Raw genomic sequence first — 69,495 nt, 5'->3', positions numbered from 1 at the left:
GAACCTGATGTTCCCACTATCTGTCACCCTCTCTTTCCCCTCACGGTCGTGTGAACTTCCAAAATCAGCCGTGTAAGCTTATTGCCTCCCCGCACCCACTCTTGAGCCTGCCATAGTCCCCACGCATTCCCCATGGCACTGCCCTTGTCAAGGCCACTCTGACCTTCGAACCTCCAGCCTGCATTGCAGCTAGTACCTCCTGACTGGCCTCTTTCCCCCTTCAGCCCTGTCCACACCCACTCCATGGCCAGAGGGACCTTCAAACCCAAATTTGCTTGTGTTCCTCCCCTGCTCACACCCTGCACAGCAATTGTCACAGTCAAGATGCATCGTACCTCCCCAGCATGGCTCCACTGCCCCTGCCACCATTTACTGCATGTATGGATGGGTGGATGGATGGATGGACGATGGGTGGATGGATGGATGCATGGATGGATGGATAGATGGATGATGGGTGGATAGATGGATGGATGATGGGTGGATGAATGGATGCATGGATGGATGGAAAGATGGACGATGGGTGGATAGATGGATGGATGATGGGTGGATGAATGGATGCATGGATGGATGGAGAGATGGATAGATGATGGATGGATGGATGGATGGATGGACGATGGGTGGATGGATGGATGCATGGATGGATGGATAGATGGACGATGGGTGGATAGATAGATGGACAATAGGTGGATGGATGGATGGATGGGTGGGTGGATGGGTGGATGGATGGATGATGGATGGATGATGAATAGACAGACAAAGAGAAGGATGATAGATGGGTAGACAGATAAGCATATCCGGGATAACACATCTAGCACTCAGCTAGACCACACCCCACCCACCCAGATTTCACAGAACTCATTCTGCCCAACCGGCAGATCTTCACCACACTGGAGGACAAACACACACAGGATGAAGCCCTATTGTTCTGCGGACTTGACCTGTCTTTCCTTGTTGCTCCTCACAGCCACACCCCTGTGAGGTAGTTCTCTTGGTCTCAGTCCACAACCAAGGACATGGTGACTCCAAGAGTCCATGTCACCGCCCAGCAGGTGGCCCAGCTGGACTCACACTCAGACCTGCCTGAGGAGGGCGCCCCTGGTGGAGCTGCTTGTGGGGGGCAGGGGGGGCAAGGGGAAGAGGTGACAAGCCCTCTTCCCTGACGAAAGCCATCGGTCCCACACCTAGAATGAGCTCCTGGTGATAACAGGGCTACTAATGCTAACAATAATAAAAGCACTCGCGGCCGCCACCATAGCAGGGCCCTGACCCCACGGCAGGCTCCGGGCCAGCACTCCACCTTTCTCACCTCATTTACCCCTCTCCACAGCCCCGAGAGCTGTGTGACATCCCGCGTGACAGAGGGGAGTAGGATACACAGGGGAGCAGTGGCCTGTCCACGATCCCTCAGCCACAGGCGGGGCCAACCCCCCCCAGGGATCTCACACCCGGCGCAGGGGCCTCCGGTGTCTCCCAAGCTCCGGTTGTTTCTCCGGCCTCTCTGGGCTTTTTACCACCTTCACCCTCTACCTGCACCGTATTGACTCAAGGTTCCCTGCAAATCGGCTCAAAAGAAGCTCCTTTTTCCAATTTGCCTCACCCTGAGCAATAATATCCATGAAATCAAGGGTTTCGTGCATTAATTGCTTGTGGGGTTTTTTCCCTGATATTCATTAAAATAAACACACGACTGGTAAATATAAAACGTTCTTCCAGGCACCGCTCGTCCTCGTCGTCCTGTCTCTGACTCACCCGGAGCAGATGCCCCTCCCTGGGAGGCACCAGGGCTGTTGCCTGAGAGGCCGGGAGGGGCGGGGAGGAGGTGGATCTGGGCGGGTGGACAGGGCGTGGCCTCCCCCAGCCCCGCCCAGGACCGCCGAGGAGTTTCTCCTTCTGCCCGGGAGGCCCCGCCCCTGCCTGCTGCCCCGGCCTGGGCCTCGGCAAAGGGAGCCCCGTGGCGGCTGGAGGGGGCTCGGCTGACCAGGGCCCCATGAGGAAGGGATCAAAAGGCTGCAAAGGCCCCAGTGGCCCCTGAGAATGGGATGCACCTGGGGGTGCTCACCCCACGCGCTCCCCACCAGTCCTGGCTCCTGGAGGAAGCCCCAGGCTCGGGACAGAATTCCTGGCTCTGCCCCGCCCACAGGAGAGAGGCTGGGCGGTGCTTGTTGTCCAGCGGCCAAGGGCTCCTGCCAGGAATGAAGGCAGGAAACTGCAAGGGAAAATCTGATACCAAGAAGGAGGGAAGTTTCTTCCCAAGTTGTGGCCACATGCCGAACAGCAATGCGTGCCAACGGTGGCCTGAGCGGGGCAGCAAGCAGGGAGGCCCCAGGTGCAAGTGGAGGCTGGCCCTCGCCGTAGGGGGCGTGGCCAAGCTGGAGGGGGTCCAAGAGGCAGAACGAGCAAGGCCGGACCCCAACCCTATGGACCTCAAAGAGCACTTAAGACACCAAAGGGGTCTCCCCTGGAGGAAGGAAGACTCGGGAGGCCATATGGCACAGACGGGCCTGGGTGCAAGACCCAGAGCCTCTACATGCCTCCGCAAAGTCCCTTCTGCTCTCTGAGCCTCGCTTTACCCAACCTGTAGAATGGGGATAGTCCTGCCATCCAAAGTAGCTATAAGGAATTAATGAGATTGGTGCTATTTCGACAATGCTTACTTAGATCATAGTAAGCACTGACAGATGTTAGCTATCCATGGACTTATTTTTATCAGTTACTATTTATAGGTATATAATATACTATATTTTATTATCTATAATATAGTGTTTATGTTTATATTTATTATTTACATGGTTATATTATTTACATATTTTATTTATATATTATATATACGTATATTTTTGTTTATATATAATATACACGTGTTATCTGGAAGTATGTATAATATACTATCTCTACGGTAAGGTGCTATAAATCACTATCGATAAATTATTATTATCACCACTGAAAGGCTATGGGACACAGAGGGGGCAGATATGTGCTGTGTGGCCCAGATGTCACATACTCATTCAGTGTGTCTATTTCCCAAGGCCCCGGGAAGCAGAGGTGAGCTCGAATCCCAGGGCTTAATTGAGCACAGTCACCTTCTCAGACGGGCGTCTGAGAAAGGACGGCGCTGTCGTAGCTGCTTGGTGGCTGGAGTGCAGGGGCCCCTCACGTGGACCAAGTAAGACAGCGTGCGGCCGGGTCTGAGCGGCCGGCAATGCAGGGGCTCCCGGACTTAAGGACTCGCCAAGGTCACACAGGCCCGGGTGTGGAGCTGCTGCTCACACCCGGGTCTGGGCACAGGCTGTCCCCCTGCAGACCCCACGCTCCCTGTCACCGTCACCGTCACCGAGTAGGACAGACACTCGCACTTTGCAGGAGGGGACAGACAGGAAGGAGCCACTTCAGGCCCTGAGGACCTGAGGGGGCCACGGCAGAGGACACGTTCTGACCTGTTGGGAGGTTTGCCACGAGGGAGGAGAGGACAGCTCTTGATCTGGAGGAGGTGCTGTCTCCTCCTCGAAGCCCCGGTGGGAGACCTGTGGCCAGGGGGTCACCTGGGCCCAAACCCCGGCAAAGATGGGGTTCTGTCCTGAGCCCCGACGACAACTCGTCCTGCCCCAGGTGCCTCGTTTCAGGCTGCACGCCCCAGAGAGGTGGGAAACGTTGTCCCCATTTCCTAGGTGAGCAAACTGAGACCCAGAGGGGCAGTCAGGTGCCCCAAGTCACACAGCACGTCAGGGAGGGCCCCGGGACTCTCCCCCAGCCCTTTTGACTGTGGACTTCATGTTCTATCCAGGGTGCCCGAGAAGCCTTTTTAGGGCCCCTCAGTCATGCCTGCTTCGGGGTCTCTAATACCCCCTCCCCCACTCAGGCTGCAGTTATCTTTGCTTAAAGACTCTGATACCCTGACTTAGGGACAAAAGGCTTGGCCATTGCCCATAGGAACAAGAGAGGGGAGGGGAGCAGGAAGATGCCCCTGGGGTGCTCCTACGTAGTCCCCCACCCCGTCCCCCACATTCAGGTGTGAGCGGCCACCCCTCACCCAGGAGAGCCCCGGACGAGCCCCGGGAGAGATGCATCCAGCCCAGGCCCTTCACAGGGCATCTCAGGGCAAGGGATAGCTGAGCACCGCAGGCTGCAGTGGGGAGAGAACCACCGTCTCCAAGAAAACCCCTACCCATGCTCGGCCCCGGGGGACAGGTTGCTGCTTCCTTGGGGGTGTCTCTGTGAGTGGAGGGTGGGGCGGTTTAGAGGGGTTGATCGTGGGCTACTGAGTGCCACAAGTGACAGGAACTAGCCCAGCTCGCTGTGACTGCTGCTGAACCCCATCCCCGCCCCCGCCGCCAGGCCGGCCATCCCATTCCTGGGCTCATGCTGCCATCCTGTGGCCAGATTCCTCCATAGCAGCCCCAGGCCACTAAGATCCCTCAACTCTAAGATCCAAGGCAGTTCTTGAGATCAGTTTACCCAGTGCCAGGGGTCCATTTCACAGATGGAGAAACTGGATCACCCAGGTAGCAGCAGCAAAGGGAGAGTGAAGATAGCAGGAAATTTGGATTCCAACGGGCCTTGGCAACAGCCAAACCATCTAGGTTCTAGTGTGTCCAACTAAGTTTGAAATTCATCTTGGGGACAATAGGGAGCAAGAGAAGGTTCTTGAGCAGGCGTATGACCTGATCAGATGTGCACTGCAGGACCATCACTCCGGTGTCTGTGTGCAGAATGGACTAAAGAACCAGGCAGGGAAACCAGTTAACCTGCCACGGTCCCAACCAGTACAGAAAGGGCTAGAACTACCCCTTTCATCATAGTGAGTTTGAACCTCGGAAAGAGTCCTGCCTTTGGAGCCAGAGATTTCAGGGTTCAAACCCCAGCCCTGCTGCTTACTGGCTGTGAGGCACTTTACCTCTGGCAGCCTTGGTTTCTCCGTTTGTAAAACAAATTTATTCAAGAGATCACTGGGAAGTTTGAATTCAAAATTGTGTGTTTAACAGCTCGCACCTAGTGGACGATGGAAAAAAGGTAACTCAGTGGGGGACCTACCTCTGATTCTGACCCCAGGAGCAGAGATGGCCCCTCCCACATCAACAAACCGTCCTGCGAACGGAGCTCCCATGACCGTGACCCAGCTGCCCAGCTCCAGAGGAGGGGGGCCCACACCCAGGCAGCAGGCAGCCTCCGGGCAGCTCCTATCTCCTCTCATATTAATTGCATTTGCGGCTGGAACAGATGGGGTGCTGGGACTCCCCCCCCACCCCCACCCCCACCATTTTTCACAGAGCATTGATCCAGGAGAAAATCATGTAATTAACAGAGAAGAAATGTAAAACAATCCCCTTAGCGGACTGTGCCGTCTTCCCTCCCTTGTAAATCCGTTAATGAACTGTAATTGCAAAGACAAACCCCTTATTGAAATCTGGTAACCAATTCACTGTGGGGCCAAGGGACTCCCATTGTAATCCAAGACCTGGGGAAAGACAGGAATTTAAAAAAAAAAAAAAATCCTAATTAGGTTGGTCCTGTTTATCTATACAGAAATCAAAACAACAAAAATATCGGTTACAAAGTAACTTGCCATCTGCCAATAGACTGTGGGTGCCCTGGGGAGACCCTGGTTTTCTTTCTTTCTGGGACTTGTTTATAACCTTTTGTTAATCAAACTGAGAACAGGGAAAGATGTGGGGATTACATGGAGAGCGTGGGTGGCGTGAGGACTTGAAGCGGATGTGGGGAGAATTGAGAGGAGTTTGGCAGGAGTTTGGGGCGGGAAGACCCCAAGATCCCAGCCCCTGCCCAGCGGCATGGTCCCGTGAGAGCTGGCTCCCCCATTCAGATTGTTCTGGCCACGGTGATTGTTCAATCGTGGCCACAGTGGTGGTTCGAGGGAGGGCACAGGACTCAATGTGAGCCTGAAGTCTGAACTCAGAGCTGGCCAGGTATGAGTCTGGGCTGTGGGGGCATCTTGAGAGCAGGGCCTGGCTGGACATGAGGCCGCTGGGGTGGAGACTGGAGTCAAGGGTACAGAGAGCCGGCGGCCTGAGGACATCACGGAGCCCAGCCCCTCCACCAGCGCCTTCCGTCACGGGGTCCCATCAACTCCCTTCTTGCGCTAAAGCTGGTTGGTGTCGTGTTTCTGTCACTTGCAACCCAGAGCCCTAACTCAGCCCATTCGGACCCACGGTGCCTGTGGTCCAGTCTCTGGGGGGTTGACCTGACCTGCTTCTCCCACCAGCCACCCTGGGACTCTCCCTTCTGCCGTGGGATGCCTTGAGCAGGACTGTTGGAAGCAGAAAGCAGCCCTCTCCCACTCCAAAATGGGTGAGTTCTGGGCACATAGCCCCCTCCGGGTATGTGCCTCTTGGAAAATCCTAAGGCTCAGCCCCAGAGGTCCCAAATCCCCCAGCCCACCTCGGCTCAGCCTGGACGGGAGCCTGAGCCAGGCCTGACCCGGCACAAGGCCAACCACAGCCTCGGGCCCGTCAGTTCTAGCCTCTGGGTTCTGATCAGTCTCCCTGTGCCAACACCTTCTCCAACCCCCAGCTGGGTTGGCCAGGCACTCACCCCGTGCCTGGCTCCCACCAGCCCCTCTGTGGGGGTCCAAACCTGCCCCCCTTTCCCTTGGGCCCCCTGGGGCCAGGCTCCTCTGGGGCCAGGCCCACCTTCTGCTGAGCTGTGGCCTGCTGACCACTGAGAGGATGACCGGGGAAGATATTGGCCACTGGGATCTGCTGAGCACCTACTATGTGCCCAGGGCTTAACATTCCCTGTCCCGGGCAGCAAAGCTAAGTTCACCTTGCTCTCAAGAAAGGCCCCTTGATAAGGCACACTAAGTCCTCAGCCAGCTACCACAGCCGGATTCCCCAGGAAGCTTTCTGTCCAGTGTCTGCCTGCCTCTCTAGACTGGGAGCACCACGAGGCCAGAGATCATCGGGCATTTTCTATTTTATCCTGAGTGCCTGGTCCATGCTCTGTCCTTTGGCGATGCTCAGTAAATGGGGAGGGAAGGAGGGGAGGAAGGCAAGAGGGAGGAGGGCAGGCTAAGACCGGAACTGCCCTTAGGGCCCCACAGCCTGACTTCACCATCCCTGCGCCTCCCTCCCGGAGTCATAGGCCCCTTTTCAGCACCACCTCCCTCCACACGCCCCTCACTTCCGGATTTCCCCTGCAGGCACAGCCCACAGATCCCTGCAAAGCCACCTCTCCCGGGGAGCCCCACAGGGCTGGCCACCACCACACCAAGCCCTCCGTCTGAGAGCCCTCAGCACGACCACTTGTGAGGAAGGTGCCGTTGCCCTGTTTACTGGTGAGGAAGCTGAGGTCAGAAAATGAAGGAGTCTGTTCCAGGCAAGGAGACTTGGGGACTCACACCAGGACCGTTGACCCCAAAGACGGAGCCACTGAGCCCTCCGCTGTCGCTTCCCCATGGGGCGGTTCCTGGAGGCTCTGAGACCGATGCTTGGTCTCTGCCAGGCCAGACAGGTGCCAGGGCGCTCCTCTGTCTTGTCTGACTTCATCAAGGAAGTGTTGACAGCTTTTGGTCCTTGAGTGACACCATTCATTCGTCCCTTTGGAGAGTCTCCTGGTTTACTCTTGGTTTCTGGATCATCTCTCCGTGTAACAGATGAGGAGCTAAGGCTCATGGGGAGATGGGACGGCTTGTCCAGGCTCATAGAGGGAGAAATACCGTGAGGCTGGAATGTCGGCCCAGGAGCGCAGGGACTGGTGTCTGTTTCTGGGCTCCGTTCTACCCCTGGGGCCTGGAAGAGGGCCTGGTGTGGGGGCTGGGCAATCGCTTGCTGCAGAACTAAAGGAGGGAGCTGGCTGGCTGTCCCCAGGGCCTTGCAGGCTCACCCCACCCTCCACACCTCACCTCCCTGAGCCCTGGAGCACTCAGGCCAGAGGCAAGGCTGTCCTTGTCTTTGCCCCCTGGCGGAGCTGGAGGATGGGTACCCATTAATGTGACACAGCTGGGCCGGAGCCATCGTGTGCGCTCTGGGGCCATCTCCCAGCAGGGAACGGGTGTCCCAGGTGGCACCGCCACTGGAGGCCAAGTGGCTGCAGTGTTTTGAGGAACATGGGTGCCAGATGGGAACAAGGCAGGTGCTCAGGACCTGGCAGGTTTGGATGTGTCCCTGAGGCCAGGGAACCACCCCCTGGAGGCACTCTGGATGCAAGGGGTGGGTGGGCACTGTTCTGGGTGCTCTCCACGCATCTTCTCATTTCCACCTTGCAGCGCCCGCGAGGCGACACTGGCATCCTTCTCCTTGGATGTGGACAGGGGACCCAGAGGGACGAAGGGCCCTGCCAAGTTGCCAGGCAGCTGAGGTGCAGGCCCGGAGCCCAGGGTGGTCCTGGAACTGAAGAGTGAGCCCAGGACACAAGACCACCCCGTGGGTAGGAGACAGAGGTGAATGATCAGGTGAGTCAGGGCTCTCTCGCATTGCATGGAACAGAAACGGGCTCAGCCGTGTCTAACGTTGATGAGAGGGTTTCCTGGGTGTCCTGTGAATGGCCAAGGCAGGGAATGGAGCCCGAGGAGGGCGCCAGAGAATGCGACCCTGCTATGGATTGCAGGTGACCACAAATTCTTCCCTGCTCTCTCCCCATGGAGAAATGGCATGTGCCTCCCCCCGCCCCCCTGCATTTGGGCTGGCCTAAAACTGCTTCGATCAAAAAAGTGCTGGTGGCTCAGTCAGTTGAGTGTCTGACTTCGGCTCAGGTCATGATCTCACAGTTTGTGAGTTCGAGCCCCGCATCGGGCTCTGTGCTGACAGCTCAGAGCCTGGAGCCTGCTTCGGATTCTGTGTCTCCCACTCTGCCCCTCCCGTGCTCACGCTCTGTCTCTCTTTCTCTCTCTCTCTCTCTCAAAAATAAATAAACATTTAAAAAAAAAAAAGTGCCTCCAAAGTCACACAGTGCCAAAGTGGGGCCATAAACCTAAAAAGCTTTTGGAAACCCTGAGCTGCCACGTAAGAAGCCGCGTTCCCCTGCTGGACAGACTGTGGGCAAAGGCAAGGCCCTGAGACTACGTGGAGAGAGACCGAGAGAGAGGCCCAGCCTCGCAGCCGGGCCTCCCCGGGCAGCCGTCACGAGAGTGGGCCCGGCACAGGTGAGCGGGCCGTGCTGGAGGCCGTAGCCTGGTCGAGACCCAAAGGAGGGTGGCCCCAGTCACCACCAGCGGGAGCAGGAGAACCACCCAGCTGAGCCCAGCCAACCCACAGGACCACACCAATAGCAGGTGGTCGTAAGCCACTAAGTGTTGGGGGTGTGGTGGTGTAGTTCTGCCTGCTTGAACCGCCTCTCAGGAAGACCGCTCAGGATGGCCTGAGTCTCATAAGAGCCTTTTACGTGCTCTCAAGTGTGAATCGAGCAGTAACACCAAAATTGGGCCATTACACAGGAATGGGTCCTGAAAGTCACCCGAGCTCCCCCTCTGGGAGACAAGGGGTTGAGATTGCATGGGGTGGGGGATGGAGCATGGCTCCAGAGGGACCTGGGAGAGGTCGACAGATCCGGGCAGGGCTGTAGGGGCACGTGGAAGAGCGGAGTCTTTCTCCTGTGCTGTCCCTGAGGCGGGGGGTGTCACTGCCCATGCTGGGGACGGAGGGAAAGCTGTTGAAGTACAAGGAGACCCCAAAGAGGACTCCAACATGGGTATGGGGGGACAGGGGGCACCCAGGGCCACCCCGGCGCAGCTGGGACCCTCCCGCCATCTCTAACTCACACACAGACACACACACACACACTCAGCCCATGGGCTCCTGGTACAACCTAAACCCACTCTTTCTCCAGCGCCCTGAGGGTGACAGGGTGCTCTACTCAACTGTAAGTCCCTGAGGGGCAGGGACTGTGTCTGTCTCCCAGGCCCCCATCTCCCCACTGCCTGACATGGGCATGTGCTCTGTGTTTGCAGTCTGCATGAATGAATGAATGAATGAATGAACCCATCTGGTGCCATCGTTCTTCTTTCTCTTTGATGTCTTGCAGTCCTAGATTCAAGTCCTATCTCTCCAACTGACGCTCGGCTGACGCTCTCCCAGTGACACAGCTTTCCCATCTGTGCCATGGGAGTGACTCAAGTCCGTTCCGGGCATGGCTGCTGGAGGACGAAGCGAGACCCTGTGTAGGCAGGACGAACACGGCCGCCTCCACCACTGTTACCGCCACTGTGGCCACCCCGCAACGGCCCCCCCCTCACCCGGCCACCCTCGCCACTCCTTTGTCCCACTCCCCAAATGACCATGCCGCCCCTGGCCTCGTTCAGGGCTTAACTTAAGTCATATTTAATTGTTCTTCAGGAGGGAGTCGAAAACTCAGAAAAGAGATTCACAGCACTCGCAGTCAAGAAAGGGTTAACTAAAAAAAATAGGAATATATTAAGCTTTGGATTGGAAAAACAAAAAATGCAAACCCAGTCCCTCTCACACTCACCCCTGTGTTCTCACTCATAACACACACGCATCCCTGCTCCAGATACACACCCGCCCTCAGGTCCACAGACACACACACACACACACACACACACACATACACACACACACACCCAGCAGGGCTGGTGGAGGAGGGGGAGGCCTGGTGCCCTCAAGGCCTGTCCCTCCCAAACCCCCCCTCACTGAAACAGCAAAGCTAAACTAAACCCGGGCTCTAGGGACACATGCAGGACTCCGCGGGCTGTGCTTGGGGTGGGGGGGGGGGGGGCAGACACAGAGGCCGTGGCGGGGACAGGCAGCCTTAGACGACTCTGTTCTCCAGGACGGCCAGCCGCTTACTCACAGCTTCCAGTGGACTCGGGGTTAAGGAGAGACACAGGCTGACCAGCGCGGGGCAGTGACGGCTGTGGTGTCTACACTCGGGACCCCGCTTCCTGTAGCTTTAGGCCTACTGGGCCCCCCATCCGGGATCCCACCTCACCCTGACCGAGCAGGGGGAGCTGTTCCCGGCCTGGCCCTTCTGAGCCAAGACCGGTGGTAGTCGTGTCACAGAAAACCTGAGAAATGGGGAGTCCCCAAGTACCATGCTTTCCCGAGGAAGGCTAGGACTCTGTATGCGTGTCTAGTCTCCAGAGCTTGGTTTCTGCCTCAGTTTCTCTGTTGACCTTCTAGGAGCCTCTGCTTCTGACAGGAGCCGTCCCAAAGCTGGTGCCAGCCCATCTGGCCAGAGTCCAGCCCGGCTCCAGAAGGAGGCAGGCAAGGCGGAGCCATTGCCACCACCCCTTACACAGGAGCGAGGCCCCCTCTCCCCTCCCCGCAGTGCCCTGCCCTACCCCCCTGCCCCCTGCAGTGGCCTCTGGGAAAGGATATGTTTCCTGGTCAGAGCCTGCAGCAACCCCTCCACCGTGGTCTGGAATTTCACAAGGGACTCGCAGGCACACGGGTCTTCCTCTGGAGTGGACGGGAAGTAGGGGGAGAGAAGGGGGGGGTGGTGAGTGGTGGCGAGGCAGGGGGGCGCAGGGCAGACACGACCCAGGGCCAGGACAAGGGAGTCTTGGGGGAGTGTGAGCTCCGAAAGATCTGAGAAGACAGAGAGGCGTGTAGGGTTCTGAGGCCGAACTCCCAGGAGTGACCCTGAACGTCTCCCCAGTCCCTCAGAGCCCTGAGGAAAACCTCCATCAATAACACCTCCACGCTGGTTACCTACTACGTGCAGGACACTGCCCCTGGGAGCCTCTATATCCCCTTGGCGACTTCGCCCAACACTTGAGGTTTGAAAGCATGAGTCCCATTTCACAAACGAAGAACCCGGGAAGTGAAACAACTTGTCCATGGCCCAACAGCTAGCTAGAGTCAGAGCAAACATGACTCTGGACACCATATCCTCTACCACGGGAGGATCAGAGGAGGTAGCTGGGTTCAACTCCTATCTCCTCTGGTTATTCACGATTGCCCCCCCCCCTCCGGGCTTGGCTTTCCTGTCCGTCAAATGGGGATGATCATATCCTACCAAGTAGGATCAAAATATGTCTGCTGGTTGCCGAAGTGAGACTGACCAGCCTTCCTCGTGGTCCTGCCAATTCTTGGTGCCCCGGCCCCTGCTGACGGTCCCCACGCGTAGCCGGTTCCAGGATGGCTCCACGATCTCCCCCTGGGCGCCCCGCCCCCCACCCCGCCCATCAGTGCCATCTCTGGCCTCACTAACCCACACAGATCTTCTTCTGCAACTTCTTGCCGATCTGGTTGATGGTCTTGAAGTCAGCCGTGTAGAAGTAGTGTTCAGCCACGGGCTCTGAGGCGATTTCCCTCAGCTCGTCCTCCACGGCATTGCCCACACCCACAGCAAACATCTTAAAGCCTGCCGAGAGGAACAGGATGAGTGGCAGTGGCCATGGGGGACGGAGCAGCCACGGCTGAGCCTGCTGGGGAATGCCCGCGCAATCAACACAGACACCTCCTGGTGGCAGCTTCTGGAATTGCAGGCACAGAGGCCGGTAGGAATTGCGGGACAAAGACAGCATCCGTCAAGATTCTGCTACCTGTCAGACCTGCACTGATTCCCTGTACTGGGAGCTTTATAAGTGCATACGCCCCACAAGTGTCCACCTGGTGGCTATTATCACTCTCATTAAATCGGCGATAAAACTGAGACGCAGGCTTGTCCCAAAGTGGGGCTACCTTCCAACAGTTGGTGTGTCCTTGGGAACATTCAGCTGGAAAATTTCCCAGCCCCACCTACATAAGGACCATCAGAACAAGCTGCTTGCTTTTCTGGGACCTCCGTTTTCTCATCAGTATAAGAAAGAGGTAGGGGCTCCTGGGTGGCTCAGTGGGTTAAGCGTCCGACTTCGGCTCGGGTCATGACCTTGAGGTTTGTGAGTTCGAGCCCCACGTCAGGCTCTGTGCTGACAGCTCGGATTCTGTCTCCCTCTCTCTCTGCCCCACCCCCACTCACGCTCTCTCTCTCTCTCTCTCTCTCTCTCTCTGTCTCTCAAAAATGAATAAACGTTAAAAAAAAAAAGAAAGAAAGAAAGAAAGAGAGAGTTGGGCAAACCGATCCCCCCTCGTTCACGTTGAACCTGGGTTGAGGGCAGCGAGCAGAACAGACAAACTACAGTCGAGCTGTTCCATATTTGTCCTCCTGGCCATCAGTGGTGTTCAGGGCCCAGGCAGCACCTACCAAGGTCCTTGGCCTTCTTGGCAGCATCATTAATGTAGTCCTGGCTCCGGCCGTCAGTGAAGACGATGCCCACCTTCTGGGCACCGGGCCTCGCCCCGCTGGACACGGTGAAGGAATTGTCAATGAGGTACTTGAGGGCAGCCCCGGTCATGGTGCCCTTCTCCATGTAAGACATGTTCCGCACAGCCGCCTTAATGTCCTTCTTCGTGTGGAAGCGGCCCAGCGGGAACTCCTGGCGGACGGAGCTGGAGTACTGCACCAGCCCCACTTGGGCCAGTTTGTCCGACACGTCCAGTGTGTCCACGATCTGATTGATGAACTTCTTCACCAGCTCAAAGTTCTCCGGCCGCACGCTTTTGGATCCATCGATGAGGAAGACCAAGTCAGTGGCCGAACTGCCACCACGGCCGTTGCATACTGGGAAGGGCAGAAAGGAGAGGAGGCGAAGCTTAGGGACTGCTTGTTCCTCCCGACCGCTGGGTCGGGTACCCCTCACACACCAAGCTCTGTCCCGGGCATTATCCCGTCCCATCGCGTCCTCAGAACTCCCTCTAGAAAGCCAAGGCTCCTGGCCTCGTCTCACGTAGCATTGCAAACTGCAGCTCCAAAAGTCGCGGCACCAAGATTTGAACTCAAGACTATGTAACTCCTTCCACCATTACTAAACCCGCCACCCACCGCGACAGAAAGAGGGCCACAGTCAGAAGATAACTTTCTGCAGACCCCAAGTTCTGGAAGGCATCGCTCGCCTTCGCAGATTGGTCCAGGAACAAAGGGCAGAGAGGAGGCTCTGAGGGGCTACTTAGAGGGTGGCCAAGCCCCAGCCCCTCCCCTCCCCACCCTCCCCCTGGGCTTGCCTGCCTCCAGCCCACTGACCGTTGCAGGTCTTGCCATCACTGTTCAAGGTGAAGCCCTCCCGACAGGCGCAGGTGTAGGAGCCCGGGGAGCTGAGGCACACCTGCTCACAGTCGTGGTCTCCTGTGACACACAGGTCTGACACCACTGTGGGGACAGGAGGAGACTCAGAATCTCATAGTCACAGGGCCTTGGACATCTTGGCCAGGATGGCCCTTCACACACCCAGAGAAACTGAGGCCCCCCAACTAGGTGAGGTCCAAGCCCCAGGCCCTCCGTCCAGGACCCGAACCACTGGCCACCCCTATGCGGACTCTCTGAGCCCCATCTGGTCCAGCCCCTCCCCTATTGACTCTCCAGCCACGCCCCCACACCGCCCCGCCCCCTGCCCTGGCTGCCCCGACTGCTCAGCCTTGGCTCTGTCCATCCCCGTCCGACTCCGCCCTGCCACCCCCCCCCCCCACACCTGGACTCAATCCCGCTGTCCAGCCCCTCCCCGATGCTCTTAGCCACGCCCATGCCCCCATCCAGCCACGCCCCCGTTATGGCCCCGCCTCCACACCCCCATCCCTGCCCCGCCCCTTGCTTCCCCGGAAGCCCCCTATCCTCGTCCAGCCCTGTCCAGCCCCTCCCAGCCCCGCGCACCGCAGAAGGCCTCCTGGAACTTCTTGGACAGCTTTTCGATGACGCTGTAGCTCTCCACGTAGTCGACGTGCTCGTCCTGCGGCTCGCTGGCGATCTGCCGCAGCGTGGCCTTGTCCACGCGGCCCACGCCGATGGCGAACAGCTCAATGCCGCTGGCCCGGGCCCGTGCAGACACGTCCCGCACGCTGTCCTGGGGCCTCCCGTCCGTCACCACGATGACCACCTGCGACACGCAGGGCGCGTGAGAGGTCTTCCTCCCGCCCTGGGCTGGGCTGGGCCCTCCAGTAAGCCCCCGAGATCACTAGCAGAGGAGGACACAGAGGCCCCAGAGGCCTGCCCAGCCTTGCCCAGGTCACACAGCTAGTCAACTGCAGGTGGGTCTGACTCCCCGCCACGGTCTTGCCCCAGGGAGGAGGACCTGGCTAGGAGAAGAGGAAAGAGGTTTCCTCTGACTGAAAGACCCGGCTGAAGTGTTCTCCCCTCTGACTGGGGCCTCTGGATCTCTCCCCCTTCAGGCAGACACCTCTGTGATCATCTGAGGGCAGGACCCTGCCTCCCTCCTCAGACTGGGACCTCTTGAGAACCCTGCAGTTGAAGTGTGCCCGACACCATGCAGTTCTGCCCGTTGGCCACCAGAGGGCGAGCGAGGCTAGCGAACGGCGGCTCGGCCTCCAGTCTGGCCATCTTTCCCCTCTAGGCCCTGGGAAGGGGCCTTTAAACCTCCCTCCGTTCCCCAGGATGCTACCTGCCCTTTCCGTGGGGGAAAGCACTGTCTGCTCCCCTCCCACAACGCTCCTCTGTTTGTACCCTGGGAAGGGAGACAGAGGGGACCCCGGGGCCGGTCCCAGCCCTGGCCACCCCCAGCTCTGCTAGAGTCTGGGGCCCAGAATCCAGCCCGGCCCGCTGCTTCTCTGCTTCTGACCTGGGCCTGCTTCTGATTCCCGGGTCCCCACCCTTAGCCCTGGGGCCCGAACCCCTGGCCTGTAGTGTGGTGGTTAAGGCAGGCCTGGGCTGGAAGTGCAACTCACCTTCCCGGTGAGATGATTCATGGTAAGAAGCCAGGAAGGGGAACTATTATTTTCCGTATCCCTCCCGTGGAACCCCTGGGAGTGGTCTCGAACCATCCCTTCCCCCAGAGGCCTAGACTGACCTAGCTATGACCGTCCGCTGCCCCAGCCTGTCCCATTCCCCCCGCCCCCCATCAGTCCAGCCTTGCGACCGTGAACCCACCTTGTCGGGGCTTCCCACAGGTGAATTCCAGGCTGGCCACCCACTCACCCAGACCCGATGGAACTCTCTCCCCCCCGCTTGTCCACCCTGGGCTGACACCGTTCACTAGAGGTGTGACAGCCACAGATGTCACCACCATCCCCTTCACCATGTCTCTCCATCAGGATCACCCCAGGCCACCACATCCTCCCAGTGATCGTGACCGTCAACTTCCTGTCGGAGTTTGTAAATGGCCCTCACGAGGTACGACCAACAGGCCGCCTCATAGACCAGCTCTTTGAGGCCTGTCATGGCCGGGATTACACGCTGTTGTCTGTAAACATGCCTACCTCTTATTAACTGGGCAGGATGCTTAAGCCCCCCCCACCCCACCCCATGCCTCAGTGTCCTCATCTGTAAAAATGAGGACCCCGCCCCCAAGCAGGACTGCATTCACTCGGCACTCATATGTCAGGCGTGTGCTCCATGGGGATAAGAAGTACATCCCCTGGGGCTGGGGGCCTGGGCAGATAAACGGTGACTCCTTGGGGCCATCGAGGGCTCTGAAAGGGAGGCGCGGGAGCCTGTGGGAGGAGAGAACACCTGACCGGCCTCACAGGCCCCGGACGGAGCCCTGGAAAATTACACCGTGGGCACCAGGTCCGTGCAGCCCCTCCACACACCCTACTCAGAGCCCTTCCTGACGTCAGCTTGTGGCACGTCGTGTCATTTTTCTGAACCCCTGCCCTCGAAGGCTTTAAATAAAAAAATAAGCTGGGGTGCCTGGGTGACTCAGTCGGTTAAGCATCTGACTCTTGATCTCGGCTCCGGTCATGATCTCATAGTTCGTGGGATCGAGCCCCATGTTGGGCTCTGTGCTGATAGTTCAGAGCCTGCTTGGGATTCTCTGTCTCTCTCTGCCCCTGCCCTCTCTCTCTCTCCCTCTCTCTGTCTCTGAAAAATAAATAAATAAATCATTTTTAAGAATGAGCTAACACGGACATGGGACCTGTTGCTGCCAGGTGCTATTCTGAGCGCTTTCGACTATGAACCCAGAGGCTTCCTGACGGCCCCTTGGGGAGGAGTTATGTTACTCCTGTTTCATAGGTAAGGGACACTGAGGTATAGATTGCTCAGGGTGGCACGGCCAGTGTGGCGGAGTGGGGGCTTCAATCCAAAAAGGCTCCACCACGGAAGCATCCGGACTGCCTCATTCTGCCTTGGGGAGCCAAGGTCAGCGAAACTGCGATAATCAAGTGCTCGCCAGATCGGGGTCCTGGGGTCAGACGGTGGATAGAGTGGGTTCAAATCTCAGCTCCGCCACTTAGCTTAGGCGGGTCTAATCCACAACCGTAAGAAGGCCAGCCCGTCAGGTGCTCTGAGAATCACGCAGGTGACGCTCTCAGCACACAACAAGACGCCGGCGGGGAGGGGCGGGCACGTACCTTGCTGATGTCGGGGGACCTAGCACGGCCCCCCTCGGCGTCGCTGAAGGCTTTGGTGATGGCGAACTGGATGGCCAGACCGGTCATGGTCCCCGTGGACAGCGGCCGGATGCCGCGAACGGCCCGCAGCAGCGCGGCCTTGGAGCCGTGGGCCCTCAGGGGGAACTCCTGCTTCACGGCGCTGGCGTAGTTGACCACGCCCACCCGGGTGGCGTTGGGCCCCACATCCAGCGACTCGATGACCTGGGACAAGAACACCTTCACCTTCTCGAACTCCACGGGCCTCACGCTGCGCGAGCTGTCCACCACAAACACCAGGTCGGCGGGCCGGGTCCGGCAGAGGTGCCCTGCGAGGGGGCAGGAAGGGGGAGGCAGAGGGCAGGGGGCCGAGGTCAGGGGCTACTTCGACGAGACTCGAGGCCCTAGGCAGTGTAGATTGAACCTGGGCCAGCCTTCTGTCAGCATGTGGACGGCCCGGCAGGCCATTTGCCAAAGGCCCCACCGCTCAGCCCAGTGGGAAAGACAGAGGCTCAGATCTCGGCCCCGGGGAACTCACTTCCCCTGCCTGAGCTCAGTTTCCTCTGTACAATGAGTCTGTACAATGAGCTGACAATCCCCTCTTTACCGGATCCTTCGGGGGCCCAAGCAGGAGTGTGTGTAGGGCACGAAGCAGGTGTCCAGCAGGGAACGAAGGAGAAGGCAGCCTTTAAATTGTTTCAAAATTTTTTAATGTTTATTTATATTTGAGAGAGAGAGAGAGAGAGAGAGAAACCGTGCACAAGTGGGGGAGGAGCGGAGAGAGAGGGAGACACAGAATCCGAAGCAGGCTCCAGGCTCTGAGCTGCCAGCACAGAGCTGGATGCAGGGCTCGAACCCACGAACCGTGAGATCATGACCTGAGCCGAAGTCACATGTTCGACCGCCGGAGCCACCCAGGCGCCCCAAGAAGACAGACTTTAAATCATGCTTCTCAGGTTTCAGCCCAAGGTGGCTGCCATAGCAAGGGCAGCATTTCTCCCGGGGAGGGGGTGGGGGGTGGGGGAGGGGGGAGGGCACAGCCCCAGGGTGGGGGGGGGGAGGGGGAGAGCAGCGCAGTGCCCATGAGCTTGGCCTCTTTCATCTCAGCATCAAAGTCAGTCACCAAAGTGGACCCAGCTTCCCTCAGCCCCGGAACCTTCTGGCTGGTGTCCCTGGGCAGGGGATAGGGCAGGGTTTCCTCGTGGCCATCTTGGCAGCCTGACCAGGTGGGTTCCTGAGACCTATCCCCAGAGAGGCAGGTCTTCCCAGACACCCCAGGAGGCAGCAGCATGGCTGGAACGAGGCAGATCAGGGTTCGAATCCCGGCTTAGCCGTTCTGCGGCCCTGAGCAGCTCACTACACCTTTACGGGCCTTGTCTGGGGGGCGGTGGGGGGAGAATAAGGCTCGCTGTTTAATGCTGTCACAGGCCTGGGCCTGCAGCTGGGCAAGGCTCGGTACAAAGGCCCTTCCCTCTGCTCCCCAGAACTGAGCAGAGCTTCTCCCCGGTGAGGGTGCAGGAAGGATCGAGAAAGGAAAGGTCTGCTGGGCTGTTCCAGCCCCCCAGCCACAATGCCCTAGGTATCAGAGTTCCTTGAGGTACCTTAGAAATGACCTTGCAGACTCTTCCTGGTCCCCATTAGTTAAGGCTACAGATGGGTAAACTGAGGCCCAGAGAGGGTGAGGGAATTAGCCACACCCCAGAGTAGAGGATCAGGTGCCAGGAGGCTCTGGGGCTATCTCACTATGTGGTCTCAGACAGGTCCTCCCTTCTCCGGCCTCAGTTTCCCCACATGAGCAGGACGAGTTAGGCGTTCCAGGATTCAGTGCCCAGGGCTAAAGCTCTGGGAATGGAACAGCAGGTAGGACCCCACCCTGAGACATGGCTGGAGAAGGGAGCATGGAGCCCTGGCCACCCCAGAGTGGCACTCAGCGGAGCCGTGGGCGCGGCCCCAGGCTCAGTGCGGCTCCAGACGTCAGCTGGCTCTCGGTGTAGCCTCTGTCCTCAGGGAGACTGGCCTTTGCACCATGCATGGTCCCTGAGGGCGGCCTGGGAGCTGAGACGCCCCAGCGAAGGCTCTCAGGCCACAGAGAGAGGTCCCGCTCGCGTCCCCCAACAGAGCAGACTGAGGGTCACCGCTGTCCTGACCCTTGTGAATGTCACCATTGCTGTCTGCTCCTGTGCCAGCCTCCGGCTACCCCTGCCTCCCTGCCCCCCGACCCCAGCGCACCCTGGATCCCGTTTAACCTCTGCTCATCTCAGTGCCCAGCCGCCCCCCCGCCAGGCTGTCGGCCAGTGTGGCCCAGCTCACAGGGACCCCCCTCACCTCTGGACTGGGGGGCGAGGCCCAGCGTGCACGGGGCCTGGAGCCACAGCAGGAGGCCACACAGCACGAGGCTGGTGCCCGAGATGGCCCTCATGGTTCTGGCAGCGAGGGCAGCAGCCGGCACAGTGGTGGGGGCCACTGGGGTCCAGGTCTTATCAACCTCTCTGCCCAGCCTCCCAGCCAGGCGGCCCCCCACTGGCGTGGGGGTGGCTGCCCGGGCCCCTAGCCCCTTTGGGGGGCGGGGCCGGGGCTGAATGGAGGTGTGTGTGCCCAGAGAGGGACGGAGACGCCTGGCCTGGGCTCAAGAGGCCCCTCCGACCACAAGGGCTCCTTTGCCTGCCGAAGGAACTAGAACGGCAGCTGGAACTCAGGAAATCTCGGGTGGGCGGAGGGCGGTTCCGCCACGGGGCTGGAGCCTGCACAGACCCAAAGCCGCCCCTCCGAGCCCGGGGAAGCCTGAGGCCCGGGCCCTGCCCTGCACCCTCAGCCCCCGCCCCTGTCCTCTCACCTGCCCCGCTTCCAGCACGCTTCCCCTGCACTGCCTCGGCTGTCCCCTGCCTCTCCGCGCACTCCCTGCTCTGCAGGGACAACTGGCTTCTCAGAGCTCCGCTCCGGGCCTCTCTGGCAGGGTCATCCGCCCGGAACGCCCTTCCCTCCCATCCTCTCTCTGCCTAACAGAGTCTTTCCAGATCGTAGCTCAAACCGACACGCGTGTGCAAGGCCGGGAGAGGGAACGGTTACGAGCGCAGACCTGAAGCCAGATGCCCCGGGGGCTTGCCACCCGTGTGACCGTGGGCAGGTTGCTTCCCCTCTCTGTGCCTGCCTCCTAGGGTGGATGAGGGGAGCGGGGTCAGAGGAAGTGTCTCACGGGATTCGCTCGACAACCCTACCCTGACACCGATTTTGCAGAAGAGCCAGAAGCAGAGAGACGAAGTGACTCGTCTCAAGTCGCACCGCTGAGGGGTATCATCACCAGAATAGGGCCCCAGGCCGGCGCTCTCAGCGCCGCCCCCCTCCCCACCCCCACCCCCCGCTTGCTTGGGTGTAGCCTGGCGGAGGCATCACCTCTCCCGGACTCCTCGAGGGTTAGGACCCCCTCCCCGTGCTTCCCTACACTGTGTGTCTCACCCACGAGCTGGTGAGAGTCTGATTGGTTCATTCATCTCTGCATCCCGGCCCCGCCCGGGATCTTTGCTGAGAAGGCAAAAATAAAGGCTCGTACAGAAAGGAATATAACCAGGCATGGCCCCTGGCGCTGCAGAGAGAGGTCCCACTCGCGGTGCCACCCTGGGAGGCAGACACAGAGAGTGGTTGACGGGTTAGAGTAGGAAAAGCATAGGCTTGGCCAACTGACATTCTGTTACTGAACAGCTGTGTGACCTAGAGCTGGTAACTTAACCTCTCTGAGCCTCAGCTTGTTATGCAATGGGAATGGTAGTTCTTGGCTTGCCTGCCTCACTGGGACCACGTGAGGAAGCAGTGAGAAGCAGTAGAGACGAGGGTCAAAGACGTCTCATCTTTCCAGAGGATGGGATCATCAATATTTCAGACCCGTGTGCCTCGCTCTTTGTAAGTTATACCTCAGAAAGAAATGTAAAGACTTTTTTTTTTTTTTAGGGGACACAACCAGGGCGCCTGGGTGGCCCAGTGGGTTGAGCATCTGACTCTTGATTTCAGCTCAGGTCATGATCTCATGGGTTCATGAGTTCAAGCCCCACGTCGGGCTCTGCCCGTTTGGGATTCTCTCTCTCTCCCCCTCTCTCTCTTTCGGCCCCTCCCCTGCTCGCACTTTCTCTGTCTCTCTCAAAATAAATAAACAAAAACTTTAAACAACTAAAAAATAAAAGTGCCCCACCCAATGTTTGCACAATCTTGACCAGTCACGGCGGTCACACTCCGTTATTCGTCTCCTTGTTCTCCAGACAGACCCGTGAGGTCAGCAGCTCCAAGAGCATCAGCCCATTTGTCAGACGAGGCAACTGAGGCCCGGAGGAGCCCATGACTTGCCGGAAGCCACCCAGCTGGTTTAGGGACGCAGCCCAGCCTGGAACTCAGGCCTCTTGCCTCTTTGCCCCAGTTTTAGAGAACAAGGAAGCCAAAAGCATTTCCCTTTGCCGTTTCCCATTGACATTTCATTTATTCCTGACATTCATAGCCCTCCCCAGCCCCAAACACCAACTGAGGCTGCCGGTTCCTTTCCCCTCTCCCACTTTTAAGTGTGATCCTTTTCTGCAAAGACACTGCAGGGCATCGCGACCGCTCTGCTTCTCGCCTCCCCAATTTGGGTCTCAGCCGGCTCCCCCGCTGGCCACCAGCGCCCTCCGAGCGGGGGCGGGGGTGGGGGGGGAGTCACAGTCACTGCTGAACCGCAAGACCCGGCACGAGTCTGGAACAAGGGATCCCGTGAGCAAATGAAGAAATGAATTAAAAGAGGAAACAGATGACGAACGGGCTCCATTTCCCTGTGAACCGACGAGGGTCGGAGTGGGGTCCGCGGTGGTGACCGTGGGGCGGGGGAGAGGGGGGCGCAGGGTGCTGCCCGTGACCTTGCTGGAGGTGCACGAGGGAAACGTGAGCGGCAGCCTCCTGGCTCGGGGTCCCCTCCCCGATGCACGGGGCTGTGGCCAGACTTCAGGGTACACAGCTCTCTTGGCCGGGGCAGCAGCTGGGCCCATGAAACAGCTCTTTTAGTTGCACGTCTGAATGGCCGTTCTGTGGACCCCTCGGAGGAACACAGGCACCTTTTCTGTGTCACCCCTCCGCTCATTAGCAGGGCCACAGAAACGCGCCACAGGTAAGTCTCCAGGAGCAGAGATAGGGTCCCCCCAAAAGGGGGCGGCTTTCACATGCCACGGCGGGAGCAAGGGCTTTGGGGGAGGAAGTTCAGCATATACGCCGAGGAAAGAAGATAAATATTTGTGTTTTCGGGATGTGAAGCCTTTTGTCCCCCAGGAATGAAAATCGGGAACAGCGTGTCCGGTACGAGCCAGAGGGGAAAAAAATGCTCGCGAGTCAGACAGGCAGCCGTGAAGGGCTCTCACTGTTCCCTCTCCTTGTTTTCACATACCTCGGGTTTCCAGAAACTTAAAGCCTCTAGTGTTTTGTCCAAGGAAGCGTTTGCGATCAAGCGAGAGGCCCCCGGCAGGCGCGGCTGTGTACAAAGGGCACAGGACTCCCCTTCCCAGGACCCAAGACTCCGTTCTTTTCCTAAAGAGCAAATCCTGGTCCTTCACCACCACCCCCCCCCCCCCCAACCATCCCAAACATCACAGTTTGGCCGGGTCCACGCGTAACTTTACTGTTGTTTATTTACTCTGCCTCCTGAACTCCAAACCAGCCAACTCACTTTGTGAGCAACGTTCTCCCCCTCCGAACACTTCACAGCCGTGAAATCCCCGGCTTGAGGCCCAGCTTGCGAAGGTGTTCCGGTACGCCTTCAAATAAATTCGAAGCTAATTAAATTCAGCCCCTGCATCCGCGCGTGGCCAGAAGTTACCTTGGGTTCTGCCGGCCCTCGAAGTGCAAAACACCAGAATCACACCCAGCCGGGTGTGAGCCCCGGTTCCTTCACCCACCAGCTGCGCTGACTTCAGGTGAATCCCTTCACTTTTCCGCGCTTCCGTTGTCACGTCTGCAAAGCTGGGACCTCCGCGCCGACGTCACAGGGTGGTTGGGAACGGCATGTGTGAACACCGCATCCGAGTTTATTTTTTACTTTTTCGTTTTTGTGTTGCCTTCTCGTATTAGCTAGGGTAAGCAGACTGACAAATAAAGCCTCAAGTGGCAGTGGCTTAACACAAGGGTGTGTTACTCTCTCGTGACACGGTCCGGCGCTAGACAGGTGTCCCCCTGCCCAGACTCCTCCCAAAGCCGCCTTCATGTGACGATCCCACCGTTTCCAAGTCCTCTGTCTCTGGCCACAGGAATGAGGGCGAGACGGCGAGTGTCAGATAAGGAGTGCACATCACCGGCCTCTGCCTAGACGCCCAGGGGCAGGACGTGGGTTTAATGGGCAGTGACACTCGGTCACCCTCCCCAAGGGCAAAAAAGGCTTCCGTTGGCCCTCTATCACTTCTAAAGGAAAAGTCACGCTTAAGCGAGTATTCAAGCCTCTTCATGATCTGGTTTTTGCCACCTTTTCCAGGCCGTTCCAGTCTCCCTCCCTCCCCTGCTCCGTCCCCTCTCTTCTCCGCCCCAGAGTGAGTCACTCCCTCCTCCGTGTTCTCTAAGCATACTTTTTTCCCTCTTTGCAGCAGGGGCCGTGTCGGGTTTTACGCTTCCAAGGTACAGGGCGGCCCTCAACCAGTGAGGGACAGGAGCTGCGGATAAATGGCTTCCCCACTCCCTGCTGGAAGGTTCTGACACGTGCTTCTCGCGGCTCCTCCGAGGGTCTCCAGCAGGATGGCGCCCCAACTGCCCGCAGAAGTGGCCCGTGTACCAGTGCACTTTTACTGGCTTTCACCCCCTCCTGGCCTCCCCTCCCCTCTCATCGTGCTTCCTGGGGGCACCCCCCCCCAAGTAAACTACCTGCACCCACCCAAGTCCTAGTCTCAGGAGCTGCTTTGGGGAGAACTTGAAAACAAAGCCAATGCAAAGCCTTCCCGGGTGTGGAAGACCGAGACGAAGATGTGTTCGGGGGGGCCCTCCTGGGGGTGAGGGGGACAACAGGCCTCTACAGCGTTTGGTTAAGATTTTTCAGAAGAAAACTACAGATTCCCAGGGTCCACCCCAGACCTGGTGAATCTGTATCTCTAGTTCCCATGTAACTAAACCGCAGTCTCATCCAGCCTCCCGTAGGAAATGTGAATTCTCTCCCTGTCTCGGAAAGCTGCTGTCCAGCCCCTGGTAGAACACCTGTCGGACAGGGAGTTTGCTTTCTTCCAGAAGTGTTCCATCCAGCTCCGGGAGTAAGCAGGTCTCCCGTGTACCAAGTTCAGTGACCTGAAGATCGCGGTCAGGGCCCCGATGCGTCGATTGCTCCCTGATGAAAACAACCTCATTCCCTACGACCGTCCTTCACGACACACGGCTTTGCGAAAACCCAGCCTGGTGCCAGCTCGTGCGGCTTTTTGATTTGTCTCTCTCCCTCCTGGAGATTTGAGCTCTGAATTTCAGATAACCCTCCAGCTGGCAGAGCAGCATGTATTTTCTCCTCCATTTTCCAGAGTCCCTCACCTCTGTTCAAGCTGCCCGCAGCCCCTGCCCTGTGCCCCTCAGCCTCCAAACAGAGCCTCGGGAGGCCCCAGGAGACCACAAAAGATGTCCCAACAGCGGTCAGCTCCCCTGTTCCATCCTTCCGTGTCAAAACCCTGGGTCTACACTGACCGCGACCTCAGCCCTTCAAGACTGTTGGTTGGCTCTGTTGCCACTTCGAAGTTGAAGGAGGAAAAGTAAAACGTCCTCCAGGTTGGGAAAGAGCGATACCTTCATTTTTCTCTTGCTGTGTACCAAGGTAGGGCAAGCGTAGTGGCTTAAAAGACTGCAAATGTATTACCTCACAGCTCCTGCAGGTCAAGGTCAGAAGTCTGGGCACCACGACACCGGGTGTCCCCTCACACGGCTGAAATCAGGATGTTGGCTGGGCCTCGTTCTTCGGGAGCTCAGGCCCCTCTTTCAAACTTACACAGTGGTTGGCAGAAGTCGGTTCCTTGCGGCTGTCAGACCGACCCCCCTCCCTGACCCCCACCCTCTGGCTGGCTGTTAACCAGCGGCCACGCTCAGCAGCTTGTCATGGGGTCTCCTCCAAGGCCCACGCAGGCTTCAAATCCCTCCCATGCTGAGTCTCCTTTAAGAGGTCACCTGATTAGGGCAGGCTCACCCAATCTCCCTTTCTTCGAGTCTCCTGTGCCACGAAACATAATCTACTCACAGGGGTGACTATCCCATCCGTCTTGCAGGCTCCGCCCGCGCTCAAGGAGACAGAGCTCCCCAGGGTCATAGGTCAGCGGAGGCCATCTCAGAATTCTGCCTACCTCAGGTGGTATATATGTGTGCGTGGAATGAGGGAGGGCGGGAACGAGGGAGGAGGGCAAGAGATTGACAAGGAAACACAGCATCTTCAGCCTGCGGAAAGTTGTTCCAGGGTCAGTGTGGGAGGGGCTACGTGCTAACTTACTACAGCGCCGTGGTTAGTCTCGTAATTTGGTCTCCAGGCCCTTCCCTCCGTGGTGCCTTCCACGATGAAGGATGGTGGAAAAAGCACCCCCCCCCCAACCATGGAGCTTCATGGAAGATCTGGTTCTGTTCTTACTCACACAGTGGCTACGGGCAACGAGGAGTATTTGAGGGTCAAGGTGGTCCGCCTACAGCCTTCCCAAGGATGCCCAATGCCAGAAACATTTAAATCTTCCCTCTCTGCCCTCCCCAGAGATGCCTGACATCACCTCCCCAGGACAGAAGAGCCGGGAAGGTGACCAGTAAGATTCCTGATGTGTTTTGTTTTTGTTTTTTTTTCCTCCCATCGCCCCATTCGAAATGTTTTAGAAAACCTTTGGCTTTTCCCAAAGCCCTCTGTTAGGAACTCAGCTCCACCAACTGTAAAATTTCAACCACTTAGGGGCTCCTGGGTGGCTCAGTCAGTTGAGTATCCGACTCTTGATTTTAGCTCAGGTTATGATGCCAGGGTCGTCGGATCAAGCCCTGGGTTGGGTTCCTCACTGACCGGGGAGCCTGCTTGAGATTCTCTCTCTCTGTCTCTCTCTCTCTCTCTCTCTCTCTCTGCCCCTTCCCACCCCACCCCCCCAAAAAATCAGCAACTTGGTCAAGGTCAAGGCTGAATGTAATCATGCCGTTGTAAGTTGTGAGGCATTGCAGGTGAGACTCCTGGGCTGGAGCCACATGGCCACACGGACATGTGGTCCCATCTCCGGGTCTTTGCCCAGGCTGTCCCCCTGCCTGGGTCGGCCCCCTGGCACGTACAGCAGACAAAGCTGCAAGGCCAGCATCCTGCCTGCCCAGCTGGGCCACTGAGGTTGACCAGATGGACTCTGTTTATTTAGGGCCCTGGCTCCCTTGTGCCGGCTGTTCTTTGCCAAGCCTGCTGCCTATCAGAACGCTCTTGGTGGCTAATCAGGCAGGCTTCCTCCCGGCATGCCAGGAGACTAGAGTGTGAGCTCGGGCTCCCAGAGAGCCCATCCAGCAGGTAGCGGGCACACATCCAGAGTAGCTGCTCCTTACCCCCACGGGGCCGTGGGTGCCACCCAGAAGCACCCAAGGCGGGCCCACGGGTGGGTCATCCCCTTCCTTTAACCTGGCAACTGCTTTTCCTGACGCTTTTCATGGCAACCTAGGGGCATTCCCAGGGTGCCTGAGTGGCCATGAATCTGAGCTCCCCGAAAGTCTGAAGGGACCCCTCAAAGTGGAGAACTTGCCCTGTCAGCACAGGGCGAGGTTTCCCCATCTGCAAAGTGGGTATGATCACCCCGACGCCCCGGGGCCAATGGGGCGCAACTGGTGCCCGTCCTGGCCGTGGCCCCTTTGGGACACACTGCCGCAGGTGAGGCCTCTCGTGTGCCCATCAGGCCTTGCACATGCTGCCTTGGTCACACGCCCTACAAGCAGGCAGACAGGGTGGGAAGCTTCTATCTGAGGGCACATCCAGCGTGGCCACAGGTCAGCATTATGTCCCCCACTGTGTCCCCAAGGGAGCCTAAATGCAAACAAAGCTCAAAGCACCTTCTTCTGCTCCCCATCCTGTGTCCTCAGCTCAAAGCCGGGCCCCACCATCTCAAATGCTCTCCAGACATGGGCACCAGCCTTGACCTTCCCTCTTCCTCTACATCCAAGCCCTGGGGGTCCTGCTTCCCAAAATGCGTCTTGAATCTACCCAGCCCCGTGGCCACCGCCTGAGTGCATGCCCAAAGCCTGCCTCCCCTGGACCACGGCTGAGTCAGCCTGGGTCTGACCCCTGCGCCCACAGTGGACTCCCATCCCCCACCACAAGTGGCACCCTGAGCCAGGCCTGTCCCGAGTGCCAGGTGCACAACAGTGATTGTATGTCAACCCCTACCTTCAAGGGCCTGTCCCAGCCTCGAAAATCATGCCCCTGATCCTCTCACCTTGTCGGGCAGACAAGATAAGCTAGATAAGACAAGAGAGACGACCTCAGACTCCGGCCAGGCCCGTCGGAGTCCAACCCCAGCTCTGCCCTCCACCCGATCGTGACTTTGGGCAAGTGATCTGCCTGCTCCGAGCCTCAGGACTAATCATCACACGACACCTGCCGCCCAGGGCCCGTGGGAGAGTCGCAGATACGACCCTGAACTCCTCTCAATTACAGGGGAACGTGCCTGCTACCCACGCAGTCCTGAGACACCGAAGCTCCTGCTCGGGGACCCGGATCTGATTTCGCCCACTCTCCTTCCCTCTGAGAGACAGCCTGTGCGGGCGGTCCTCACCTGCCCAGCCTGCACGCAGCCCGCTCTTTCCTGGGGCTGGCTCCCTTCCAGGCATCCAGCTCAAACAGGCCCCCGCAGTGGGTCCCAACTCAGCCCTGTCAAAGGACCCCTGTGTGAGCCTCAAACGGGCCATTGATAGGGCCGTGGTGAGCGCTGCCCAGTGGATGGTGCACTGGCTTGGCTTGGCCAGGCCACTCGACTTCCCCACACCCAGCTATTTCCTGTCTCTCGGGCCAGCCTCCTCTCGGCCGCCTGGCCACAGCGCACAATCCCACCGTACAGCTCAGCCTGCTTCTCGGCTTCAGGCCAGGAGGGATGGGAGGCAGGAGGGTGTCGCTTCAGCCGGTCCTCCGGACGCACGGCCACGGCCCCCTCTTGGTGTCCTCTTGGTGAGGATACAAGGCTGGAGACAAGACCAATCCCCTTCCCCCTGAGAACTCTGTCCCCAGGGCTCAGTTGACGGGGGCTTCTGGGAAGCTCCTTTACAGGGATCGTCTCGAGAAGCAAGAGCTCACACATGCTGGGGCCTCAGACCTTCTTAATAGCCCCCAGCGTAGTAGAGAACAAAGGCGCGTGGTCCAATCTTTGGCTGCTTTGTGGCCTCGAGAAAGCCACCGGATGTCTCTGGACCTCCATTCCTTCGTGTGTGAACGGGAGCTTGCTACCCATCTGTCGGAGCCTGTGTTGTCAGTTCCTTGGGGATCTGACAAAGAGCAGGAAACACCACGAAGAGGGGCGGCCCACGTGGCTCAGTCGGTTGAGCGTCCGACGCTTGATTTGGGCCCAGGGCGTGATGGCACAGTCGTGAGATCGAGCCCTGCTTCGGGCTCCACAGTGTACGTGGAGCCTGCTTCAGATTCTCCCTCTCTCTCTCTGCCTCCCTCTGCCCCTCCCCTGCTTGCACCAATGCACTCTCTCTCTCTCAAAAAAAACCCCACAAATAATAATAATAATAATAATATTTAAAAAACGAAGAAATGTCCTGAGAAAAGCTGACACCTCCTTCATCAGCCTTCTTGTGGCTCCCTGCACCTGCTCTCATCTTTCCTAGAGCCCAAACCTGACCCCGCAACACCCCTGTCCAAACCCTCCAGGGACTCCCTCGTCCCAGTATCAGCCCCCGCTCCTTGTGCAACATTCAAGGCTCGATCAGCACCGGTGACCAAGCCCAACTCAGGCTGCCCCAGGCTCTCTATTGACTTCACTCTCAGGCAGGCCCTCCGCAGCTCAGCCTCAGAGGATAAAGGCCAGAGGTAGAGAGAGAGAGAGAGACAGAGAGAGATCATTGAAAAATTTGATTCCTAGGTCCGACCATGCCCGAAGCCAGAAATCGCTGCACTTGTCGTTTATGTGAGCCAAGAAATATCACAACCACCTTTTTTTCTTTTTTTTTCTTAAGTTGGTTCGTTAAGGTTTCTGTTCCTTGCGACCATCTCCTTCCTGCAAATACCCTTCTTGGCTAAAGTGAGCCAGGGTGGGCTTGCGGCCAAAGGACCCTAATGACTGCCGAGGGTCTTCACGATCCAGGCCCACGACCTGGCCAGGCTCCCCATCCCCACGTGCAGCCACGCCAGCCCACCCACCCCTCCCCTCCCCACCTCTGCGGGGGCCCTCCACATCCTTCCCCTCTTTGTTTACTGCTGCCTGCCCGCCTTTCCAATCCCGCTGGGCGAGAGGTCCTCCAAGAAGCCTTCGCTGACTGTAGGGGTCTCTGGGACTCCCCCCATCGTGGTGTTGGCCGTGGGCTATTATAATCATCATGGATCTGTCTTCCCCCACCCCAGACTGTGGGTCACTGGAGGCAAGTCCGACCCATTGTGGTCACCCCCGGTTCTCAGCACAGGATCTGACTCCAAGTAGGCACTCTCCAGGTGAGTGGAGTTCACACCTTACCTGGGGAGACATCAGGGTACTTATGCGGTCCGTGACTTGTGATCAGAAACAGTGCAGGGTCAAGAACTCCCAGCCGTTGCCTACACCACATTTTAACGAATCACATCAGGGGGACCTGGGTGGCTCAGTCGGTTGAGCATTGGACCTCGGCTCAGGTCATGATCTCGCGGTTCATGAGTTCGAGCCCCACGCAGGGCTCTCTGCTATCAGCACGGAGCCTGCTTCGGATCCCCCGTCTGTCTCTCTCTCTCTCCCTCCCCCACTTGTGCTCTCTCGCTCTCCCTCTCTCTCTCTCAAAAATAAATAAACATAAAAAAAAAAAAAAAAGAATCAGGTCAGCCAAAGAGAAGCGTGATGCTGCTTTATTGAAATTTCTTCCCCGTCACACACAAAGCAATTACCCAAAGGGGTGCTGGCAGGGAACCTCTTGCACAGCCCTCTGCCTCTGTATCCCCCTCTCAGACCCCAGAGAACGTGCCTCCATGGCCCTGTCTCCGCCTTGGGGTCAGCGTCCTCAGAACCCCGGAAACAGGAAAAAGAGGGGGTGTTGGGACCAAAACCTTCCCTTCTGCCATCACCAACACGAGCGCCCGTGGCAGGGTCTGGGCCCACAAAGAGTCTGCCTGCCTAACCTGCGGATTCAGTCCAGCCAACGGACCCGCCTGGCGTCAGGGCTAAATTTCTGCTTAAGCACAAGCACTGGGCAGGACGGAGTCCCCTGTGCCGGGACTGGTGACGGACGGGCCAGCCTGCGGAATGGACTGGCAGTCGCTGCGTGACTATAGTGACCACGTGCGGCCAGCTGCTGGTGACGACAACTCTTCGGCAAAACCATCGTGTGTCGGGACGGTTCCGTGACGAGACAACCGTTATTTCCTGGAAGTAGCTGCTGGGGGACGTCTGGCAAGTGCCTGAATGTTCATCTGCACTAACAATCGCTCAGCCGCCCAGAGGCGCCCAAGGGACCAGCGTGGGCGACCAGTTGCCAGGGGCGATTGCATGGCATAGTTTGGGGGCTAATTTGATTTTTAGCATTGTTATTATTGAATTCTGTCCCTAGTTTAAAACTGACTGATGGGCGGCGGACCGTAATTGTTGAAACAAGCCGTCTGAAGAAATCGGACGGCTGTGCTTGGTGGAGGTGGGGGGAGGGGGACCAAGAGGCGATGACTGAGCGGCACTGTTTGTTGTGTGAACGGACAACGGCCTGAAAGCCAACGCGACGGCTGTTGCTGTCTGGACAAACCACCTCCCTGCACGGGGAAGCGTATTTTGATTTGACAGCCACGTGGCGAAAGCGGTCAAGTTGCAAGTTGTTTAACCAAACCCCCCCCGAACTTAGAATGAGCCGGAAACGAGCCGAGGTTCGTTGGACTGAATTTCTGAGGGACTCCGGGAGCCACTCCGCCGACAGCGTTGACCCAGTCGTGAGCATCTCCCAGGCCCCACGGGAAAAGCAGGCCAGCGAGGGGGCCACAAGCCGGTTTGTCCTGAAGTCAGCCGGGCGGCTCACCCCGGGGCCGCAGGGGCCACCAAAGCGAAGAAGCGGCTTGCAAGACAGCTCCGCCCCTCCCAGCACCAGGGCTGGGCCTGGCGGGTGTCACACCTCCGAGTAGGGGGGTGGTGCCGGGTCCCCGTCCGGGGTCTTGTATGGCAGAGACACGGCTTCCTCATAGGACGGCAGGACCGCCTGGGAGCGACAGAGAGATAAGGGCTGACGATTGGCCGGAAGGAACCAGAATGCCAACCTGGAGTCAAGGGGCTCCAACCCCCACCTCTGGCAAAATGGATGACGGTGACCAGCACCTTGCCCACCCAGGACCTTGGGTACTTACTATGCTTGACAATGCATGCACGAGACAGGGGCAGTGTCTATCCCTGTAGGGGACAGACTGGCCTCTGCCTGTTCAGCTTCAAACCCCCTTGTTTTGATAACCATGCACCATTTTCCCTGGGAAAACGCTCTCGGTCCACATGCTTTCAGAAGAATTGGCCCCACCCCTCAGATCCAAGGACATGCGCCCTGGGTGCGGCCATGCAAAGTAGAATCTCCTCCCCCCTGGCTAGCATCATTGGTTTGGGGATAGGCTTGCGACCCAAGCTGGTCCATCAGGCGTGCTCCTGGGACTTTCTGCTGGGGTTGCTGAGAGGGTGGGATGTCAACCTAGGGATTTTGGCAGCCATTTTGCCACCACAAGGAAAGGGCTACCTGAAAACGTAGCCAACACTGAGAACAGGACAGTCCAGAGACGGAGAGAATGAGATCTCACCAGATGTCACAACTCAGCCAGCCTGAGCCAGACTTACGCTGGACGCTCAAGTCCTGGCAGCCAATAAATTCCCTGTTATCACTTGAGTCAGACCGAGTTGATTTCTGCCATTGGCGACCAACAGACTCTTGGCTAATACAACCCCCATTTTACAGAGGAGGAAAGTGGCCCCAGACGTTTAGACCAGCTGCACTTTGCCCATCACATCTCCAATCAGCTGCTTCTAAGACCGCCTCAACCCTCTGCCCAGAAGGCCCCTTCCCCTTTCCCAGCTAACTTGCATCAACTGACAGTCTAAGACTTGGTCAAGTGTCACCTCTTCCAGGAAGTCTTCCCTGATACCCCAGATGAGACCAGGTACCTCCTCTATGCTCCCATTTCCCCCCCCCCAACGCTACGCCCCGAGTTGCAATCAGATCTCTGAATCTGGATTCACTCTGGGCTATGCACTCCCCCAACACAGGGTGGCGTCTTAAGTCCTCTCTGCACCCTCAGGGTTGGATATAAGGCCACCAAAGAGTCAGAGGCAGAAAATATTGAATGCACGCATGAATGAGTAACATCCTAGACTATCAGGGCCAAAAGAGATCTTCCCATTTCTTCTGGTCCAATCATCTCACAGTGGAGAAACTGAACCCCGGGGAGGGAGAGAGGCTTGCCCCAAATGACACAACGTATGGCAGGGCTGGGACCTGACCCCCCCGCCCCCACCACCACCACCACCAGGCTCACCTTCTGGAGCGTCTTGGAGCCGCTCCTCTCCTCGGCTGAGTTCATGTACTTCATGAAGTTGTAGCATCTCCACACGCACTTGAACATGTAGACCTGGAAACAGGCCCGGGTCAAGCTGCGCTTTGCCGGCCCTTCTTCTCGCTGACCCAGCACGCCTGGGACAGATGCTGGGCACTCCCCGGGGAGCCCCAGCTCAGCCCAGAAGGCAGCAACCGGCCAGTGCTGCTCACACCCTGGTTCCGGTTGAGGGGTGCCTCCCCGGCCAGCCCCAAGCGTTCCACACACTGTCCTTTTCACTGCCCCCACAGACCTAGCGCAGAAGGGGGCTTCCGGGGGCTTCTGGGTCCCCCTCCAGCCTCCCTGGCAATGGTCCTACAAATCAGTCTTCTCCACCCCCCGAGCTGGGAAACTCCCCACCTCCTGAGACGACCCCGTCCTTCTTGAGACAGAGCCCGTGGTGGGAAACCTTTTCTCCCAAAGTGCTTAGGATCTGTCATTCGTTAAAGCAGATTACAAAACCGTGTATGCAACAGCATCCTGCGTTTATAAGGGCAGAAAAAACTATATCTACAGATGTATACATCTGGCAGATGACGTCAGCAACTGTTTTCTCTTAGCAGTTGATGTAAGAAGGGGGGGGGGGATTTTCCAAGGTGGGGAGTGAAGCCCCCAAGGGCCTGTTCAAGAAACAATAGCCATTAGGTCTCTCTCTACCCCTAAACCACCCCCCAAGGAAGGAGAGTGGGTCCCGTCTCAGGAAGCTCTCTTGTTTTACGGAACCCCACGATGAGGACTTAGAGGTCGCAGGAATAAATAAAATGAATTATAAAAGAATGAAGTAGGAGGGGCCTGGGGAAACCAAGCAGGTGGAGGGTGGCCAGTGAGGCAGCGTGTGGGACGCAGAGAGAGCTCCCACCCAAGGGGGTAAAGAAGAGGAGGGGAGATGGGGGGAGGGGGGGTACAGGGCTGTGTGGTGGCCTTGATGTATGACGTCCACCCCCGCGCTGGTTCCCCCAAGCCTTCCGGAAAGTTCTCGCTGCACCTCACTAAAGCCCTTGCACTGGGTTCGCCCTTAGAGGGAAGGTTCGAAGGAGTGAAGTTCCATTTCCAGGCTGGCATTAGGTGACAACAGAGATTGCTCAGGGCTTCCAACTGAGGGAGGCAGTGACGTCCGGTGACAGCCACCCACACGGAAAGACGGGAAGGAAATACACCCAGATATCCGGACATGGTCCCTGGGCGGTGGTGGGTGGTGAGTTGACTGCCTCCTTTCTGCTCATCTTGTCACAGTCAGAAAAGAACCCTCTTTAAAGCCCCGTCTTCTGCCGAGTCGACATCAGCCTCCCCGCGGCTTTGGGACACGGGTTCCAGCGCTGGCCTCTGGAATCCCCATGAGGGTCCTTCAGGTATTTGAAGACAGGGATCATGTCCCCCTTGACTCATCTCTCTTCTCAGCTGAATTGCCCTGGTCTCCCTGACTCCCTCAGATGGCAGAGTTTTCTTACCTCCCCACCCTCCTGGTCATGCTGCTATTGACACACTCCAGTCTGTCCTGTTTCTCTAGGAAGTCTCTAGAGTTCTTTTCTCTCTAAGAACTCTAAGGTCTAAGGGACCTGACACGGGACTCTATCCTCTGGACCGGACCACCTCCGAGAAGAATAAAACCACTCCCCTCCCTCCCTGTCAACACCCAACCTCTAGTAACATGACCTCAGGACCCACCTACATTTTGGTGCTTGAATCACAGAAAACTGTGACGGGGCAAAGCAATATTAATTACGTCCCTTTCACAGATGAGACCCAAGGCCCAGAGAGAAGTGGCTCGAACACCAGCTAGACAGCTAGCAAGGGGAGAGCTGGGACTCACATCCAAGACTTTCTGAATCTGATTCCAGATCGAACAACTCCTCCTTCCCTGGATCAGGGTCTCTCCAGGTTACACGTTAAGTCCTTGACACCTGAACACGGGGGGGTGGGGTGGGGGGGTTCTTCACAGATCCCCTCCCTCTCAATGGGATGTCCCTGGGGATCCTAAGTGGGGTCCAAGGAGCTGGTGTGGGAGGGCTGGAGTAAGGAGCCAAGAGCAGGGAGGGCAGCAGCGGCTCCCCACGCTTCCCAGAGCTGGGGGGACAGGGCCTCTCACCTTCAGGATGAGGACAGTGATGAAGGCGATGGAGAAAATGATCATCATCTTGATGAACTGGCTGTGAGCCATACCCTCCTGGCTGGGGAGATAGTTCTGCAAGAGATTTGGGGGCCACGTCAGCGCCTCTGCCCGCAAGGGACTCTTCCAGCGTCCACACGTGGAGGAATGACACAGGCGTGGCACAGCCATCATCCTGCCCGACCCCTGCCAGGGGTGCGACCTACCATCAGCCCCAGGCGACAGGCGAGCTCAGCAAGCCCGCCCACTTGGCTCTTTCCTGGCTGGAGCACCCGGCCCCCAGCTGCGGTGGGGCCACGCCGATGCCCTTCTCCAGAGGACGGGCTCCCAGACGAGGGCTCTGGGAGGTACGTCCCAGCCACACCAGTAAGCCGTGTCGGGAGTGGGTCCTCCAGATCTAGTCAAGCCCTTGGCGTCCGCGGCCCCCTCCCCACCTCAGGTGTAACCTCACGAGAGACCCTGAGTGTGAACGACCCAGCTGAGCCGCTCCCAAATTCCCGGCCCTTGGACCCAGCGTGAGACAGCAACGGTTAGCCATTCCACGTCACTAGGTTTGGGGATAATTTGTCAGACCGCTAGAGACAACGAGTGTTATTTCTGCGGTGCAATTCACACAGCAGGGCTCCCCCTGGGATCGAGCGGGGCCGCCCCCAAAGTCGCGCGTCCTCCCGGCTTCTCCCTTTGCCTCCCCTGCTTCTCTGACTCCTTTTCAAGTGACGTCCTGAGACCTCTCCTTCGAGAAATCACCCCCACCAAGAGTCCTCCTCCCAGGCCCCGCTTAGGAAGGGGGCCCAGCCTGAGCACCGAGGCACAGAGAGGGGAAGCAGCTTGCTCCAGGCCGCAGAGCCGGTGATGGGCGCCGCCCCCTAGCCCAGACTCACCATGTGGTTCATGGCCTTGAAGTTGAGATAGGTGGGGACTTCCATGTAGGAGCTGCAGAGTGTCAGGACGCTCAGGCAGAAATCCAGCAACTGCAAGGTCATCAGGGGGACCTTGGGGGCGCCCTTGGGAGGGCAAAGGCGGGAGGAAGGAAACAAACCGGCAGTGAGGCCCTAACCCAGAGGTCCCGGGGCTGTGGGGCACACGGTGCTCCCTCAGCCCGAGAGACACTCAGCCAAGGATGCTGACGACTGTCCAGCCCACAGCACCCAGAAAGAAACGGACGCCCGTTTCTCAGACATTCCCGCCAAGGGCTGGTGGCAGGCCCCGGGGGGGCTCCCGCGGCCCAGCCCGGGTCCAGCAACTCAGTCTCTTCCAGGACAACAGTTAGGGAAAGTCTGAAGGTGACTTTTGGGGCGCCGAGTCAGGGACCGGCACCCTCCGTCACAGGCATTGGCCCTCATCGTTGGCGTGAATCGTCTTTAGCCTCCTTCCTTCCGCTAGGTCACAAAGGAGGGACAGAGCAGGGACTGGGGACTGAAATGGCCACGCGCCCTTCCCTGTGGTATAGCATCACGTGTGGCTGGCATTTGCCCGCAAGGCGCTGAGCGCCCCGGATACACCTCCCTCCCTGAATGCCCATAACTCTGTTGGTGATGTGCCATCACGGGCGCATTTTCCAGAGGAGGAGGCTTGGGGTGATCCGATGGGGCCCGGGCTCATCACCCAGGGAGGGGTCCCGGGGACTCCCACCCCCGCCAGCCTGAGCCCCTACCACCTCCCCCAGGCAAGGGGGGTGGTTGTGGGACGTGGGTCAGGGTTGGGTACTCACAACCCTGCTGCTCCGGGAGGCAAACTTGAGGTAGGAGGGCAGCTCGATGTAGGAGCCCAGCAGAGTGAGCAAGCACAGGAGGAAGTCCATGATTTGCAGGGACAGGAAGGGCAGCAGGTACTTCTCCCGGTTCTGGAAGACAGGCCCGGCACGGTCAGGGTGTCCTGTGCAGCCCGACGCCCCCAGGGACCCCCCCCCGCCCTCACCGGCAGCTCCCTCCCCCGGGGAGTATGGCCTTCTCCCAAATCATCCCCTCCTGGCTCAGCTGAGGTCGTTCCTCGTGGACCCACACCCCGGAGTGAGGTTCTGGGGATGGGGAGAAGGTAAGACCCAGGCCCTGAATGCAAGGCGTCTCGATGTCCCAGGAGACACGGGGAACAGTCCCCATCTACAGAGATAAGCGCGCCAGGGCCTTCAGGGGCAGGGTCTGACTCAATGTGTTCTCAAGAACCCAACAAGGAAGGGCTTTGTGCCCATTTCACAGATGAGAAGGGATCAGAGAGGACTTCCTAGAGGTGGGGACACTGAGGCTAGATCTGGAAAGAACCACAAGGGGGATGGGAGGCGACAGGAGGCAGAAGGGCCGAACAAAGGTCCGGTGGTGGGGAAAAGTCTGCACTGGCTTAAATGGTGGGACCCTTCCCTAGGTGACCACTCCCAGGGGGTCCAGTCACGGTGAGAGGCCCTGGGAGGCTGAGGCCAAAGTCCCTCTCCTTCAAACTGAGGGGGCCAGTATGAGTGCATTCGAACCCGCTGTTGGGGACAAAATCGCAGAAGGGGTGGTTTTGTGGTTTCTCGGGTGGCTGTCTAAGATCACTCAGGAGGCCACCAAAACAACCCAGACTCCATCTCAGAACCTTCCAGACACCCCGATCCACTTCTCTAGCTGGACCACTTGCGCCCCACGACCTACCCTGCCCAGGGTAAAATCACTCCCTGGGGTACCGGGCTTCCGAAAGAGCGGCATTGGCTCAGGGAGTGAATGGTGGCAGTTCAGGCAAAGTGGAGGCATTCCAAAGCAGCCCCAAACCATCCACTGCCCCACCGCTGCTGGCCTGTGAGTCCCGGGCCACCGGCTCCCCAGGACACCCTTGCTGGGTTCTGCTCTGGTGCCTGTGTAGTGAGGCCCTGGCTTCCTGCCCCCTGGGGGCCGAGGGACAGACTGGTTCCTCTTCACAGGAGGCTGAGGCCCAGTCTCTCTCTCTCCCTCTCTCTCTCTCTCTCCTGCTAGCTGGGTGAAACAGAGCCAGAGGCGTCTACACCCCACCCCACCCCGCCTCTGTTCTGGTTCCTCTCACTGATGACAAAACCCGCTGCTTTCTCCTCTGTCCCCAGGCCTCAAAATGACCCTTCTCTTTCCCCTGTCAAAACTCCCTGCTTGCATTGGCAGCTTACGAGCATGTGGGTCACCAGCTGGTACAACCAAAGCATCCATGTGCAAGCCCCCACCCATGGAGCGTGCATTTTAACGGGGAACCAAGGCCTCCATCCTGACGAGTCTGGTACAGAAACGAGACTTTCCAAACGGCCAGGAAGCATGGCGATCTCTAGGGTGCAGGGGCGGGGAGGGGGGGAGTCTCCCAAAATACCCACCTCCCACCCTGTTGGCAGCCAGTGCTGCCCACTCAGTGGGTGTGAATAGGAAGGGGGGCAGGAGGGCATCTGGGGTTCCTTGCCAGGCCCCAGGTCCCGACCCCCGTCCCCTCCCCCCACCAAGCCCTCACCTTGACCACTCCGATCAGCAGACTCAAGCTGATGACAAAGAGCATGGTGATGAGCAGGAAGCTGGAGATCAGGTTGGCTGAAAGGCAAGGGAAAGCAGTGAGCAGCCCAGAGGTGCCCCCAGGAACCCCATGCAGGTTTCAGGGACCACATTTTGGGAGCCACTGGTGTGGTGGCTATGACAGTGAAGGAGCAAGCCCAGGCCCTGGCCTCCTGCAGTTCTCAGTCTTGGGGACTACTAAGGCAGCAAACAGAACATTTCGGGTAACACAGGATGCAGGGTGGGAGGGTGGCCCGAGTCTGCCACCCTCGGGCCCAGGGCGAGGTCGGGGAAGCCTTCTGAGGAGGTGGCTTGTGAGTGGAGTGACCAGGAGTCCAAGGAGCTGAGACAGGGCTGAGCTCGGTGTGGCCAGCACCACCAGAGCAGGGAGCAAAGGGACGTTGCAAGGTGTAGCCGGAGAGGTTCACCGGGGCTGGATCCCACCATGGGGAGGTTCTAGTTTATTCCAGGGTGGTGGGCAGCCATTGACAGAGGGAGGCAGGAGAGTCCTGCCATCACCTCCCTGAGCTGGTTAGGTTCGCGAAGCACCAGCCTCTCTGCTCTCCCACCTAGAGACTTGGGTGGGGACAGATCTCCCTTTGCCGATGAGAGATCTGAGGCTCAGAAGGGAAGGGGCAGGGCCTCAAACCCCAGCCCGTCTACCTGTCGCCAGGGCCCCTCCCCCTCCCGGGTCCCCTGGACCTACCGAGCCTGAGGTAGCCATTCTGCCAGACCTTGCAGGAGGCCTTGCCGTGGGCCACCTCCACGGAGTGCTCGATGAACAGCAAAACACTCATGATCTGCGGGCAGACAGAGCGACCATCAGTGAGGCCCGCACACCCCCACCCCTGCTCCCGCCCACCCTGGTGGCAGGCAGTCAGGGGCCTGGGAGGAGGCTCCTGGAGGAGACGGAAGGCCAGGTCCGTGGAGCATCCCGGATGAAAGTGTGGCCTAAACAGATAAGACGGCTCAAGCCTATAGTCCTCCTCCTTCCTTTTCCCAGCTGTGTGAGCTTGGGCTAGTTACACAGCCTCTCTGTGCCTCAATTTCCCATCTGTAAAATAAGGATAGCACTAGTAGCTACCTAAGGTTATCATGAGGAATAAGTCAGAGCATCCCAGGAGAGCACTTAGAACCATGCCTGGTTCTTGATAAAACAATAACTATGACTATTGAAGGTCAAGGTTGGTGGCGGGGGGTGGGGGGGGGAGGCTCTGAGGGCTCCCGCCAGTGACTGGCCCCTTTTCTGCACCTTCTTTTATAACAGGCTTTGGGCATTATGGGATCTTAGTCATGGCATCTGAGCATCATAAAGCTTCAAGCTCTTGGAAGTCTCAACACAGGCCTGGGAGCACCTGATCCATGAATCCCTGGGGAGCCCTGTCAATACCAATCCCCAGGTGCCCTCAATTTTTCCATCTGCAAACTGGGGATAATAATGCCTGCTTCATACAGTTGTAGTGGAGCCAGATGGAATAATTCACTTGAAGCACCTATGCTTCCTATTATTATCGCTATTATTCCCACTGGACTGAAGGTTCCAGGCAGGGAAGGCTTGTGTCTCTCTTGCTCACTGCTCTAGCTATTGTATTGGATAGATGGATGATGGATAGATGGATGGATGATGGATGGATGGATAGATGGATGGATGGATGATGGATGGATGGATGGATGGATGATGGATGACGGATAGATGGATGATGGATGGATGATGGATGGATGGATGATGGATGGATGATGGATGGATGGATGGATGGATGATGAATGGATGGATGGATGGATAGATGGATGATGGATGGATGGATGGATGGATGGATGGATGATGGATGGATGGATAGATGGATGGATGGATGGATGGATGATGGATGGATGGATAGATGGATGGATGATGGATGGATGGATGGATGGATGATGGATGGATGATGGATGGATGGATGGATGATGGATGGATGGATGGATGGATAGATGGATGATGGATGGATGGATGGATGATGGATAGATGGATGGATGATGGATGGATGGATAGATGGATGGATGGATGGATGGATGGATGGATGATGGATGGATGGATAGATGGATGGATGATGGATGGATGATGGATGGATGGATAGATGGATGGATGGATGGATGGATGGATGATGGATGGATGGATGGATGGATGATGGATGGATGGATGGATGATGGATGGATGGATAGATGGATGGATGGATGGATGGATGATGGATGGATGATGGATGGATGGATGGATGGATACATGGATGGATAGATGGATGATGGATAGATGGATGGATAATGGATAGATGATCGATGGATGGATGGATGAATGATGGATGGATGATGGATGGATGATGGATGGATGGATGGATGATGGATGACGGATAGATGGATGATGGATGGATGATGGAAAAATGGATGGATGGATGGATGGATGGATGGATAGATGGATGGATAGATGGATGGATGGATGGATGGATGATGGATAGATGGATGGATGATGGATGGATAGATGGATGGATGATGGATAGATGGATGGACAGATGGATGATGGATAGATGGATGGATGATGGATGGATAGATGGATGATGGATGGATGGATGGATGGATGGATGAAGGATAGATGGATGATGGATAGATGGATGGACAGACAGATGGACAGACAGACGAATGAACAAACCCCATCCAAATCTTATGGGCCTGAGTGTTGTGGCCCTGGTGACAGCTGAAGTCCAGCTACAAAACTGCAGTTTGAAAGGACCTTGGATGTCACCTTGCCTGTGCCCTCTGCCATCCAATGTGGGAGTCCTGTGCCATGCAGCCTCTATTTAAATACTTCCAGCCAAGGGAACTCAGTCTTCTGTACGTCCATGTTCTTGCAGCAGCCTTCTGCTCTTCCCCACCTCTACACACAAGTCTCCAGGCACCGTCAGCCCACATTGAGAATCACAAGACCATCTCCTTCCTTGTAGTGGTTGCCCTACCTCTAGCAATATGGCGTGAGTTTACACAGGCTTTCTGGGTGGCCCTGCCTTAAGTAACTCATGGTCAGCTGACAGGCAACCAAACACCCACCACCTGTTTCCCCCCTGCCGATTATGTGGGTTTGGGTTTCTTTGTTTTTGTTTTTGTTTTGTTTTGTTTTGCGTTAGCTCAGACACAGGTCTCAACTTGTCTTCCTGCCATGTTACATTCTGTTCAAGGGGGGCACAAAGGGACAGCACAGAAGAGTGATGAATTGCTGAGCTCCAGGTCAGACGGAGGTGGATTTCAATCCAGCTCAATACGTGGCCTTGGGCAAGTCATTTCACCTCTCTGAGCCTTCTCGTCTGGAAACTGGCAACCCCTGGATTCAGTGAGGAATAGTACTGTATTTGCAAAGCACTGAGCCTGGAACCTGCAGTGGGGGCTCAGCAAACACCATCTGCTTTTGGCTGAGGGGAGCTTACATGAGGTGCTGCAGCGGTACCAAGACCAGGGTGCCAGGGGGTGGACGGCAAGCTTGCTGTAGCTGCCCTTCTACCTGGCGCGAGCTGAGCCAAAAAAAAGGCTCTGTTTCACCAGAAAGGTTGAGAGCAGCCCCGAGCGGAAGGCAGATGCTGTGAAAGCTGCGGCTGGCACCCACAGGAAACGGCCCCAAGAGAAAAGAGCTGCTTCCTCAGCCCCTAAAAGCTGGGGTTCCAGCCCCTCGCAGCCCCCACCCCTCAAGTTCACCTTTAAGGAGGGAAGGAGGAAGCGAGGTAGATGACAGCTCCATCCGGGACGGAACAGAGCACCCTGTGAGGTGGTGAGCTCCCCGTCCCTGGGGGTGTGCGAGCAGAGCACAGATAAGACGCAGCTGGGCTTAGAAGGGCACATGGGTATCTACCAGGTGTGGCAAGAGAAGACTCTGGAAGTCCCGAACGAAGCTCAGAACCAGACAATCCCAACCTCCAGTTGCTCGAAAGAGCCTCTGCCCATTCATTTTATAAGCTCCCCTCTGCTTGTTTTGGAAGCTCAGAGAGGTTAGGTGGCTTGCCCAAGGACATACAGCAAGTTGGGGCCAGAGTGGAGACTGGAATCCAAGTCCCCCAGTGCTCTCCCGATTCCTTCGCGCACACCCCACTCCCCAAAACACCTCAGCACCCCTGCTAGCCAGTACCCCAGGGGGTGCAGATATTTTGACCATGCACCTGTGTCAGTAAAACCCTTTGAACACACTCCTCTGTATTTCTTCATTTCAATTTTTTTTTAAACGTTTATTTATTTTTGAGACAGAGAGAGAGAGACAGAGCATGAATGGGGGAGGGGCAGAGAGAGAGGGAGACACAGAATCGGAAACAGGCTCCAGGCTCCGAGCCATCAGCCCAGAGCCCGACGCGGGGCTCGAACTCACGGACCGCGAGATCGTGACCTGAGCTGAAGTCGGACGCTTAACCGACTGAGCCACCCAGGCGCCCCTATTTCTTCATTTCAAAACCGAATGCGCGTGCCACTGTTCTGGTTACCACGAACATCGTAAAACACACACACACACACACACACACACACACACACACATCCAGAAGTTAATAAAGGATATAACGGAAAAGCTTGGAAATTCTAATACTGTCCTCCTGAGGTCTCAGCGGTCACCTCGGGTATCACCGCACTTTGGAGACCAATGCTAAGCCACAGCCGTCCCCAACCCCTCAATTCTGGTCCTAAACATCTCTCACGGCCCCCCCATCTTGCCTGCCATCCTGCCATTAGCATCACAGTCACCCCCTCCCTCCCCACCTCCACCCTATCCAATGACCCCGAGAAGAGGAGAGAAGGGCAGGGACCTTTGTGTACCCTGACCGCACGCTATCCGTGCCACCCACACCTTCCCGACGATCCTCCCAAACGCAGCAAAGGGACTATTCTGAATACTCCCACCCCCCACTTCACAGATGAGGAAAGCGAGGCTCAGAGAGGTCCAGTGACTTGTCTGTGGCCTCCAGCTGGTAATCTGCAGGGCCAGGATTCAAACCCAGGCCAACGGGCCCGAGATTGGATTCCTTCTTCCACTGTCCTTCCAGCACCTCCCAACCTCCCACCTCTGCCTGAAGCCTGGCCCGCTTCGCCACTCCCATGCCTGCGCCGGGGGCAGAGTCAGAGGGGCCCCAACCCCCTCTCTCCCCGCAGTTCCTGCAAGGTCAGCAGGTGCCGGAAGTGGTCTTCCTTGCGTAAGAATCACCTTCTTACGGGCTCAGCCTTCCCTCCATTCCACCTTCTCAGCAGCCCTATAAGGTGCGGGAGGTAATTCTGTCCCCCAAGTGAGAGCCCCGAGGCCCAGAGAAGGCAGAAACCAGCTCAGAGCCCGGCAAACTCAGAATCTGACTCAGACGCTCTGCCGGCCCCTAGCCTTCAGCAGAAGACACCAGCCCCAGTCCAGAAGAAAGACAGGAGCCTCCGCTCCCTAGGAGATGGGAGGGGGAGGAACTGACACTTATTGAGTACCTACTGTGTGCCCAGACCTGCACACACAGGCCTCCATCGCAGTCTCCCAAAACCCTGCGACAGAAGCCACATTTTCCCCATTTTACAGATGAGAAAATGGAGGCTCCGAGAAGAGAACTCACATGGCCGCCGGGGATCTGAACCCTGTTACCTGGGCTCCCAGGGTCCAGGGCTCCACCCAGGGCCGAGTGGGCCCAGCCCCTGGTCTTACCAACCTTCTGCCCACCCTTCCCCCGGCAGCTCTGGACACCTCCGACTCCAGAGCCGGCGGGTGGGGCACCAGAGGCGTCCCCCACTGCCTCACTGCTGTGTAACCCTGCCCAGTTCCGGACTCCTCCCTGCCTTCAGTTTACCCGCTCTGGTCATTGAGGAGGATCACCCCCATTTGCACCACTGGGACGATCGAACTCCTTGCAAACTATGGCATGTGACACCGAGGCCACCCAGGGTGGCCCCCTGAAGCTGTGCTCTGTTCATCCGCAGGCCCTCACTGTTCCACCCAAGCCCCTACCCAGGAGCCTTGGCGGTTCCCGGAAAGTAACTGGTGTTCCTACAGTGTATGCTGGGAGAGGCCCGGAGACCTCAGGAGCCCCGAGGTTCCAGGCCCCTGGCCGCCACCTTCCCCCTCGCCCCCGCCACACCCCTGCTGCTACCCACCTGGACAGAGAGTTGCCTTCTCCCGGAGCTTTGAGGGTCTGGCTGGGCCCTGGCCCACGACCCCCAGGGACAGGACAGGGCTCCTCTCCTCCCACAAGCCCACTCGCTCACCTGCTCCCCCAGGGCGGCGCCTTTCTCACTGCCTTTTCTCTTCGGCGGTGAGATCACGCAGGGAAGAGCTAGGGTGCCTAGGTCAGGTGGTCCTGGGTCCAACCCGAGCTCTGTGCCTTCGAGCAAGCCACTGACCTCTCTGAGCCTGCCTCCTGGGGATATCAACCAGACCTGCCCCACAGGGTTGCGGTCAAGTCAAATGACATCCCAGCACGGGGCCAGGCGTCCCAGCAAGTGCTCCATAAACCAACACGGTTGGGCCGTGTTCGTTAACCTGTGTAGGCGCTCATTCACTCCCTGTTTGTTCATCCAAGAAATGCTCTCTGAGCACACAATGGCCCCAGGCCCTGTCTAGGTAAGCCACTCACCCTGGCCTGGCCCGCCGGTGTCACAGTCCCTGGGGGAAACCATGGGTGACCAGTGTGTTCAGAGTCACGACAAAGGGCCTGCAGAGGGCTGAGGGTCCCTGATGAGGGAGTGATCGCCACTGTCTGGAAGCCTCACGGAGGGTTTCACAAATGGGAAAAGTTGGAGTAGGGTTTTGAGGGTTAAGTAGGAGTTTCCCAACAGAGAAGAGAACAAAGCATTCCAGGAAGAGGGAGCATCACAATGCAGAGGCCCAGAGGCTGGCAGTGCAGATCCAGGGAAATTCGTGGGTGGGAATGCCTCTCCCTGAAGGAGGGGATGTTACCAGTGGGCAAGTGAGACCCAGAGAGACACAATGACCAGCCCAAGTCCACACAGCAAGCCTGTCGCAGAGCCGGGATGAGCCTCCTTCCAGACACCGAGCCAGGGCTCAGGCGGCAAGACCACGTTAGTCCTGACCGTGCTCAGCCCCCCCGCCCCGCCGCCACCCCTGCTTTCCATTCCCCCCTCTCACCCCTTCCCTCTGCTCCTCCCTGGGCTCGGTCCCCATGCCCAGCCCTACCCTGTCCCTTCTTTCTCAATAAACACAACCTCCCTAAGCTGAGCAGGCCTGGAAGCTGGGAGATTTTCTGTTTTCCTAGTGATTCTGAGAAGCAACCGACAGCTAGAGCTGAAATAGAGGCAGCAGGGCTCGTAGGGTGAGCGGCAAAGCCGGGGGGTGGGCGCGAGAGGAACGGGGTCACTACGGAATATGGCCGTGGCCATAGTGGCGGTGACCCTGGCGACCTTGCTGGGGGGTGAGGACTGGCTGTCACGTGGCTGGGTTTGGTGTGGCGGAGACAGTTACGACGACATGTGTGACCACGGCTGTGGCAAGGGTCGGGGGTGACAGAGGCAACTCCAGCGGACCTGCTGGGAAGTAGTCACGGACATCGTTGCTGATGTTGATGACGTGGTGACATCTCGATTCGGTTGTGCTGATGGCAGTCACGGGGAGGGTGGTGGTGACATGTGACATTCCCCGACTCTGGGGCTCGGACACCACTTCCCTGACCAGGAAGGTGGGCCTGACCTCCCGGGGCTCAGGACGCACCCCCTCAGAAGCAGGCAGGCAGGGCCCCAGCCTCTGAGATTCCAGGGGGGCTGCCACTTACAGAGACCCGCCCCTCAGTGAGTGCCTACTACGTGCCAGCTGGAGCGGGACAATTTCCCGGCCTTTCACTTTATCGACGCTTCACAAATCCCCGAGGTCAGACTGTCCCCCCCGCCCCCGCCGCCCCACCTACGTCCGAGGAGAGCAGGGGCCTGGGTGTGAGTTGGTTGAGTTTGCACAAGGAGTCAGGCCCGGGCTGGTCCTCGACCCTCCCTCCACACGTAGCGCAGCTTGCAAAATGGGAGATGAGTCCCAAGTGCACACCCCTTCCCGCCCCTTCTCCCTTTTCAGGGCTGCTCCAGCCAGACCCTGTGTCCTCCGGCTCTGGTGGCCTAGGGACCCGAGGGCTCTTGCACGCTTGGACCATCATCATCATCATCACTTTCATCATCGTCGCGCCATCACTGAAACTCACCTGCCCACTCTGTTTCCCCTGCCCGCCGCCCCCCCCCCTCCCCGCGTATCTGGGAGGAGGAAGGGAGAAGACAGCCAGATGTATCAGCGTCAAGAGGAAGCTCTCCTCCCCCACCCCCTCCTCTGCCACCCCATACTTCCTGCCGAGGCTTATCGGGGCCACTGGGCGGGGGCCGTTCCCCCACAGCACTACCGTCCCAGTCACCTCCCCAGCCGGCCCAGAGATCATCTGCCGGGGCCCCCGGAGCCAGGGCTCGGCTGCCCTCCTGTGCCCCAGAGCCAGCTTCCCCGCCCCGAGGCTGCCACTCTGCCGTCCTCCCTGCCACCCCTGCCCCCTCCACTGTTCGCTGACCAGCAGAAGTGCCTGTGTGTGGACACCAAACCACCAGTCCCCATGGCCACGGCCACCCTATTTGTAATAGCCCCAAACTAGAAACGACCCTCCCGCAGGAGGACAGGCAAATACCTGGTGATGTATCCGTTCAGTGAAATATTACACGGCGGGGCTGCTGGCCACACACAGCAACACAGAGGAAGATCACAAACCCAGTGTTGAGGCAAAGAAACCAGACACAAAAAGGCACCTGCTGTGAAATCTCATCCCTAGTTAGTTCTAGAACATATGTGGGAAGAAGCCAGTGGGGCAAGGGTGGTGCCGAGGAGATGTCACCAGGGGCCTCTAGGTGCTGGCCTTGTCCTATTTTGTAATGTGGGTGGAGGTGACACGGGAGTGTTCACCTCATACAAGTTCAAGATGTGCACTTGTGATAGCTATGTAAGTTATACACCAATAAAAGGTTGGCAAAAGCCAAATCAAAGAGCGATTAGCTGGTACCTACTATGTGTCATGCCCTGGGGATTACAAAGATAAATCAGGCTTCCGGGCCCCCAGGCCCGAAGACAGGGGCCACGGGGCCCAGGAGCTGGGGGTGAGGAGCCGCCCTGGGATGGGGATGACTGTTGGGGGTTCAGGGTCCGGGACTGGGGGCTCCAGGAAGGCTTCTGAGAAGCAGTACGTCTTAAAGACATTTTCTCCCAAAGGGCAGTGGGAAGGATGTTCCAGGCAGAGGGAAGGACAAGAGCAAAAGTGGGTGAGCCCCATTCAGGAAACTAAGAAGTTCTCTTGGGGATTGTAACTTGGGGGCCATCCGTGCCAGGCACCCAGTAAGCCCCCAGGAAACGGTAGCTGCCGTGCGGCTGGGCTGGTGTGGGGGGTGTCGGAGACATGAGGGAACAGGTGATTTTCCAGGGGCCGTGACTTTGGGACTGGCAGAAGCCCGAGAAAGACCACTCCAGGCAGAAAGGACAGCTTGTCCAAAGGCGGGGAGCTCACAGAACATGATTCGGACGGCGCGTGCCTCGGTTTATCACATTGTAGCATAAGGATCGCCAAGATGGGAGCGCTCCATGGGGAGCGTCTTGCTCCGGCCCGGGCTGTCTGGGAGGGCCAGCATTCTATCCTCAGGGACCCCCTGCCCTCCGCATGTAACAGCCCAGCAAGACCTTCCCTTTGCCCTCTGCCCTCTGCCCTCGGCCCTTCCAGACCTGCCCCTTATCCTCACTTCAGCCTTGTGAGGCAAGTTCTGTTTTTCTCATTTTCTCCCCATTTTGCAGGGAAAATCGAGACTGTGTCTTTACACGTGGGCTCTGAGTTTCTACGAACGAGCCCCCCCCCCCAGATCTTACAGTTGACCCCTCCCCTGTCACTACCAAGAAGCCTGCCCCCCCACCACCACAGTCTGGGCCGTGAGCAGGACCCCCGGGCTCTCGTCCTTCATCTGCCACAGGCTGCAAAGTCGACTGGCCCTTCCAAGCCTGTTTCCTCTCCTACCCAACGGAGGCTCTAGCGTTAGCTGCCATTTGTGGGGCGCTCGTCAGGGGCTAAGCATGTCTCCACCTGGTTTCCTGTGAGTCCCGGAATGACCCCACACTTCTGGGCCACCGGCCCCCATTTGACAGGGGGGGAAACTGAGGCTGGGGGAGAGGAGGGATGATCTGGGCCACAGCAGGGCCGAGGACTGGCAGGGCAGGGAGCCAGAACCTTTACCTATGCAGCCTCTCACTCAGCCTTCGGCCTCATTGGGCGTTCTGTGGGCCCCTTCCTCACAGGAGACCAGCACAGGCCTTGCAGTGAGCACGGAGTGAGGCTCTGGTCCCAGGACCTCAAAATAGAAGCCTCACCTCCTGGGTGACTGAGAAGACGTCACCCCACCCAGACCCAGCCCTCCAGTCATGGGGCCCAGTCCGAGTGGGGTGGACGCCCTCCTCCCAGCTGGTGCCTCCCTTAGCTGCGGCCCTCTGACAGCAGTGGGTCCTTCCAATCCAGGTGATTCCTGAAGACTGGGACTACCACCCACACCCCATGCCCAGAAGCCCCTTCCTGCCCTTCCCTGGGGCCTGAGAACCAAGAAGTGGGGAAGAAGACAAAGCCCAGCCTGGGGTCTGGCCTGTCTTCGCCCCCCTCACAGGGTAAAAAAGTTCCATCGCCCAGCCCTCCAGGTCTGGTGACACAGGAAACGCTTAACTTTGCCCCCCAGGGGGCGCCCTGCGTGCAGCACCCCCATGGGTCCAGTGGGTCTGACGGCCCCCTCGAGCAACTGTGTGGGCCTCCAGCATTTTATAAGTTAGCAGGTGGGGTGCACATCCCCGAGATGAGGAACAGAGCTCAGTTCCAACGGGGCCCCTGGGCCACCCCCGCCCCACCCCCACCGGCCTCTTCACACCTCCAGGAAGGGCACAGAGCTGCAGGGCACAGACCAAGGCCTTTCTGCCCCACATGGGGGCACCAGGCGTGAAGGCGGAGGTTCTAACAGACTTTCATCAGGGACTTTCCCCACCTGGCAGTTGGGGCCTATTTTTAGGTCCCAGACAGACGAGCTTTCAAAGATGCAGTCTGCTCCCCCAGCCCACTCTGGGCACCAGCCGGCAGCCCCTCCCTCAAATGGGGCTGCATCAGCTCAATGCCCCAAAGCAGTCGCCCTTGAGGCCGGGGCTACTGACCCCAGTTAGGAGATGAGGAAACTGAGGCCCCAGACAGCGAAGTGCCTGCCTGCGCCAGGTCACCTGGTAAGTTAGGAGACGGCTCTGTGACTTTCAATCCCAAAACGGAGCGGAAAGGAGAGCCCCTGGGGGGTCTGAGAAAGACAAATCAGGAGGGCTTCCTGGAGGTGGAAGCTTCCCGTGAGCTGGACCATAAAGAAGAAATGGGTAAGAGGAGAAGACTGGGTCAGGAGACTGGCTCCCCGCCTGTGACCTGGAACAAACCAGGAACCTTCCTGGACCTCTGCTTTTCTCATCTATAAAAGGAGAGGACTGGACCAAGCAGAGATCCCTCCTTTTGGCTATGAAGCCTGCAAGAAAAGAGGAACTCGGCCCAGCCTCCCCCCACCACACCTCACAGCCATCCCTCCCTAAACCCCAGCTTCACGAGCTTCCCCGTGTTCCAGACATCACATGGTCTCTCCCACCCCCAAGGCTTTGCTCAAGCTGCTCTCTCGACCTGGCCTGCACTCTTCTCCCCAGCACCCCCAAGCTCGGGCCTGCTCATCCTTAGCACGCCAGCCTCCTCCAAGAAGCCGCCCCTGAATCTCCCCTCCCCCGTCTGTTCCGGGACTGGGATAAGGCCCCTCATCTGTGCCCCCAGAACAGTCAGCACCTTCATCCAGCAAAGCCATTGTCACAGTTGTCCTTGGGCCTGGAGCCCCTAGAGGTCCAGACCCTGGTCTGGAGCTCGGCACATAAAAAGGAGGCATGTTGGAGAACGTATCTTCATTAAGGACAGGCTCCTTCAAATAGTAAGATGGCTTTACTTTTTTTTGCCAATTTATCGTTTTTTTTGTTTTTTTTTTTTATTTATTTTTGAGACAGAGAGAGACAGAGCATGAACGGGGGAGGGGCAGAGAGAGAGGGAGACACAGAATCGGAAGCAGGCTCCAGGCTCCGAGCCATCAGCCCAGAGCCCGACGCGGGGCTCTGAACTCACGGACCGCGAGATCGTGACCTGAGCTGAAGTCGGCCGCTCAACCGACTGAGCCACCCAGGCGCCCCTTTTTTGCCAATTTAAAAAGCAATATACTTGAGCAATCAAATAAATACAGTAGCATTGGATGATAACCCAAAGTACAAAATAAATATCTGTGAGTTTCTACTGCTATAAATAAGTAAACCGTTTCGTATTATTAACACATGAGGAAAACAGACGAATCTCCCATGAGAAATTCCAAACGCCCTCAAGAAATAACTTCCCATTCTTTAAGTGACTTTCTCCCCCAAAGGAGAGTATGGAAGGCGGGGCAGGGGGGAGGAGTGGAGGCAGTGGGGAGAAACCTGACGATCATGACTGCCGCCAGGTGACCAAGGTCGCCGTCAACAGTGCTAAGACACGTCAGGAGTCCATACCTTTGATATGCTGTGCTGACGATGGCCCCTTACCCCTGTGGTCTTCCTCCCAAAAACACCTGACCCAAGCCTCACCAAGAGAAAACCCTCAGACAAGTCCCATTTGATGCATATTTGACAAAACGTATGCCCAGCACGCCTCAGAACTGTCAAGGTCACCAAACACAGGGAACATCTGAGAAACCGTCCCAGCCAAGAGGAACCTAAGGGACATAAGGACTAAATGTGACACGGTATCCTGGATGGGATCCTGAGACAGGGAAAAAAAAAAAAAAAGATGTTAGGGAAAAGCTGAGAAAATCTGAATAGAGTGTGGACGTTAGTGCGTCGAAGGCGACCCATCAACTGTGACAGACGAGCCATCACATAAGGTGCTAACACTAGGGGAAAACAGGTGCAGGGCGTACGGAACTCTGTACTATGTCTGTGACATTTCTGTAAATCGAAAACTGTTCTAAAATTAAGTTTACTTTAAAAAGTCATACGTGTGCATTGTACCGGACACGGAGAATACGGGAGTGTAGAAACAATTAGAGCTTTCACAACCCTGGCAGCCCAGAGACAGCCAGCCCCGGCCTCCCTCCCTCCCCAGCCTGGTGCTACAATGTTTTGAAACCACAGCGGGTGTAAGCTTTTTCGTCCGGGCAATGCGTTCCTAATGGGATTCCAGGTGCCTTGGAGGGGAGAAGTCAGGGAGGGAGAGATTTCTGAGCAAAAGGGCCTTCCGGGGATCCTTTCCTCTTACCATTGATTTAAGACAGGCTTTGGGTTGCAGACAAGCCGGGGCCAAAGACCCAATTTAAGCCTCCCCAGAGAGGCCGAGTCTATGAATAGCTCTTAATGTTGTCACCCATGACTGGCTCCAGATGATGACAATCTGGGCAATGAACACATCTGGGCAATAGCTTCCCTTTTTCCATCCAGATGTTAGAGGCCAGGACAGTATACCTGTCCCCCCAGTTGCTCAGTCACAAGAAAGCCCCCAGCCCCCCTGCCCTTTCTGGGAAGGAGCAGAGGACGATCCCCCCATTGGAACCAACCAAGGACCCCAGACAGCACTGCCCGGTACAGCTTCCTGGCTTCTCCTCTGCTCTCATGCCTTATGTTCTAGAACACCCCATGGCTCCCCATGGTTCACATTACAGACACTGGGAGTGACTTAGCACCCGGGAGACATTTGGTAACGTCTGGAGGGATTTTGGGTTGTCACAACTGGGCAGGTGGGGGGAGGCTACCGGCACCTTGTGGATAGAGGCCAAGGATGCCGTGAAACGTCCCGCAACGTACGACAAAGAATTCTCCAGCCCCAAATATCAACAGCACCCTACCCCGAACTCCCAGAGTCCTCAGCTTGTCACTCGGAGCCCCTACCACCACCTGCACCCCAAGCCAAAGCCTCCAGCCTGGGCTGTGTAAGTGTCCCCTACACAAGCCACCACCCCTCAGCCTGTGCACTTTGCACACCTGTGCCTCACCACCCCCCATACGCTACGCCTCCCCTAATGGCACCTCCTCCAAGGAGGCTTCCCTGGTCACTCGCCCACACTTTCTCCAGCTCTGCGGGCAGGCACTGATGTCGCTTCACCACGTCCTGGTGAGGACCTCACGCAGCGTTGTCAAGAAGAACTCTCGAGAGTCGCGAAGCCTGGGGCCTTCAGGACAGAGGCCAGGCCCAAGCAGCCTGCATGTGGACGCCGTCCCGCCCGCACAGGGATTTCTTTTTCACCTCGAGCCGGTCGCCAACATGGGAACGCCACAACATGGGGCATAAAAGGCCGTGTTTCCTGCTTCTCTGAATGTCAGAAGAGCGGCTGCTGGGGCCCGCACTCCTGTGTGGCAACACTCAGCGGAAGCAGAGACCGGCCACCAGGGTAGACCCAGAACAGGGCCCGAGGTCACCGCGGGTCCGTCCGCCCCACTACGCTCACTTACGCGACCTGTCCGGCCCGTCAAGAGGCTGGAGTCTGAAACCTCTGCGCCAGTCCACATCCCCACCCCTCATTTTCTAAAGGGGACACAGAGGCCCGAGAGAGAAACTCGTCCAAGGTCACACAGCCAGTCAGTGGCAGAGCTGGGGTACGGACCCGGGGGCCTTCTCCCCCACAGGGACGCCGCGGGGGCCAATCACCGTCCTTCGGAGAACGCTGCCCAGTCCGAGCTTGGAGAGGCCCTAAGGATTTCACGTGGGGACAACCAAGGCGCCATTCACTTCTCCCAGGATCACTCTCACGCCGGCGGGAGCCGGGCAAGGCAACCTCTGAGAAGCGCCCCAAACCGGCATCACTCCAAGTGCCCGGCAGCCTACTGTGTCGGAGGCACTGCTCACAACACTGCTGTGCGCCAGGCACCCCGATCCTCACAGCCAGAGAGGTATTACTGTTTTCAATGAGGAAACCGGGGCCCAGCGAGGTTAAGTCAGCGGTCCCCGGCGGCACAGCTCGGAAGCGGGGAGGCGAGAATTTGCACCCAGGAGTGGACCCCAAAGCTAGCTGTGCACTGATCCGCTGAGGAGCCCCACCCCTCTGAAGGCCGGGCTCTCGCCACAGCCCTGCCTGTCCTGCCCAAGACAGGCAGCCAGACTTCAGCAGTTTCCAGCAGCCCACCACAACAGAATGCCGGATTTAGGCTAATTTTGAGGAAGCCCTTCTAGGCTCATGAGAGAACTGTTAACCACAGGCCCTGAGTCACCCTAAGGAGGAAGGCGCCTGGGTCTGGGGGAGCTGGGTGTGGCTCGGAGTCGTGCGGTGGGGTAGACGGGGTCCGGGCAGGAGTGAACAGAGACCCCAAGCTTCACCCACCGAGACAGAGCGGGGAGCCGCTGGCCCCAAGGGGCTGCGAGCGAAAAGACAAAGGCTCCACGCCGGGGGGGGGGGGAGGGGGGGGGTGGTTTGCACACCAGCTTCCAAAGGGGAACCGCTGGGCTGCTCCCCCTCAGTGCGGGCCAGGCAAGCCACCCCACCCCATAGCACCAGATCTCAGATCTTCTTTGGTGGTTTGGTGGGTTGTAAACCAAGAGGATTCAGCCCCCTCCCTCCCCGCCCGGAGCACAAAGGAGAGGGTCCCGCCTTCATCCCCCCCCCCCCCGGCGGACCCCATCCCCTGGCAACAGCCCCAGCCCACGTTTCTCCCGAGATGCCTGGCTCCCGACGCACTTTGCCGGCTGCTGCTGCCTTTGAACCTTGAGGCTGTTCTTTTGTCCCATTTTACAGAGGCAGAAACTGAGCCTCAGAGACAACGTGAGTCCCATTCGCTCAGCAGGAAGACCCTACTCCCACCACTGCTCCACTCTGCTGCTGCAGGGCCCCTTCCCGGCTTGAAAAAGGGGAACCTGAGGCCCAGAGCAGGGAAGGGATCTGGCCGGGCTCCCGCGGAGAGGTGGTGGGCAGCGGTCCTCCCACCCGAGGGGGTCAGTAGATTGGGGCCCTCTCTCTTGCGCGCGCACACACACACACACACACAGCCTCCCCGCGCCCACCCGCCCACTCACCACATGGTAGATGGCCAGGGCGGTGGTGGCAATGCGGACGTTGAAGCAGCAGCAGGTCTGGCGGACGGCAGCCGTGCGGGGGGCCATGGTGCTGCCGTCCCCTGCTCCTAGGCACTGAGGGAGAGAGCCCAGCGCCTGGAGCAGGGCAGAAAAGAGGAAGCCGCCAGCTACCCTCTTCACTTCCTTCCTGCCCCTCAGACAGGCAGGGGCCGGGTCGTCACCACTGGGGCGGGGCAGCTGGGAAGGGCTACAGGCTGCCTCCAGCACCACAGCTGGCCCTTTGCCAGCCCCGGGGGGCTGGGGAGGGGCCTCCGGGGGAGGGCAGGTCCTTGCACCTCCATACGTACCGTTCGGTAGAGCTGGGGTTGGAGCAGACTCACGCCCCGCTTACTGGACGCTCCCCATCGCTCGTGGAAGGCAGCGTTACCATTTTGTAGACGGAGGAACACAGGGCCAGAGAGGTCAAGGCAACCACCCCAAATCGCACAGCAGTCAGTGCTGGTGGCGCGATTCAAACCCAGGTCGGCCTGGCTGCAAACGTAGCTACCGCATAGCGTGCTCCTGGATGAGTTGCTCTCATGCTCACCTCTGTCCTTTGAGGGAGGTCGCATTACCAGCCCTAGTTTACAGATGAAGAAACGGGGGCCCAGAGAGGGGGAGCGACTTGTCCAAGGTCACGCGGCCAGCCCACGGAGGAACTGGGATGAAGGGGAGCCGACTGCTCCGAGAGGTGGCCCCTTGGAGCTGGTGTTCTCTTCACTCTATGTCCAGCCTCAGAACGCGTCCTTCCTGAGCTCTGTCTGAACCAGGACAGGAGAATGATTACTGAGCAAAGCCCTCAGTCACACGTCTGGCCCTGGGCTGGGCTCTCCCCACAGCTGGCTCCTTTATGCCTCGCGGCAGTCTGGGAAGCCCTCAAGTCAAGCCTCTCTCCGTGGGCCACAGGGACCCCGAGGCTCACATGCCGTCAGGGATTTTTCTCCCCCTCACTCTTGGGAGGAGTTGGAATTAATAAAGCGTGACTATTAGCAAGCTTCGCCGGCAAGCTAGCGTCTCTATGCCCTTCTCAGGCGACAAGTGATCCCTATTGCAGTAAAGGAAGGGCATACGAGGCACTTGGGAAATCCCTGCCAGAATTCTGCTCTGTGCTGATGCCGAGCTCACTTGCAATGCATAGTTCCCCTGGAGAACTCCTGGGCACCTGCCATGAAGCCCCACCCTCGCATGAGGTCCTGGAGTTCGGATTGGCCACCACGGCTGCTCATCATTTCCGCCCGGGAGAGGTTATAAAAGGTCTCTCTGCTCCTACCCCCGGGCAAGAGTTGCTCCATTGGACTCACAAAACTTGGCTGGTAGACTTGATCAAACCTTTCTCTGTTTGCCTGTCAGACCAAGGGGGCTCTGCAAGCTTGGGGTTCCTGGGTGACCCAGCCAGTCCCTCCCCTACTTTACTTTCAAGCTTGTTTAGCTGGCGTCACCGGCCTTGCTGGATCAGACGTCACGGAAGGGTGGTGCAGGGTACTTGGTTACGTGTGTGGGCTCCGAGGCTCCCGGGTTCAATTCCCGGCACCTGCCGGCCACAGAGACAACACAGAGAGAAAAGTCCTGCTTTGCCCAAGAGCGGCAGGACCAGAGTGGCAGGAGATAAAGAAAGCAAGGGCCAGAAGGGCCCCGAGGCCACGCTGGGGAGCCTGGATTTCATTGTGCTGGGAAACCACTTGAAAATTTAATGCCCTAGCAAATGATAGCCATTAATAACATCATGATTTGATGAAACTAAGGCAGGTGTAGAGCCTGTTCCCAGAGAGAGTGCCAGAACCCACCGCCGGTGTGTGAGACCATTTCGCACGGTACGCGGATGAACACTTTTCATTTTTACGGTGATAAATTCCTTTTAATGTGCATTATAAAAATACACATAACTCGCCCATGAGTTTTGTGACTTTCCATTTGTGAGAGTAATAGAAAGCCTCTTTTTAAAACAGACGCCTTTAAATAAAAAAGCGGTGGGTAGGCTTAAAGAAAACCATCAAGCCCGCCGCTGGCCAGGAGGCAGGCAGATGTGGCAAACAGCCACGGAGCAGGATGGGCATCCCTGGTTTGGGGATTCTGGGCCGAGGGAAATCTCACGGTAGCTGTGTGATCTCAGACAAGGCGTTTGATCTCTCTCTGAGTTGTTGTTTCCGCGTCCGCGAACCAGAGGGCAGAGGCTCTACCTTGGAGAAGACGAAATGAGATCACGTGCAAACACATGAGATCACGTGCAAACACGTCTGTCTGTTTCCTCCCTTCCGGGACATGCCTGCTCCCCACGCCCGCCCCCACCCGCCGGGCTGCTGAGAAGAGGCAAGGTTGGGACTCGAATTCTGGTCCGTCTGCTCCTGGGTCCGGGGCACCACCTCCCTTCCCAAAGCGATGGAGTTCTGATTGATCGTGAGCTCCTTGCTGCCCCCACCACCTGCCGGGCCCTCCGTGGGAGGGGGAGACTCAGTCACTCCCCCACAGGGTGGGAGCCCATTCCTCTTTATTTCCATCCCCTCCAAACCTCCTGAGAGAGGGATGCTTGTTCTGCGAAATATCAGACCTCTCGGCCAAGGCCACTGAGGTAAGCAGACTAAAGATACCCATAGCTCAATCCCTGGATTTAGAGATTTAATCCCACGGTGAAAGGGACTTTGCAGGGGTGACTAAGACCCGAGCTGGGAAGGTTGTCTTGGAATATCCAGGTGAGAGGCCCCAGGTAAGCAAAACAGAATCATCAAAGTGTCTCGCGCTCACCATCAAAAATGTAAGCACAAGGGACACCTGGGTGGCTCAGTCGGTTAAGCGTCAGACTCTTGATTTCCTCTCAGTTCATGATTTCACGGTTCACGAGTTGGAGCCCCACACGGGGCTCTGCTCTAACAGTGCAGAGCCCGCTGGGGATTCTCTCTCCCTCCCTCTCTGCCCCCTCCCCCAGCGCGTGCTCTCTCTCTCTCTCTCTCTCTCTCACTCAAAATAAATAAATAAACATTTTTCAGGTAGAGATTGGAAGATGCGGAAGTGCTGACTCCGAAGATGGAGAAAGGAGCCGACAGCGAAGGAACACAGGCTGCTTCTAGAAGCTGGAAAGGGGCACAGACTTTTCCCTGTCCAAAGGGAATGCACCCTGCTGACTGCTGACGCCCTCTTCTGATTTTAGCCCGATGAGAGCCATGTTGGACTTCTGTCCTCCAGAATATGGTAAGGGAATAACTTTGTGTTGTTTACGCTGTGATTTGTTACAGCAGCAACAGGAAAGACATGCTGCCCCTCGGTAGAGTCCACGCTGGACCCTGGGCCCCTCCAACACTCCACGGAAGCCACAGTCCCCATCCTCACACGTGCAGCCCTTGGCCTCCTCACTGTGGACCTTGGGCAAGTCACGGGCTTCCCTGAGCCTCGATTTCCTTTTGCCACATGTCCTATAACGATAACGCCCATCTTGCTGTTTGTGAAAACGACCTAAGGAAATGCCCAGGCGGGCGGCAACCCGGCATGTGCCCCTTACGCCTCTTCGGCCCATTTCCATGACAAACGACAAGGTTTGGGCTTCTCCAGGCTTCTTCCTAACCTCACCGTAAACCGGTGGAAACCTTGCAGACTTGTGACCTTCCAAAGCCCAGAGAAGGAGAAGAAGGTGTTCCAGATTTCCATAGCAGCAGCCTGGCGGGGACGCACCTGCCACGATGCCGACCTCCTGAGTGTCACTTCTGACAAGGGGTCTTCGGGGACTCCCATCTCCTAGCTGGTCACCTTGCGTCCCCAAAGCAACCGTACCTCCAGCTGCTTGTCCCGCCTGATGTTCTTTTAGTATATATTTCAACAGACTTCTCGGTTTCCTCAAAGGCAGAGTTGCTTGTGAGCTTTCTTTGTTGGGCCAGAACATCACTGGGACTTCCCTCTTCACCCACAGGCCTGGCGGTAAAAATAAAACCCGCCACGACTCCTCCAGGTTTCTTATTCAAACAAAGAGCTGGGGAGTCTTGCCCTCTCAGTTAACCCGCAGTGTTCAGGAGGGCCTGGCTCCTAGTCACGACTCAGCAGCGGGAGCTACTTTGATAGGATTGTTGCCAGGATGCTTCCTGTCATTAGCTAAGCCCTTTCCCAGCGAGCAACTCAGCTGAGCGTCCCCCAGCCCCAGCCTGGAGAGGAAGGCGGCAAAGAGGTGTCAATCGATCGGCCCCTGGCAGGCCCGGAGGGGGCAGTGGCTGGTGCCCGCAGCTGGTCAGCAGCCGAACCAGAATGTGTCCCCCTGCCTGGGGACAGCTGCTTAGGAGGCACGTGAGTGGCGCAGCCCAGGGTAGTTCCGGGGCTCTCTTCCCCAGGGGGCTCCCGCGTGCCCTCTGCAGCTCACCTGGGGCCAAGGGACAAGCTTCCTACCTGACCACCAGCCTATAATTCCCCCCTGGCTGCCCTCACCACCCCACTCCCACCTTTGAGATTTGGAGCTGGGACCTGCAGGGCCAAGGCCGGTGGCCTGGAGAATGTGAGAAAACACGCAGTACTCTTTCCCCTCTGTTTCCGCCCAAACCCGCCTGCCGGCCAGGGGCCCGGGGCCTGCACACGACGCCTCGGGGTACCCCCCCACACACCCCTGCCCTGCAGAAGGGAGCCAGACCTCGACCTCAGAGGGTCATCCTAGCAAGGAACGCACACAAGCCCGTGACCAGGCCCTCGTCCCGTGGACAGGCGGAGCCCCTGAGGTGGTCTGGCCAACACTGGGTCGAGGAGGCTGTTCTCAGCCAAAGAGATCAAAGGTCACTGGCTGCACCCAGGGGCATAATCACAACCTGTACTGCTCTGTCATTGCTGCCGTGGGCTCCCCTGGGCTGCGGGCCCCAAGGTGATGGCACCACAGTCAGAAAAGGCATCGGATGTAAACAGTATGAAGGGCCACGCCAGTGCCCTCCAGCTGAATACCAGCACCTCCCTCCACGCAGCTGTTAACCACACCCTTGGAAAGAACCTCCTAGATCCAGGTCCCTAAAAAGTTGGTGCTAACGTGCACACCTGCCATTGAGACCACAGTTAAGAATGATCTCACTGGGGCATTTCCCCCAGATAGGGGATTTTTACGTAACCAAATAAAAACAACAACAACCAAACAACAGAAGCGACAGGCCCTGGAACAGGCTTAAAGAAAAAGAAAGGCAGAGAACTACTATTTCGGGCTCTGGCCAATGTACTATTAAGGGACTTCTGGGAAATCTATGGTTACCCTGATCAGAAAGGGACAGGTTCCACAAATGCCTGCCCTTCTACCCTTTGTCCGAACTCCCCTATCACCGCCAGGAATGCAGGCATTCCATGCGTGGGGGAGCAGCAGCTATTTTGGAAGCATGAAGACAAGAGCCATACCCTAAGGATACTGGCGGAGAGAGACAGAGCCCGGAGTCCTGAGCGCATCACAAAGCCTCTGCACCGGCCCGGAGCCCTCTTCCTCTGGACACCTTGTGACATGAGAAACAGAAACCCTACCCAGGTCTTTTTCATTTGATATCCATGAATATACATTCAACAAGAGGCTTGTGTTAGGTGCTCTGGAACGCAGCAGGGGACGAGAAGACATGGTCCCTGCTCTCACAGGGTGAACGTTCTGGGGGGGGGGGGGGGGGGGGGGGACAAACAAGGACCGGCAGAAACAAGGCCATTTCAGCAAGTAAACACTTCGCTCTGCGGCCTGCACCGGCCTGGCTTCCCGTCTTAACTGGAGAACAGACTCGCCGTGGGACCTGGAATGGTCATCTCTCAATCCACCCCGACTCCCCATCTGTAACACCAAGGAGGCGTCCCACGCCACACTGTCTGAGGCCTGGCGCCCCTTGGCCAGGCTCCGGGGCCAGGCAGGTCATCTACTCGGAGCAGCTGTACCCGGCGCCTGGACACCCTCCAGCCTGACTGCGTGGCCTCAGATTCCTGCGTGGCCACCAGTAAATCTCAAGCAACTGCTGAAAGCTCGGTCCCCAGCCGGCTGCGAGCTGAAGAGGCCAACTGCGGCCAAGGCTTCTCCCTGCCAACACTGGGCACGGCCCTGGGCAGGTGGGCAAGCCAGGCGGCGATGAGGCAGCCCCACTGGACTCTGCTGTTTCCCCAGGGGCCACTGCCCCTGCTCTGGTCACCCCCCCCCCAGTGGCCGCTAGCCACCTGCCCGGGTCAGCTACTGAGCCTCACCACCCCCAACACAGCCTTGCGTGTATATGTATATATACATATATGTGGAGTGATATATACACATATATATGCGTTTATGTGTGTGTGTGTGTGTGTGTGTGTGTGTGTGTGTGTGTGTATTCTTCAACAATTAAAAACACTGGACAAATGAGGAGACCACTGAGGACCCCTGCGTGTCCCGAAGGCCACACCACCTCCCACAGAATCTGCCCAGAAGCCGAAAGTCCGGCGCTGTGCTCGTGAGGCTGCCCTAATAAGAGGCACCTGTTCAGATCCTGTGGCTGCACCCACACCGGCCTGAAGGTCAAGGGAATCCAGGCCTGCTGGAGGTCCCCCTCTAGGGAACAGAGCAGCTGTGTGAATCTGCCAGGCGACCGCATCACTCATTTATCCATTCAACAAGCCCATATTGCGTGCCCACCATCTGCAAAGCTCTGAGCTAGGCCTTGGGGACAGAGCAGCGAGCCACACAAAGGCGCTGGCTGCAGGGCACTCCTATTGCCTGCCAGATCTCAGCCCCTCATAAGAGTCAGAGTGGGGGCCTCCTGCCCCTTCGGGGCTCCTCCAGCCTGGGCCAGGCCGGGGCCACAGGCAGCAGCCCCAGCGACTCCAGCCAAAACCCAACTGGGGAAGAAAAAGGCCAGTCACAGTCATGACATTAGTAAGAGCAGCACGGGGACGGATAACAATACCACTTCTTAGTCAAAGGCATAATGCAGATGCACCTGTGATCTAAAAAAAGCTGTCCCCTCAATGAGAGGGGTGTCAGGTGCAGGGGAAGTCCGTAGACCCTGGAAGGGGGCACACCCAGGTTCACTCCCCATCTTTGCCCCTAGCAAGCTGTGAGACCAGCCTCACTACCTCTCTTAGTTTGCCCATCTGTAAAACGGGTGTAACAATAGTCTGCCTTTCTTGCAGAATTATTATAAAGATCAAGATAACGATGGGGATGTTGGATTGGACATCAATGGGGCATCTATTCTTCCCCCGATCCATTGCCGTCCCCCCTGCCAACCACACTTCTTAAAGGCTGATTCGGAACAAGCCCTGTTTGGCTCAAGAACATTCAGCGGCTCCCCATAGCCCGTAGGATCCATTCTCTGGCAGCCGCTAATCAGAGGACGTTGCTCTGTCCACGCCACCCCAGTAAAGCCAAAACCTTCTCTGAGGTCTTCTGGATCCATCAAAGTGGGGCAGCTATGAGGCCCAGAGCCCCGACCATGTTGTCCCCGCCCCCCAAAGGTACCTGGGCCAAGAGGGCTGGGGAGGGGTACAAGGCCTAGAGACGTCACCGGCTTCACCAGCCTCAGCTCCACCCCATTCGCCTAAAACCCCACTACCCTGGAGGGAAACGTGGGGGTGTTTGTGGTTGGACAAGTGTGCTATTTCCCATGGGGCTAATCTGATGTTGACATTTTCCACCCCACCCCCCCCCCAGCTGTTTTGCTAAGCTGCTCCTGCTGGGGAGGCGGGGGAGAGGGGAGAGGGGGCCGGGGTCTGCCCCCGAGGGGGTTCCCAGGGATGACAGAGGGCAGCGCTGAGGGGGCAGCCTGGCAGAGCACCTCCGGAGGGTTGACTTTTCACATGCGTCGTCTCATTGAACCCCCTGAAGGTGCTGTTCTTCTCCCCATTTTACAGACTAAGAAACTGGGGATTCCTGCGGTGAATCGGTTTGCTAGGAGTACGTTCAGGCTTGAAATCCTGTATACTTTCCACCACACCAAGGGACCACCCGATGCTGCTCAGGACTCAAAAGAAATGTTGAGATGCACGCAGGGTGGAGACCTTCTCCTCTTCTTCGTTTCCCGTCCAACGATGCCTGAGAGTATCCTGTCAACCCCTCTCCCTACGGGGAAAGCAAAACCCTCGCCATTCAGTTTTGTAATCGATTTTGAACAGCTAACAAAGGTACGTGGCACCACACTTAAAGTCTACGAAAGACTATAAAATGAAAAATAAGTATTCATCCCCTCCTCCAGGGCAACACTATTACCCGGTTTCTGATGTTTCTTTCCAGAGATTACTATGCCACACACATACCATTACCGAGAATGGCAGCCTATCTTCCTTAAACACGTTCTGCACCATGAGTTTTTCACCGAAAAATACGTTTGGAGTTTGTTCCGTATAAGCACACGAAGAGCGTTCCCAGTCCGGATTATGGCTGCATCGTCCTCCTTCGAGTGACTCTCTCACGACTAGAGAAACTTTCATGGACGTCCAGTGGATGGGAGACTGGTCTCCAATCTTTTGCAAATCACAAACACTACAGCAATATGTATCCTCGTATGTGCATCAATTTCACACTGTTCGAATACATGTGTGAGACAAGTCCCTAAAAGCCGAATTACTCGGCTAAAAGGTATGAGTGTGCCAGTTTCGATCAAAATGGACAAAGTGGTCTTCACAGAGGCCGTACTAATATATGTTCCCACCCGCGACGTAAGTGAGCCCCCGTTTCCCACATCCTCACTAACACAGTGAGTTATCAAACTTTTAATCTTTACCGATGTGAGAGATGAAAACATGGCTTGCTTTGTGGTTCATTTCACAGGTAAAGAATATTCTCACGTGTTTCGGAGCCATTTGCGCTTCCTTTTCTGTAAACTGGCTGGATCCTTAGCCCATTTTCTTCCGTTAGTCGGGGAGTCTGTTTCTTATTGATTTGAAGGCACTCTTTACATATTCAGGAAGTTAATCTCTGGTCAGTAATAGACGTTGCAAGCATTTTGACACAGTTTATCTTTTGGCTTGCTGGTGAGTTTTGTCACCATTTTTAAAGGAGCCTCAAATGTGTTGATATTGTAAGTGACAACATCTGTTAAAATGTCAGGTTATAAACATATTCCTACCTGGTTTGTTTGGGTTTTTTTTTTTTGTTTTTTTTTTTGTTTTTTTTTTTTTTTGCCATTGTTTCTGTGTCGTTTCCTCTTTTGAATTACTTGTGTGCCCTGGGTTTGGTAACATTTTTCAGGCCCTGATGATGCTGTCTCTTCTTCCTGTTGTGTATTACTCTGGAGTGGAGGCTGAACCAGGCAAGGTGCAGAGTGGGTGTCCATAATGCTTGTCCACAGGCTGCCTGGGCTACTGGAAGGGAAGGAGTACAGACCACAGGAGGCCATGCGCTGTACTGGGAAGAGCACTGTGCCGGGGGCCACTTCTATTTTACTGGCTTTCTGTCCTGACTTAGTCTGTGCCTCCGTTTGCTCATTCATGAAATAAGAAGAACTTCCTCCATGGACATTCAATGGTTATATGTGGCAGGACGTTAAACGGAAAAAGCAGAGAGATTGCACAAAGAGGAACAGTAGAGACCTCCAGAACCGTCTCTGCCCCTAGGTCACTGTGCCACCCGACCCAACTCCCTCCTCTTCTCTGAGCTTCAGAAGGAGAAGGTGTTCTAGACGCTTGCCAAGCTCCTTTCCTGCTCCCCTGTCTCTGTCCCACTGCCAAACTATTCCTCCTTTGAGTCTAGAGGTTGGAATTGAGCCCGGGCTGTGGCAGTCAAGAGAGACCTCCAGGAGGAGGCAGGAGGCAATCTGGGAGCCAAGCGAGAGAGGAAGGGTGTGCAACCGAGCCCCTGCTTCGTAGCACACGGGCTTACCTTACTTGGCCAGTCCTCACAACAACCCAGTGATCCAGCAACACTGGATTCCCATTTTACAGATGAGAAAAACGAAGCTTCGGGAGGTTAGTTTGCCCAGGATCCTACGGCCAGTACACGGTAGGGCTGGGGCTCAAATGCTGGCTTGTTCTTGGCTTCTTTGAGGGTTGCAGGGGGTGGGGGCGGCTGGGCCAGGGTACAGACAGTGGTTGCCAGTCCGTGGCTCTCCTGTGGCAGGAGCGTGGATGGGGGAGGTGGCCAGAGCTGGGAGACAGGAGGCCCACGGACAAGGCAGGAGGTGGGCGGGCTTTGTGTACGTCCCCACAGCCGGCCCCACGCAAAGGCCAGAACAGGGCCAAGCCGCTCCCGGGCCCGGCTAGGCCCACTCCTCGCTCCTCGGGTCGCATCTCAACTGAGCCTTGCAAAGCCCGCAGCGGGGTTTCCCCTGGGCCTGGGATGCCGCAGCCCCAGCCAGGCCGCCGCCGTCTCCACTGGGACAGAAAGCGGGTGTCTGTCCTTCTGCCCCATGCCAGCCGCTCGGGGAAAACAGTCGGCGGAGCCTACCAACCCCGTGCTTCCCGTGGCTGCTGCACTTGGCCTTCTCGCAGGGCACACGCCTCCAGTCTGCACAGCCCTCGCCTCGCCCGGCGCCTTGCAAGCTGCTCGCGTCGCACGCTCACCTTCGGCACCTGGCCCCTGAACACCTGAGTTTGAGGACCTGAACGAGCAGCGTGGAGGCACTGGAGGTCAGTGTGCTGGGAGAGGGGAGCTCTGAGATCGCGGGGAAGGCAGCGGACATCCCGGAGCCCCACCGTGGAGCACGCAGCGTGGGGACTAGAACTCGGGATTCCTGACTCCCACCGCAGTGCTCGCTGACCTACCTCCTGTCCCCTCCCCAAAGCCCCGGGGGGAGAAGCCGAAACCCCCAAAGGAAAAGAATGGAGAAATGAGTGTTCTCCTGCTGGCCGGTCCTGCAACTCACGCTGTGACCCAAGGCAAGTCCCTGCCACCTCCAGGCCTCAGCTTCCCCATCCACACAGAAGGAGGTTGGACCAGTGACATCCTGGGCTTCTGGGAGCAACTGGGTCCACCTCTCCTCCTCCCTCCCAGAGACCACAGGGGACAAACGACACGTTCCTTGGGCCCGTTCCGCACGAGCTAATATTGACCCAGGGCTGTTTCCTTTGGCCACACGCAGGGGCTGTGTTTGCTCTGGCGGGACCCCCAGCCTTGCCCGCGCCCCTCTAGGCTCTGGCTGTGCTGGCCGAGGCGGGAGGGGCCGGGTGGAGGACGCGTGCCCCATGGGCCAGGAGGCGAAGCAGAAACCACTGAGAGGCCCAGGGCACGATCCCATGACCCCCACCCACCCAGCTTTGAAAGCTTCTAGTGTGTTTTTCAAAAATAAGGACTGCCCAGATACCGTTATAAAACACCTGGGTTTTTTTGAATGCTGTGTTTCATAAATAAACTCTGAGTGCACACCTAACATGCACACACACGGCACGATAACTGCACGTTCTGCCTCGTTTGGGAATCACATGGAAAAGTTAGGCCCTTCCTTGAAGAAACGGCTGACGCCAGTGTTGGGCCAGAGACAGAACAAGATAAAGAAGGTCATTTGGGGGCGCCTGGGTGGCTCAGTCAGTTGGGCGTCCAACTTCGGCTCGGGTCATAATCTCACGGTCTGTGGGTTCGAGCCCCACGTCAGCCTCTGTGCTTGACGGCTCAGAGCCTGGAGCCTGCTTGGGATTCTGTGTCTCCCTCTCTCTCTGCCCCTCCCCCGCTTGCTCGCGTGCTCTCTCTCTCTCTCTCTCTCTCTCAAAAATAAATAAGCATTAAAAAAAAATTTTAAATAAAAGAAAGAAAGAAAGAAAAGAACAGAAGGTCTTTTGGTGCCAGAAAGGTAGGAAGTATTCAAGAAGGATGGGGACACAGGAGGAAGCATGAAAGGCCTCTCCAACCCCTTCGGGGCAGGAAAATAAAAAATAATAGTAATCCACTGTCATCCCCTGAACAAAACAGGTAGTTGTAAGTCGGTACTGATATGAATAAGTGAACAAATGAATTGAAAGTTTGATGAGGGGGGCGCCTGGGTGGCTCAGTCGGTTAAGCATCTGACTTCGGCTCAGGTCATGATCCCATGGTTTGTGGGTTCGAGCCCCACGTCGGACTCTGTGCCGACAGCTCAGGGCCTGGAGCCTGCTTCGGATCCTCTGGATCCCCCTCTCTCTCTGCCCTTCACCCGCTGGTTCTCTCTGTCTCTCTCTCTCTCTCTCTCTCAAAATAAGTAAATTAATTTAAAAAAAAAAAGTTTGATGAGGAACGGACAATTTACATGGACGCAAAGTCCCTCCCTGCAAAATGCTTTCTCATCATGAAATGGGAGAAGAGTAACATGAGAGTGGAGAAGGGCAGGCTGACCCCGGTCAGCATATCCAGGGGATTTTATCTGTGTTGTGTTTGGGGGGTGTGGCAGGGGGGGGAGGGCGGCGAGTCATGAATCTGTTTCAAGCCCAGATACCCAGAAGAGGCCAGGAAGAGAAACAAACTGCCTTGAAAGAGGCCAGGTCCTCCTACCTCCTCCAGCAAATGAGAGATATGGATGTCCAGAGAGGGCACAGCCTTGCCTGAGGCCACACAGCAAGTGGGGCAATCAGGCACCAGCGGCTCCCTTCTTTGTGCGTTTCTCTGTCCCTGCTCAGGCTTTCTGAGGCCTCCCCTGGGATTCTGGGCAGCAACTGGTCCCCTGGGGCCGACGACAGACAGAGACAGGAGCCCTGAGCGCCAGCCCTCACCCGCCTTGACCTGCGCACTCTCTTAAGTGAGTCTGTTCCCGTGTCTGGCCCTCCAGCCCCCATCTGGTCCGAGAGACAAGTTCAGTCCCTCCTATGCTCTCACTAGTGGCTTTCTCTGCAGCTGGGAGGGGACTTGGGCTCGGCCACTCCAGCCTCTGACCCGCTGGACAACCTGGGCCAGGTCACTTAACCTCTCTGTGCTTGTTTTGGTGTCAGCACGTGGCAGGATAACATGTCGAAATGCCCACCAGTGCCTCTCTCCCCAGAACTCCCAGGGTCCCCTCCCCCCATCCCCCCTCCCTTCCTCCCCCCACCCCTCAGTCCCCACGGCTGGGGGCAACCATGCTGCCGAAATAAGGAATATTTCCAGTTCCCTGCCTTCTGAGTTTCCAAAGTCCAGACGCTGCCATAGTGTAGAAAATGTGGGAGCCCACGTGATGAGCCGGAGGCATCCTCCTGCCTTTGAGGCCAGGTGGATCTCCAAGCTCCACAGGAAGCACGCAAGGAGCAGTGGACAGAGCTGGGAGGCCGGGGGTCCCCGAGAGCCCTCCTCTGCAGTCTGAGTGGTCCAGATGGCTCTGGACCCAAGACAGAGGGAGGCCCCGGGATGTGGTGAGAGTGGAGGTGCCGCCTGGCACAGGAGCCAAGGTCGTGGCCCTTCCTGGGGGCAGATGCGGCAGCCAGAGCCCCGCCCCTCGGCGGGCGCCCAGAGAGCTCTCCCCTCAGACGGGCAGGTGCTGTGCAATGCCCGTCCCTGTCCCCATGGCCACACATGCCCAGCACCGACGTGGCCCCAGGGAGCCGGTGGCTCTGAAAGGGACTTTGTGATCAGGAATGAGAGAGGATTCAGCAAGACTGGACAAGAACAGGGACAACGCAGGGGAAGCCAGAAGACGACAACGTCGGGGTCTAATGTGTCCCTCCCCACCAGTGTCCCCGGCGAACCCCCCGGCCATAAGCAAAACCCTGGGACAGGGCCAGGGGGCCAAGAATGGCTAGAGGATGACGTTTTCATGACTCGGGGGGTGAAGACCTCAGGAGGTAAAAAGGAAGCTGCTCTCCTCACACATCTGTGTTTGCACTTCCCAAGTGCTCCCCAGCACACGTTCGTGAGCAAGCGAGCAGAGCAGCGGCCGTTGGAGCAGGCCTCCGCCCCGCTGCGGGGCCAGCTGGGCCAGAGCGTTCCTGACGGCCCTCACAGCGACCTGATCTGCCACCCTGGCGGTCACACGGACACCGAGGAAATTGGCAGACACTAGCGGTTAGTGATGCTGTCGCCGCTGGTTTTGTTTTCCAGAAACTCTCTTTCCCAGCACATCTGTGACTAGAACCTCCCCCACAGGGGGTCGTGGGCACAGGAAGATTATGCAGATTGCGTGCCACCAGGCACACACTAGATGTAAAGGGAAATGATGGCTGCTGTCGCTGCAACTGCCCGAACAGAGAGACAAGGAGGTCCGGCCTCACCTCCGAGCCTCGTCCCTTCCCCCTCTCACTGCCGGGGCCGGGCTTGGGGGATCTCGCAGCCCTGCGAATCATCAAAGCTGTCCCGTGTGAGGGACCCCCCTGAGAAAGCCTTTACTTACTACAAGACTTGTAAGGACGGAGGCCTGCTGGGGGGAGGCAGGTGGCACCTTCTCAGGCCCGCCCAGGGGAGCTGGGAACACCGGTCTCTGGGCAGGACTCAGAGAGAGCTAGCAGCAGGGTACTGAGCCCCTGACTGGGGGAGCGAAGTGGCAGCAAAGAGGGAGAGGGGCCCCTGGACACCTGGACGCTCAACTTAGCCAACTTCGTTCAGAGCTAAAGCACTCCATGGGGCGCCCGCGTGGCTCAGTCGGTTAAGCGACCAACTTCAGCTCAGATCATGATCTCATGGTTCGCGGGTTCAAGGCCAATGTCAGGCTCTGTGCCGACAGCTCAGAGCCTGGAGCCTGCTTCGGATTCTGCGTCTCCCTCTCCCTGCCCCTCCCCCACTCACGCTCCGTCTCTCTGTCTCTCAAAAAGAAATAAACATTAAAAAAAATTCAAAAGAAAAAAGAGCTAAAGCACTCCAGCGGGAAAATTACAGACTCGTTTTGCCCCGGCCCACGGGCTGTGTGTGTGTTTGTCATCAGCGGACAGGAAAACGGTTTTCTTCCTGGTCTCAGGCTCAATCGAATGCCCGGTCACGCACCGTGGAGGCCCCACCAACAGGTGACACTGAGTTTGTTTATGTTATTTTATTTTTATGTTTAATTTACTTCGGTTCAGGATGCCCCCGCCTGGTCCCGAGACCACACTGGCACGACCAGATCAGGACACTTCAGGATCCTGAGCCGGCTCCACCCAGCCCGGGTTTAGG

At 57.5% G+C, this 69,495-nt stretch overlaps 2 protein-coding genes across 2 annotated transcripts; both read right to left on the bottom strand.

Annotated features, from left to right (window-relative positions):
* Window positions 1-11,244: 11,244 nt before the first annotated feature.
* Window positions 11,245-19,771, bottom strand: MATN1 (matrilin 1). The gene is made up of 7 exons (XM_058693962.1): window positions 19,593-19,771; window positions 17,250-17,596; window positions 14,596-14,818; window positions 13,972-14,097; window positions 13,096-13,512; window positions 12,121-12,273; window positions 11,245-11,366 (listed from the first exon to the last, which is right to left on the bottom strand). The coding sequence occupies exons 1-7, from the start codon at window positions 19,684-19,686 to the stop codon at window positions 11,245-11,247; spliced, it is 1,482 nt and encodes a 493-aa protein (XP_058549945.1). The 5' UTR covers window positions 19,687-19,771.
* A 10,456-nt stretch (window positions 19,772-30,227) lies between these two features.
* Window positions 30,228-54,732, bottom strand: LAPTM5 (lysosomal protein transmembrane 5). Its single transcript, XM_058718323.1, has 8 exons — window positions 54,564-54,732; window positions 39,227-39,320; window positions 38,483-38,559; window positions 36,759-36,890; window positions 35,929-36,051; window positions 35,027-35,122; window positions 32,884-32,976; window positions 30,228-31,571 (listed from the first exon to the last, which is right to left on the bottom strand). The coding sequence occupies exons 1-8, from the start codon at window positions 54,648-54,650 to the stop codon at window positions 31,482-31,484; spliced, it is 792 nt and encodes a 263-aa protein (XP_058574306.1). The 5' UTR covers window positions 54,651-54,732; the 3' UTR covers window positions 30,228-31,481.
* Window positions 54,733-69,495: the final 14,763 nt, after the last annotated feature.

This window comes from Neofelis nebulosa, chromosome 2 (assembly GCF_028018385.1).
Source record: "Neofelis nebulosa isolate mNeoNeb1 chromosome 2, mNeoNeb1.pri, whole genome shotgun sequence".
NCBI lineage: Eukaryota > Metazoa > Chordata > Mammalia > Carnivora > Felidae > Neofelis > Neofelis nebulosa.
The sequence above is the reverse complement of the archived record's forward strand: the minus strand, read 5'-3'. Positions and strand labels throughout refer to the sequence as shown.

Excerpts from the sequence above, each read along its gene's own strand:
- MATN1 (XM_058693962.1), bottom strand. The coding sequence starts at position 19,686 with ATGAGGGCCATCTCGGGCACCAGCCTCGTGCTGTGTGGCCTCCTGCTG. Across the intron at positions 13,513-13,971 it reads TGATGGCAAGACCTGCAACG|TATGCAACGGCCGTGGTGGC; the intron begins GTCAGTGGGCTG and ends TGCCCTTCCCAG. Across the intron at positions 12,274-13,095 it reads CAAGAAGGCCAAGGACCTTG|GCTTTAAGATGTTTGCTGTG; the intron begins GTAGGTGCTGCC and ends TCCTCTCGGCAG.
- LAPTM5 (XM_058718323.1), bottom strand. The coding sequence starts at position 54,650 with ATGGCCCCCCGCACGGCTGCCGTCCGCCAGACCTGCTGCTGCTTCAAC. Across the intron at positions 39,321-54,563 it reads CCCTGGCCATCTACCATGTG|ATCATGAGTGTTTTGCTGTT; the intron begins GTGAGTGGGCGG and ends GTCTGCCCGCAG. Across the intron at positions 35,123-35,928 it reads TCAAGGCCATGAACCACATG|AACTATCTCCCCAGCCAGGA; the intron begins GTGAGTCTGGGC and ends AATCTCTTGCAG.